We start from the raw sequence: 60,948 nt of genomic DNA, 5'->3' as shown, positions 1-60,948 counted from the left end.
TGGCCCACTTCCAAAATCTGCCGAGATAAAAGGCTCCATGAAATGTCAATCAGGCGAATGACTGTTTTCTCTGGGCCGAAGGCAGCTGTGATGGAAGTCCTGAGATGGAGCAGTGAGAGCTATGGGGGTTCCTTCTGCAGGCAGGGCGTCTTGATTTGACACAAGTTTTAGTATCAGTACCAAAAAAAAAAAAATCACAAACAGGCTGTTATAAGAAATGGTTTTCCTTTACTCTCAAAAGACAAGCGCTGTTTTAAAGAAAGAAATTAAAAGAAAAATCAACAAGCATACAGTACATCTATTATCTCCCAAGCTAAGTGCTATAGGAACACAATGAACAATAAAGCAGCTCCTGCTCCTCAGAGCTCTATAAACTGTTATTGTTGTTTGGGGACCATTTCTGAAAGGTTTGAAACAGAATTTTCTCTTCTGAGGATCTCAACCGTCGTAGGTTACAATTACCGATTTACAACTCTATGCTGGTTGGCCTCGGACCCCACTCCCCACAAGCGAGTGTAGACAATCAATTCATCTCAATGTGAGATCTACTCACCCCGTTTGTTGAACCTGGATTACTATTAATCGGTGCCTAAAACCAAATAGTGGAGGGGTTACAGTTCATGGGGTCGCAAAAGAGTCGGACACGACTTATTGACTAAACAATGACAACAAAAACCAAATAGAAGCCATATTCTAGAAAGAATGAACTGGTCACTTTGATTTCAGTTTAAGGAAAGAAGACAAAGAGTCAAATATTAGGTTGCTCAAAATATTTATTTGAGTTTTTCCATAACATCTTAAGGAAAAACCCAAACAAACATTTGGCCAACCAAGCAACTTGAAAATCATCTATTAAGGAGGCAATATGACACTTTTATACTGGTTTGTGTAATAATTTTACTGCATAAGAAATTACACGGATTGCATAAATCATTAGGTCAACAGCAAATACAGAAGAATAAAACAAAATGAATATGATTATTCTGACCCGATAAAACATGATAAATTAACCAATTCTTAAAAATAGCACAAACTCCTCAAATGTGGTTCCTTTTGAGAGGAAGTTTACCTCTTGCATTTTTTGGATATGACTGTGGTTCTATGAAGCTAAATGGAAAACGGCTTTCCAGCTAAACATATAAAAACACAACTTACGTAGATGTGTAGCCCTCTTAATACTGGATATAACAAAAATAAAGACATTAGGCTGTTTTTATCTAAAGCATAGCTTGAATTTTCTATTAAGAGTGACAGTTTTTGTAGAATACTACACAATTTTGCATGCTACAAATAGCACAAGTTGAAGAATCCAAAAAATATTGGAGGAGTGAATTTCTTCCTATGGAAAAAGTGTAAATATACTTGATGTTAAAATTTCCACTCTTCATTCAATTATTTGCCCTGGTCAAAACATAAAAATACAAATAAATATTTCCTTACAAATGAAGTACATAGCATATTGTTTGGAAAAAAAATTAAAAAAAAAATCTTAATTTACTCGTCATTAAATAAAAATTCTAATATACAGACACATTAGGTATTTATATAAATGTAGGAGTCCGTTTGTCATTTTCTGTTCACAGTCAATGTTTAATAGTATGAGTCTCTATACAACACGACTCGTTCCAAATGCAGGTTTAATTCTGCTGTAAGTCGCTCAAGATAATTTTTTTCCTCTTTTTCTTTTTAATTAAAAAAGACTTTATTCTTGGCTTTTCAGAAGTTATGTTTGAATTGTCTGAAAAAATACAATTTCAATGCAAAAACCACATCAAGCATTCAGGAGTAAATTGCTGGTGCTATAATCTTTTTGCAGGTCTTTGTTTTCACAGGAAGAAAAACAATGAAGTAAACAACACGTGGGACTTTACATGGTTAAACGCAAGCACGAGATGGACAATCTGCCTCATGCACACACACACACACAAACTCAAAAAATGAAGGAAAAGGGATCAGACGTTTTTCTTTTGCATTTGTTCCAGCTTTCTTCTTAGAAGACCGTAATTTTCCTTAGTTCCCGACGCTGTCGGGTCAAGCCGCAGAGAGATCTCGTAGTGTTTTTTGGCCAAGTCTAGATGGCCCCAACGATGATAGAGCACAGCTGAAATAGCAAGAGATCAATTTCATTGGAAAGGCTTCTGAATAACTTGTGGCATTCCCAACCACTTGCACAAAGAAATATAACAGAACCTCTGCAAGCAGTTTTCCAAAACCATTGTTTAAAACAATACTGTTTGTACTGCCAACTTTATTTATTGTAATCGTGCCCCTTGGTGATCATCCGTTTAACCATTCCCAGTTACTCCCGGGGTTCTGAACCATCTCCCAACAGAAACAGTGTTACATAAAGAAGTAAAAGAAAAGTTCCTTAAGTTTGGTGATGCTGTCCTGAAATTTCCTGGAAGCCGGGCTGGATAGGGCTGGGCTGCCACACCACTTAGCACAAAGCCACCATGTAGAAGACCAGCTGTTCTTTTTTTTTTTTTTTTAAATAATTTTTATTTATTTATTTTTGGCTGTGCTGCGTCCTAGAGGCTTCAAGGGTTTTCCTCTAGTTACAGTAAGCGGGGGCTACTCCTTGGGCTTCCCTGATGGCTCAGAGGTTAAAGCATCTGCCTCTAATGCGGGAGACCCGGCTTCAATCCCTGGGTCGGGAAGATCCCCTGGAGAAGGAAATGGCACCCCACTCCAGTATTCTTGCCTGGAGAATCCCATGGACGGAGAAGCCTGGTGGGCTACTGTCCACGGGGTCGCAGAGTCGGACACGACTGAGCGGCTTCACTCACTCACCCCTCGATGCATGCAGTGCATGGGCTTCCCATTGCCGTGGCTTCCGTTGCGGCAGAGCACGGGCTCCGGGCGCACGGGCTCGGTAGGCGCGGGCGCAAGGGCTTAGCTGCTCTGCAGCATGCGGGATCTTCTGGGACCAGGATCAAGCCCCTGTCTCCTGCACTGGCAGGTGGATTCTTTACCACTGAGCCACCAGGGACGCCCCAAGACCAGCTGTTTATTTAATAAAGATTCCCTTACACCTTTTGGCAACATCATAGCTTGCTTGTTGCCAGCTGGAATTCAGGGCTCTCACATCGAGATCTGACCATAGAGTAACAGTAAAATAAATCTACTTATTAGAATAGTAAGCCTCTGGTGATTATAATGATTTTCTAAGTAAAATGAACTTTCGATGTGAGCAGTACAGCAACCACTGATGCTTCATCACTTTTTTTTTTTTTTGCAAGGAGAAGCTACAGAATCTATAGGGAAGAGATTTGGTAGGAAAAACATTCACATGACTGAGCCTTCCAAATATCAACAAGCCTTGTTCTAAAAATCTGAATTACTGGGACTTCCCTGGTGGCCCAGTGGTTAAGATCTGCCTTGCAGCGCAGCCACACGCCCCAGGGCAACCAAGCCTGCATGCTACCTCTAGAGAGAAGCAACTAAGACTCAGTGCAGCCAAATAGCTATTTTTTAAAAATCTGAATTACTGGGATATAAAAATAGAAGAAAGGAATTCTAGGGAATAGATCACTGTAAATGCATTCTTAGTCAAGATAGAGAACATACGATTGCAAGGAAGACCAGGTTAGAAGGAAGGTCCACTACAGAAAAGGCAAGCATACACAGGTCAGACTGCAAACTTCCAAAGCAATTCTCAGTTCACCAAGGCCAACACAGGCTAGATTTGAAAAACAACTCTCCCAAGTGATTTTACAAAAATGTACCAATTTCACGAAGTGAAAGTGGCTCAGTCGTGTCCAGCTCTTTTCAACCCCATGGACTCTACAGTCCATGGAATTCTCCAGGCCAGAATACTGGAGTAGGTAGCCTTTCCCTTCTCCAGGGGATCTTCCCAACCCAGGGATGGAACCCAGGTCTCCCGCATCACAGGTGGATTCTTTATCAGCTGAGCCACCAGGGAAGCCCAATTTCACTAAGATTATATAGAATTCCTGTATGATTCAAGTTGAAAATTTTCCTTACCCAAATTGCCATGGTAACTTGCTGTATTTGGATGAGCTTTAATTGCTTTGAGGAACAAAGCTTCGGATTCCTAGAAGATGAAACACATACAAGATAAGGTACGGCACGCAATGCAAAGGTTTCATGCACAGTTTCATCACCTGCGGTTTTCAAACATTGAACATGCTCTTTCTGTTCCACCAGATTCTCCTCCCAACACTGAGGAGGCCCAGCAGGGCCACACTGTGTTGAGAAGAGGCTGGGAACAGTGACCCACCACAGGGTGTGACGGAGCAAAGGTGACAGCGGAGTCAGGACAGTGGCCGAAAAGAGGATGAATACGCTAAGGACTCTGCCACCTGCCTCCCGGAAGTGGCGGGAATCCTGCCACATCAAGCAAGCAGCTAGTTCAGGGTGCAGGGAAGGATGAACAAAGGTCAAAGCAGGAAAGCGCTGGGCTCTGAGAACACCTGTGGAAGGGTCACATCCGGTCACCATCGGTGAACTCATCTCCGGGATTCTCCAGGGTAGGAGGTGGGGTCTGGGTAACCTCCCCAAAGAGCCCACAACCCCCTGGGGAACCCAGAAGCAGCCCAGTCAGTTGGAGAAAATGAGCAGAGAACTGGGGAGAAACAGCTACAACTGGGTCCCCTCTGCACAGGCAGACTTGCAAAAAATAAACACGATACCCCTTAAAAGGTTATCAGTCAGCAAAATCTAGAATTCAAAAGTGTGTACTGAAGCCATGAAACTCCCTGAGTATTCAACTTGAAAAGGAGAGAAATGCATGAAATATCTTAACTGCGTGTTGTTTCAGAAAATTATATTGACCATGCTATCTCTGAGGTTGTTGGGGTCTCAAAGAGTCGGACATGACTGAGCGACTGAACTGAACTGAACTGAATGCTATCTCATGAGCTGAAGAGAAGTAAATAACATGGGACAAACGGGAATTAATCAGTACTTCTAGGCCTAGAGCGATCAAAATCACGTACGGTCCTTGATTAGGGAAGGAAGTGCTTCTCTCATGAAAGGACTAAGACGCTGCTTCTAAAAGTGTGTTTTCTGTAACATCTGTGTTAGGAGGCCAGGATGCTGGTTAAAAATGCCTATTTGCTGACCTTACCCAACTGAGTCATGGGGAAGAATAAGTATTTGTAATCTCACAGGCTCCCTCGGTGGTTCTGACACACAGAATTAAAGTCTGAGATCAGTGCCATTGGGAACGGAGTCCCCTTCAGTACACAGGGAGTGATGTGCCCTGTGACTCACAGTCTACTGGCCTCTCCTGGGAATCAGCTGAATCAGTTTTCATTGGTCAGAAATTTCTAGGGCTTTGCAGGTGATCTGTAACTTCCTGCAGGTGAGGAGAAACCTGGAAGCAGGAAGAACCAATCCTATCTCGCCTTGGACCAGTATTCTTTCTGTGCAAAGACCACCAGCCCCACTGCCAGGACAGCGTCACAGCTCTGTGCTGGGGAGGGGGCTGGGGAGTCCGCCAGGACTCGTGGGCCTCTCCTCCCTCCCACGTCTGAGGGCCAGAAAGCATGTGGAGTTGGGGCCACAGAGGCACCTCTTGGGCAGCTTCTCCAGGATGCAGACGGACTAAGCCACGCTGGTATGCGGCTAGCACGGCTCAGGCCGCGTTCTCAACTTAACTGGGCAGAAGTTACGTTTATGGTTCCTGTCAGCTGCTGGCATTCAGTGCAAGAAATCATGGCCTGGGGTCCACACACCTTGTATTTCTGGGACTTCCCCAGCACGTTTGCCAAGGAGAACATCAGAGAGTGATCATTAGGTATTAATTCCAGTGCCTCTCTGCCAACAGCTTCAGCTTGGGCTAAATTACCTATGAGTGAAAAATGGAAAACTTAAAAAATACGTTTGCACTGTAGTAGTGTTTTAGTCTAATTAACAAGGCTTTTGTGCATAATGTGCATAATTATGAGTAAACTTTGTAATAAAATAAATGTGGAACATGTAACACAACACACACACACAACACACACACAACACACACACAACACACACACACACAACACACACACACACAACACACACACACACGACCTACCAGCTGCAAAGCCATGGCAGTCCAGCACAGTTTTGATATAATATACTAACAGTTTTGGATTAAATTCTGTCACAGCATGTAAAATCTAATTTTAATTTCCCCCCAGATACCAGGTCTACCCAAATAGGAGCAAACAAGCCTGCAGAATAAGAATATCCCAGCAACCCTTTAATAACTGAATATTTATAGTACTGAAGCTCACATTCTACACTTCCTTTAGAAACAAGTGCATTTCTCTCTCCACACTGTACAGATGGCTGACTAGCTTTAAATTCTGCCAAATGAAAACTATCATTTCTTATGGGATGGTTAGATTTTTTAAACTGGGGAACAGAGAAACTTCTAACTGATCCAGTCTTCCACATGCTAAGAAAACCAGATCATCAAGTTTATTATTATCATTGTATCAAAAATAAGGATCTCTGAGGGTAGGTTTGAGGGCATCTCCTTTGGGTACCATCCATGAACTTTAGAGCATGGACTCAGCACCGTCCATTTCATAAGCCTGGAAGGCATCCTTACTCGTTTCTGGGAACCTCTAGCATCCTGGATGAGGCCCGTTGTCACATGACAGGCTTAAGATGAAATGAGATGTTAGCGCACACCGGCCCCATTACTCTACACCACCTCTAAGCAAAGGGTCACTTTCCCAAACATTCATATTCCAGTATGTCAAAGGAAACTCCATATTCTAGATTTTATATTTGCCATGCAAAATACTGAACCCTAGTTTCATGTTAAAAAAAAAAGAACTCTAACATACTATTAAAAAAAAACCATCTTTATTCCTTAATTATCCAATGGTGCAGTACTGGGGACTGACTGAATCACTACTCCGCACCTGTGTTATCGAGGAGTATGATCATGTTGTTCCAGGCCAGGCTGTGCTCTGGCTTTAGCACGGTAGCGTTCCTCCACGCGTTCAGGGCATCCACGTGACGATTCAGATCTGCGTACTGAAAAGAAAGCATGGACTCCTGGCAATCCATCAATACTCCAATTCTCTTTTGCTTTCTCTTTCCAAGATCTAACCAACCCAGACCAAACCAAACTTGCATGTAACGAGCTTCCAAATTTTCACATTAACTCATTTAATTTTCCAAAAAATCTCACGGATGAAGAGAACTATTCCCATTTCACAGATGAAGTAAACTGAGGCACACAAAGAGGAAGTAACTTGCCCAAAGTTCCACATCTAGGAATGGGAGAGCAGGGAATGGGACCAGGTGGTTTAGCTCCTCAGCCTACAACCTTTTAACTACAACCCATAACTTAGTGATTCTAGGTGTCAAGTTATGTTGCATACTACTGAGGAGAGGTTAAGGAAAAAAACGAAATCATTAGTATTTTTCTAGAAAGACTTCATATAGTCCAGGTATTATTTAAGGTATTATTTTAAATGGCAAACAAAACGTTTAATGTGATTAAGCTCCATGTGTCAAGCTCACCTTGTGAAAAATGGTCTTCCTGCCTCTACCTAAGCTTCCTATGAAACTATGAGTATACCAGACATACTTTATGAATCGCTGGAAAAGTCTTAAGCAAGGACGTAAACCCCTTTGTCAATCTGGAGCCTGTTTGCCTCCCTCAGGAAGGAGAGAATGATACACTGCTGCCTTTTGAGAGAGAATGCTAACACTGACAACAGAATATAAAATGGCTAGTTCTCAATTTACATTGTTAATAAAAGCACACGGAGGGAGAAAGTGATGGGCGTTTTTAGCAGGTGACCCTCTGGCCCTCTCTGAAAGTGAAAGTCGCTCAGTCATGTCCCACTCTTTGCGACCCCATGGACTATACAGTCCGTGGAAGTCTCCAGGCCAGAATTCTGGAGTGGGTAGCCGTTGCCATCTCCAGGGCATCTTCCCAACCCAGGGTTCTAACCCAGGTCTCCCACATTGCAGGTGGATTCTTTACCTGGCCCTCTCTAATTCAGTTCAAATGCACATCTCAACGGAATGAACATGGTTCCTTTAACTGCAAACAAAGTGCACGTGATGACAATTTATCAGAATTTAAGGCTCTTTCCTTATTTACCATCAAGTCTGTCTTTTCCTTAGACAACAGAAACACTGTGACTTGCCCTGTGACCCACACGGCAAACAGGTGACATCTTATGCCAGAAAAAGAAATGTTGAATGAATTACGGAAACATCTGTCAATATCCATTTGCTAAAGATGTTGTTGAAATCTCCCATGAGACTCAGAACTCTGGTTAAAGTAGTTTAGCCCTTAAATGAGGAAATATGTAAAGTTAAAAAACTTCAAATAATTTAGGTTGCCTAATTATATCACATTTAATTTCCTCTTTATATTTGATATTTCATTGATTTCTCAGTCAATTCTCTCCAGCAACTAACACGCATTTGAGTCACACGGATATGACTCATAGGGATTTTCCAGGCAAGAGTACTGGAGTGGGTTGCCATTTGCTTCTCCAGGGGATCCTTGCGACCCAGGGATGGAACCCAGGTCTCCCGCATTGTAGGCAGATGCTTTACCATCTGAGCCACCAGGGAAGTCAATTATATCAACAGTTAATTTCCTCTTTATATTTGATATTCCATTGATTTCTCAGCCAATTCTCTCCAGCAAGTAACATGCATTTGAGTCACATGGACAAGACTCATAGTGACATTCTTTCTAAAGCACTCAGGAAAACTAGCATAACTTCGTTACATGAACATTCTTTATGTATTTTATTATTTATTACTATTTATTAAAGAGTAACACCTGACTGAACCAGATTAACATTTACTCTTATTTTGCCTTGAATTGGTTCAGACAGTAGAAAATCTGCCTGTAATGCAGGAGACCCAGCTTTGATCCCTGGGTTGGGAGGATCCCCTGGGGAAGGGAATGGCAACCCACTCCAGTATTCTTGCATGGAAAATCCCATGGACAGAGGAGCCTGGTGGGCTATATAGTCCATGGGGTCACAAAGAGTGGACACGGCTGAGCAACTAACACTTACTTTTACACACTTGCCTTTATAGCATCTATACAAAGTGAACAAGCACTTTAAGTGAAACAGATAAAAATGGTGATTTAATAAGAACCACTCATCCAGAAAGTAAACAAGTAAATAAGCACATTATTTTCCTAATACTCATGCTGAGCTTTCTATGCTCTGCAAACTACATTTCCCAGGGTGCTTTGCTATTTGGCTCCTCCCAGTTAAGTCTTTGCCAATAGGAGTCACAAGTGATGATCAGATGGTTGGACAAGGAGTAGCCCTGTCCCTCATTCTCACTCTCTCCTTCCTTATTATCATTGGCAGCATCTCTACAGTGGTCATGTGCCCTCCTCCACAGTCTCAGGGCTGGACTGTGGTTGTTCTATCACCATCTCAGTCTTCAGTTCAGTTCAGTTGCTCAGTCGTGTCCAACTTTTTGCAACCCCATGGACTGCAGCACACCAGGCCTCCCTGTCCATCACCAACTCCCAGAGTTGACTCAACCTCATGTTCACTGAATCAGTGAAGTCATCCAACCATCTCATCCTCTGTCGTCCCCTTCTCCTTCTGCCTTCAATCTTTCCTAGCATCAGGGTCTTTTCCAAAGCGTCAGCTCTTCACATCAGGTGGCCAAAGTATTGGAGTTTCAGCTTCAACATCAGTCCTTCCAATGAACACCCAGGGCTGATCTCCTTTAGGATGGACTGGTTGGATCTCCTTGCAGTCCAAGGACTCTCAAGAGTCTTCTCCAACACCACAGTTCAAAAGCATCAATTCTTTAGCACTCAGCTTTCTTTATAGTCCAGCTCTCATGTCTCACATCTCAATTTTCGGGTGATGATAATTCCTGAGATGTGCTGCCTTCCATGAACTCTTAAATTCTGGGGGCACCACCTCATCCCGCTTGTCCCCCTAACCCCACGCAGTTTCCTTTTACTCCCCAAGTTAATATCATTTTTCCACAAGTGTTTTTCCAACAGCTGTATAACCCGTTCCTTGTACTGAATCTTCTCTAACATACGTAGCATGGTTTTGGTTTTCCTGAATGGCTCCTGACTGATACAGTCAGTCCTTGCACAGTGAACTGTGTCCCATCACCATTACCATAGTTCTCTAATATCAGTGATGTGTCCCAAGTAAGGGCTTCCCTGGTGACTCACACTGTGAAGAATCTGCCTGCAATGCAGGAGACCAGGGTCCCAAATAATCCAGCTCCTTCCCACTTCCTATGTCACATGAAAACTGCATTATATTCCCTTCTTATCTGGTTCCAGACATCAAAACACATTTCTGTCTCCCACTACTAAAGAGTGACTAAGGAGGATTTTTTTTCCAAACAGAAACTCTTACGGTAAGTCCCTATTATTTGCTGATATATAAATATACTGGTTGAGCTTTTAAAAATTAAGCTCTTAATGCTTTTAAGCTGTCAAGCAGGCAAAAGCTAGATAATTAAACCACAATAGAGGACAAAATCTTTAAATAAGCAAGAACAGCTGGCAGGAGAGAATGCAGGAAGATTACTTCATCCAGCATAATTGGTAAACAATACACAGAGAGTGGCAGAAGGTCTCCATACAGTGAAGACTAGGATGATCTGCGTGAGAGAGGGGATGAGTTCCAGGGCCTGGAGCACAGTGCTAGAATCCTCTAGTTTATATTCCATCTTCCTTTCTTTGAACGTTAACTTGGCTCATTTACCATAAATTCTCAATTTCGCAAACCCCAAGGAACTGCAGCGACCAGTAGCTATTGCAGGAAGGAAGAAGACTGCTAAGTATTAGAGCTTTAAAGTATTAACCCAGGACTCCAGGCAGATACACGCACTTCACAAACAATAATGAGAAACAAAAGAGCTGCCTCCAAAAAGGAGGAACAAAAAAGAATCAAAGAATTCAGTGGGGGCTGGGGGAGTGACGGATTGGGAGTTTGGAACTAGCATATACAAACTATTATACAGACAGTGGATAAACAACAAGGTCCTATTGTACTGCGCAGGGAACCATATTCAATATTCTGTAATGAACCATAGTCGGGGAAAAAACAAAGAAGAATTCATGTGGATCTCAAGAATACTATGTCAATGCAAGTCCTGGTGTAGACACAGTAAACAGTAATCTCTGCCATAACCACCAAGGCAGGTATTTGGATAATAGCCAACCTGTTTCCAGACCTCTTCTCATTTCACGAACTTTGTAAGAATCTAACCTGCGTTATATGTGATTGGATTTTCTGATCTCTACTGATATCATTACAGAGAAGTTGTACTGTCTCTCTTCTCTCCAAGAAAACGATACAGAGGACCAGATTATTTGTGTGTGAGTGTGTGTGTGTGTGTGTGTGTGAGTTTGTCTGTGAGTGTGTATGAGTGTATGAGTGTGTGAGTGTGTATGTGTTGGCCGTTCAGTTGTGTCTGACTCTTTGCAACCCAAGTACTGTAGCCTCCCAGGGTTCTCTGTCCATGGAATTTTTCAGGCAAGAATACTGGAGTGGGTTAGTAACCAAAATTTCCATTAAATAATCTCAAAGCCCTTTTGTGGGCTCCTGAGCTTTCTTTTATAGGGGTGAGGGGTGGTTCCCTGTAAAAACCCAGGGAACCGTCCCTTGAGACAGGAGAAAAGGAAAGCTCAGAAATCACATTATGGGTTTGTTTTTTTAAATTTCAGTTTTTATCCGTGTTTTAAAAAACAGAGAAGCCAATGTTTATCAGGAAGTAACCCCTTGGAACACCATTTTACAGGGCACAAAGGGACTTTAAAAATTGTAATTTACTCCTTAGTTTAACCTGTTGCCTTTATGATCTCTTAAACTTGGCTAATTCGAGTTGGCTTGCTCTCTAATTAGAGCTTTAAAAAAAAAAACCCCACATATTAGGAAATCAAATAGCTGCCTTCAACTGAGATAAACGTCCGTGAAAGGACTTCATAAGATGTAGAGGGCAAGAATGGGTGTTGCTATTCTCACTTTTTTCTTTAAGTGTCTTTTAAAGAAATTATGTATTTATTTTTGGGTGTGCTGGGTCTTCATGGCAGTTAAGGCTTTCCTCTAGCTGCGGTGAGTGGGGGCATCTCTCTAGTTCTGGGGCGTGGGCTTCTCACTGCCATAGTTTCTCCTGTTGCCCAGCACAGGCTCCAGGGTGAGTGAGCTTTAGCAGCTGCGGTTCCCCGGCTCTAGAGCTCAAGGCTCAGCAGTTGTGGCAACTAAGCCAGTTGCCCTGAGGCATGTCAGATCTTCCCTGATCAGGGGATCAAACCCGTGTCCCCTGCATTGCCAGGTGGATTCCTATTTTTTCCACTTGAATGAGTTTCATCAGTTTTGCCTGTAAAATCCCATCTGAAGTAATACAATATTTCAAATGACCTAATCACTTTCTTCTGCCTGGTGACAGTCAATCCTATGAGGCTGGACTAGGTTCTTCCTGATCAATCTCTGTCTTCCCCCAAAGTACGGAGGATATAGTGCTAGGACAAGAATCCGCCTGCAATGCGGGAGACCTGGGTTCGATCCCTGGGTTGGGAAGATCCCCTGGAGAGAGAAACAAGCTACCCACTCCAGTATCCTGGCCTGAAGAATCCCATGGATGGGGTCGCAAAGAGTCGGACACGACTGAGCGACTTTCACTTCACTAAGAGGGCAAGTACCAAACAGACGTTACAATGATAACTGTGTAAAGAGGGAAACAAAATCATGCTTTTCCTCCGCAGCCGCAGAGTACCGCAAGCTCACCAAACGCCCCAGGTTGTAGTAACAATCCGGGTATTTCCTCCGGTGCTTGATCGCCGTCCGGTAACTTTGTTCCGCGGCTTGGAACCGCTTCAGGCTGTTTTGTACGATGCCTAAATTCATCCACGCGGCAGCGAAGTCTGGCCTGCAACGTGAACGAGGCAAAAAGAAAGCGTCAGCCCCCAGGAGGCGGGAGCGCCCGTCCTCGCCGTGAACCCAATTGTAAGAGGACGCTTACTGTATCTGCACAGCCAACGACAGCAGCTCCTCCGCTTCCTGAAGCTCGTTCCTCTCTTTCAGGATGTTTCCCAGATTATTCATGGCATGGACATACTTGGGATTTAATCTGGAAGTGGAAAGAGAAACCAAGCCCGCAGTCTTCACCCAGCTCTCAGGCACTGGCAAACCTAAAGTCAGGGTCCTCGCGGGGGCAGGTTTTTAGCGCTAGCAAGTTACAATAAGACACAGATACTGTAAAAACGGCATGTCTTCTGCGAGATAAGCCGCTCGCAGTACCTCACCGCTTCCCGGTAATATCTGATGGCCGCCGTCTGATTGCCTTTATCAGCCAAGTTTTTGCCAACGTTGTAGTGAACCTGCAAAGAGAGGAAAAACTTGGCTGTCAGCTGCCAGGCTTCTTTGTTTGGACCTGGGAGGCCCATCATACCTTCTAACTGAAAGCAAAGGATTGTTGTTGTTGTTTAGTCGCTCAGTCGTGTCCAACATTTTTGGCGACTCCATGGTCGCTCATCCCCCTGTAGCCCACCAGGCTCCTCTGTCCATGGGATTTCCCAGGCAAGAATACTGGAGTGGGTTACCATTTCCTTTCCCGGGGGGATCTTCCTGACCCAGGAATTGAACCCATGTCTCCTGCATCTCCTTTCTGCATTGGCAGGAGGATTCTTTACCACTGAGCCATCAGGGAAATGGGTCAAAAGTATTTCTCCATCATCAAACGTTCTGTTTGGAGGTGTACAATGTAAAAGGTCAACAGGAGTCTCAGAGAAGATGATGCTACAGAAATACACGCTGCATGCTGATAGCGACAGTACCACAGGTGACTTGCAGGTGCTGACGCGCTGCTTCGCTGTCACTAAACGTCTTACCCAAGGTTGTGGTGCTGGATTTGAACCCAGGCTCCAAAGCCTGTGTCTCTTCCCCCTGCATCACACCCACGTCTGAGGGGGCCAGGCGAAGACGGGCCAGCTGCGCAAGGCATCTTCTAGACCCACTCACTCCGCTATTTCTCTTCAGGTAAAATAACGCTTCTTAGGGGTGTTACGGGCTGCACGGTGACTGCAAAGTTCATGCTGAAGTCCTAGCCCCTCGTACCCCAGAATGTGACTGAATTGAAAGATAGGGTCTTTAAAGAGGTCCTTAAGTTGAAACGAGGTTCTTCGGGCCCTAATCCAATCTGAATGGTGTCCTTATAAGAGGAGGAAATGGCGACACACAGTGAAACACCAGGGATGCCCGCACACAGAGGAAAGACACAGGAAGACCACGTGAGGTTTTAGCAAGAAGTCTGCCAGCCAAGGACAAAGGCCTCAGGAGAAGCCAGCCCTCTGATGCCTTGGTCTTGGACTTCGGGCCTCCAGAGCTGTAAGAAAATAAGCTTCTACTGTTTAAGCCACGCAGTCCATGGTGTCTTGTTATGGTAGCCCTAGTGGACCAATACAAGGGCTTCCCAGGTGGCTCAGTTGTAAAGCATCCACTTGTCAATGCAAGAGACACAGGTTCGATCCCTGAGGCAGGAAGGTCCCCCGGAGGAAGAAATTCCAATCCACTCCAGTATTCCTGCCAGGAGAATCTCATGGTGAGGATCCTAGTGGGCCCCAGTTCACAGGGTGGCAAAGGGATTGGTCGCAAAGAGTTGGGGATGAGGGAAGCAGAGGAAAGCAGAGGGTGAGATGGTTAGATAGCATCACTGATTCAACGGACGTGAATTTGAGCAAACTCTGGGAGACAGTGGAGGACAGAGGAATCTGGTGTGCTACAGTCCATGGGGTCACGGAGCTTTGGACATGACTTAGCAATTGAACAACAACAGTGGACTGATATGTAGTGAATTACAATAACGGTTTGAGTACAGTCAAGTAGCATTATATCTGAGCATTCAAAAGCCCTTCTAAAAGTCTAACCACATCCTGCCTTATCAATCGTCTTCAAAAAATACTAGTATTTCTAGAAGGGTATAGAACGGTGCGATATTCTTTAAGCACGTATGTAGCAGAGATTTGTTTTTTAACTCCCAATTTTAAAGTCTATATTTCTATTTTTATCTCCTTGCGCACAAGGAATCAGAAAACAAGAAAATCATGGGTGACAGAAATGTGTAATATTGTGCAGCACGCTATATAATTTAAACTTCCCGAACCAAATTACTGTCTATCCATAGGTATTACCATCTTCAAGTTATAGGTTGGAGGAGGCTATGGCTGGATCCTGGGTTTGGAAAAGTGTGCTCTAAATGGTTTGATCTGGGGCTTGTCCCAGTCCCAGTCCCAGCCCCAGGCTGGAAGTGTTAACTTCACTCCTGTCCTGCACACAAAGGGAGGCTCCAACCTGCGAATGTGGACGTGCCTATGGTCCCCAGAATACAAAGACAGCTCCTACACAGACTTCAACTCAGCGAGCTCCTGCCACTTCCTGGGAAATTCTGTTTTCTCAATCAAATGCTCAGACAAAGAGCTGAACTGCCCTCTGCAGTAGAGCCGCTGTTCTGTTAGACCCGGAAATCAGTGGAGGGAGGAGGGTGCCTCTGCAGAATCAGACTGCAGGGAAGTCAGTGGAACCAGTTAAAGATCAGAGAGCCGCCTAGAAGGCAAGCTGCCCATAATTACGACTGCAGAACAGGCTTACCCAGAGGCCAGCCTTATCCTATGGGTTATATGCAGGGACATATTTGAACAGAAAACCCACTTGAAAAACCAAAGCAAAACGCTCAGGAACAGTTTACTTAAAACAGAGTTTAAAGAATGATTTTTGTTTCCATGGAATGTAAAGGATTGAAAAAGCCTGCTGATCCTTGAACCTTCCCTCCAGCCTTTGATTCATACGCCAAGGCAACGAACCAGCACAGAAGCCACAGATAAGACCCCTGATCAAGGATATGTAAACACAAACGAAGTGAAAGCATCCGTAAGGGAAGAAGGCACATTCAACACAGCGGTTTCAAATTTCCTGTTAACACTTGACGTTAAAATGTTTTAACCACATAAAAGTCCTATAACCCACCCTGCCTCATCCTTAAGGAAATATCTCATTGTAGTAAATGATCCCTTTCATAGCTAAACAAACTTAGCATTGTATCCCAGGATTGATATAAAATGCCTCATACTTTCAAGCCTCGAAAACGAAGAATGGCTGCAAGTATAATCAGATACTTGGTATCTCATCTGTAGTAGGAATTTAATTTCTATTTGGCTCAGTTCAGTCACTAATATCACGAGTTCCTACCAGATGCAAGGCACTGTGGGTAATTCCAATGCCTGACCAGGCTCAGCACCGAGTCGCATTTGTAAATCTGGGCCTGGTCTACAGCATAGTGCCAAGTTAACAGTCAATGGATGGAAAGTGGAACGAGTGCAGAAAATGCATCTCCTGCAACAGAGTCAAATGAAATCATCCTAAAGGAGATCTCTTCCCTGAAATCAACCTATCTTTTTTCCAAAAAAAAAAAAAAAAAAAAAAAGAAGTTTAGAGAATTTTAATACACTTCAGTTTATCGTGCCAAGTAAAACAACAACAAAAAACACAAAACAAACAAACACAAAACCAACTCTATCTTGCTCATAAATACTAAATGTGCTTAGTTGCTCAGTTGTGTCCGACTCTTTGTGACTCCATGGACTGCAGCCCGCCAGGCTCCTCTGTCCATGGGGATTCTCCAGGCAAGAATACTGGAGGAGGTTGCCATGCCCTCCTCCAGGGGATCTTCCCAAACTAGGGGCTGAACCCAGGTCTCCCGCATTGCAGGCAGATTCTTTACTGTCTGAGCCACCAGGGAAGCCCCATACTGAATGGCATCACTAAAAAATGTTCCTGGAGAGGCCTGTCACTCTTGGGTGCACTTTGAAGATGAGATCTTATGTGCATGTCTTAAATTCAAAGGCGAGAACTGCACACACAGGAACACGATTGTGTGCGTGTCCGTCTGCACAGCCCCTGAGTTTTCTAGCCTGTGATATATGAAGTCACTCACTGGGGCAGCCGTGTGGGCTCAGACATCACACGGTCCCATCCCTGCTTGTTCCCCAGGGTAAGCTGGGTGCAGGACTATACCCGGTCTCTACCTACCACCTGAGTCACTAACCCAGATACCATCAGCTCCGTCCTTCTATGCTTCAGTCTCTCACATTTGGAAAATTAAGGAACATAATAACCTTTCTCTAAAAGCCTTCGAGGGAGGATAATGGAAATTAATGACAGAACCTCTACAAAGAAATGTGAGTTCCTTCTGGGGAAGAAGGAAATAGAAGGGGTAATCACTGCTATTCAAACAGAAAAGTAAAAACAAAGCAAATCTATTAACATTTATGAAATTAAATCACAGGCTGATTTATTTTCAGTAGCATAACATAAATGGTTAGGTCAGCAAATCAAATAGACAATAAAAGACTGAAGTAATTCACTCTTTTATCTAAGCCTCTTAACTATAAAACACGAACAAGTTTTTTTAAACCAAGGGAAAGACAAACAAAGAGTCAACACGTTTTATATAATACTATCCTTCACTCCAGGGTCACAGTAAGACATCAGCTATTCATTAGATTTCTTCATATAGTTTCACCTGAAATCACTGCTTTCTCTTAAGCATAGAATGTGGAAATGATATAGAACTTCATGGTGCTTTTATTGACCCTGCTCCAAAGAGGATTGCTTTTAAGCATCTGAGGAAGTTCCAATCCTGATGACACCGAAAGACACCATTATTAATCACATAATGATCTATGCATGCTAAGACGCTTCAGTTGCGTCCAACTCTTTGTGACCCTATGGACTGCAGCCCACCAGGCTCCTCTGTCCATGGGATTCTCCAGGCAAGAATACTGGAGTGGGTTGCCATGGCCTCCTCCAGGGGATCTTCCTAACTCAGGGATTGAACCCCCGAGTTTCTTATGTCTCCTGGGTTGGCAGGAGGGCTCTTCACCATTAGCGCCTAATAGAAAATATTCTCACCTGACTCCTTGGCCTCCCATTTTGAGCAAGTATCATTCCCTTCTTTTCATGTAATGGGACAGCCGATACTAAAAAGGAACCTATGAAAACAAACATTTCTTGAGCACTTACCATGTTCTAAGTACCATGTCAGGACATTTCAGAGACCACATTCATGAAGGCCTCACGACAAGCCCAGGGGACAGCCATGATCCCCCTCCTTGTTACAGATAAGGGTGTTCAATGCTCAAAACCATTTTGCCCAAAGATGCACAGCTGGGTAAGTGAAGAGATGGAGTTCATCAAGGATACAAGTGAAACAAATTCCTACCAGACTGTGTCAACAAGAACACTGCCAATTTTAGAGTCTATGCATTTTATTTTTACCTAATCTGGCAAAAACAACTCCAGGCAAAGAAGCCACAGGTGATAGAAACGTGCGTACTGCACCCCACAGAGCATCCTTAAATTCCTAAACCAAACTGCTGTCCGCTGGTAGGTATTATCATCTTCCAGTTATAGAATGGAGGAGGCTGGAGTGCATGTTTCAAAAAGTGTGCTCTAAGAGGTCTGACTGTGGGTCTCCCCAGACCTGAGCCTGAATGCATGGAGTTGCCCACCCTGCCACCACCTCGATCCATGGTTGGACCAACTGGAAGATGAATAGAAACGTATTTAAGAAATATGCTGTTTCCCTGGCATTGTCTGGTTTTAATGATTCCTTTTTAATTATTTTGCCTAAAGTGTAATTGTAGTAAACTTTGTCAAGATCATGTAAGGGAAAAAAAAAAGAATGAAAAAGAAAACCTCCAAGTCTATGACCAAGGTCATATTCCAGATTTTCCTCACTCCGCTGTCGAACTTAAAAACGTGACAGCCAACATACCTTGGCATTGAGAGGACACACAGACAGGGCGCTTCGGAAAAGCTGGTCTTCACTCCGCCACTCGCCACTGCGAACCACACATCTCAGCGTGTTTAGGAATAAAATTCCCAGGATGAGAGCAGCAATCAATTTCTTAAGAAGAGAGGGACACGGGAAATGTCATTAGTAAAACCTACCCATCGTCTTGGTCAGGAACGGCACCCACCTCACCGGGCCAATACCTTTTTCTTCGTGTGTTTACTGAGCGCTGCAAATCCAAACGTCAGCAGCATGCAGTAGCCGGCGCTGGGGAGGTACAAGACCCTCTCGGCCACCACAAAGCCCACTCGGAAGAACAGGTTACTTGCGGGAAGGAATGGGATAATGAGGAGTCCCAGGCCCAGCGTGAGGATCCTGGAAGACGAGAAGTAGTTAGAATGGCTACTTTTAGAATTTTCAAGAAAAGTATTCTACTCTACATGAAATCCATGATAAAGACGCCCCTTCCCTTTTTTCTCTTTTTTTTTCATGCCAGCAATTAAGAAGAGGCATCAGTAGAGAGGGTCTAACCGAGGACCATTAAGATAAGACAGAAAAATCTTAGCATTAAGCATAAGAATAAATCTTAGAAGTCCTCACATTCACATGAATAAAGTTAGAATGATTACTTAGCGAGGTCTTATGAAGTTGCCTACTTCTAACTATATCTCAAACCATGTCGGTGTCAAATAGCTGAACACCTACAATATCCCAATTGGGCTAATTGGGATATTGGTCCCAGTTAGTCCAATTTAGTCTCCTGACCTTTAACAGGATGTAATGTCACTTAACTGGTTTAAACTTTACAAGATCTGAAATAAACTCGCATCATTTGGGGATGCTCCAGCATAAATTTCAGTTGAGCAAAAAGAAAGCTGAGAGCGGCGGGACACTTGTGGAAGCAGGTAAGCATTCCCAGGGTCCCAGGTGATGTTAAGAGGATGAATCAGAGGCTGGGTCAAACAACAAGGTCCTTCTGCACAGCACACGGAACTATCTTCAAAATCCAGCGATAAATGGTAATGGAGAAGACTATGAAAAGCAACACACAGATGTATAAAGAAACTAAACACAGCGTTGCAGCTCAACTACACGTCAACAAAATTAAAAACCAAACAAAAGAAGGCCGGTCAAATCTGATAGCTCCTTCCCACAAATCTGTGCTTGCAGTGTTAGAAAAATCCCACTGGCACACGCACAGCGAATTGGGACAGAGGTGTGTCACCCTTTAGAATTACGAACCGATTTAAGGCACAGGGTAAACTCAGAACAGAATTTACTTTGAGAAATTACTCATCTCATTCCAGAAACACTTATGCCTAAAGGAAATCATCTTAAATAGTTTTCTTTTCCACAGAACAGGTTTTTCCTCCCAATTATTTTCTCAATACCCTTCCCTCCCCCCACCTCCTGCTTTTTTTTTTTTTTGGTGAGAAATAAGAGTCTCTTTGGGGTGGCAGCTTATTTTGTACAAATAACAAGAGAAGGAATCGCTGTCGCATCCACTAGGGCTTTCTGAAGGGGAATTGTGAAATGATGGGCACAACACACATCAATTACACTCTCCGTTCAGACCATAAATTACTCTTTACCACCTATGGCGAGAAGGATCTCAAAATGCAACATCACGGTTGGGGGGGCGGGTGGGGAGATGAAACAGTCATCGGGCGCCCCCTCCAGTCCACTCCCCTTGAGTTGAAGCCAGCCATGGATTCCGAGTGGACAGAGCTCATCCTGCCCAGACGTGAGCATCTCTACTGAAACACCCGTCCTTGCACAAAATCATTATGATAATCCGCGGTGCTGGATTTAGCAACATGCTCAGACTCCACCTGGTGTGGAAGTTAAAATTCAGCTCGGCCTCTTACCTTCTCTTGTGGCTGTCTTCAGAGCACAGGACTTGGCGTATCAGGCCAATTAGGCAGAACCAGAGCGCTGCCAGAGCAATCACCCTCCAGTCCCCGACGGACTTAATGAGGGGGATGCAACCCATCGACCAATCAAAACACAGCCACCAAGGGCACAGCAGCAGCCAGGCATTCAATGAATAGTAGTAATTATAGTTTATGGCCTGCCAGTCAAAAGAAAAACAAACATTTGATACTGAACTTGGAAAAAAAATACATTTATACATATATGTATCTCCTAGCTTCCCTTTGGAGGCCTTCATATGTTTCTGCTCAAGGAGCCCAGTTGTATAAAATAAAATGTTGCCACTTTCTGCCCTGGGCACCAGGCTGAAGTGTGCAGTTGACTAAATACACTGAGATTTTTTTGTTTTTAAATAGATTTAAAAAGTACAGTAAAGCCACCAGACTCTGCTTTACATTTGTTGTATTTCTGGGAATGCTATGTCCCAATTATTCACTGATGCCCCCAGTCTGTGACCCAGGAAACCTGCTGTCCAGGGGTCTCTCACGTGTCTGACAATACAAGCGGAGGGTTTTATGGTGTTAGATTTCTGTCTGTATGAAACGCACAGCTAAGACACCCTTGCCTTCAGAAAAAGCAAACCTTGACAAGAAAGTCTGGACAGCGTTAAGACTTTTAAAGACACCACCAGTAGGGACTTCCCTGGTGGTACAGTAGGTAAGAATCCGCCTGCCAATGCAGGGGACACGGGTTCGATCCCTTGTCCAGGAAGATCCTGCGTGCCTCGGAGCAATGAAGCCCGCGTGCCGCAGATGCCGAAGCCTGGGCGCCTATCGCTGGTGCTCTGTTAGGAGCGAAGCCACCAAAATGAGCAGCCCGCGCACCATAGCTAGAGAGCAGCCCCGGCTCGCTGCAGCTAGAGAAAGCCCGCACAAAGCAACACACTCAGTGCAGCCAAAGATAAATAAGTGACTTTTTAAAAAGATACCATCAATGCTGCTATATTTTATCTTAACCTCAACACGTCCATTTCCATTATACCAAAAGTAGGTTAGGGGACGATGTAAGGAGTCTGGCAAGAAACCTGACATTTTCTAAACCACTCCTCTTGATTTCGTTTAGAGTGAAAGTGAAAACAGTGGTTGCTCAGTCCGTGTCCGGCTCTTTGTGATCCCATGGACTGCAGCCCACTGGGCCCCTTGGTTCATGGAATTCTCCAGGCAAGGATACTGGAGTGGGTAGCCATTTCCTTCTCCAGGGGATCTTCCTGACCCGGGGATCAAACCCAGGTCTCCTGCATCGCAGGCAGATTCTTTACCATCTGAGCCACAAGGAAATACAAAGACTTTACACCCTTTCAAAGCCCTGATAAAACCCTGGTTTCACCCCAGAACTTCGTTGATGAACGGAAACACGTGTGGAGGTGTTCTGATTAAGGGAGGGTTTTGTGGGTATGTTGGGGAGGGAGGTGAGGAGGAAGAGGGAGGGAAGACCTGGGGATCTGGTGGGCAAAGATGACCCAGCAGAGGATGGACCCGGGACTCACCCTGACCAGCACGCTGTCGGCGAAGGAGGCGGGGTTGTCCACCTCGGTGAAGGCGGGTGGGCCGGTGCCCATGATCTTCCAGCGTACATACAGTACCCCGGCTCCCCCCAAAGCCAGGAGGGTCATTCTGAAGAGGAGGCCCCCTGTCCGGAGCATGCCAGGGCTCTGAAAGGACAGCGCAAGGCCCACAATGTTGAGGATTTTTCAAATAAAAGTGTGGCCAAGCCAGGTATAAATGTGCAGCAATTCTGGCTGAACCTCGCTGACACTGGGCTTTAAACGGCTGCCTGTTTTAGAATTCAAAGTTGCAAGAAGTACTTTGAAAATGGTGTTTTAAGCCAGCAGGTACGTGACATTTTCCACATCTCGGCTGGAGACAAAAGCAGATACTCACCTCTAACGATCTGTCCTTACGGAGGACCTTCCGGACAATTTCCAGGACATTTAATTTGCCTATCACCAAGATGTCGAAGATGGCATTCAGACCCTAAGAAAGCAAAGCAAGGAATCAGCCATGGGACAGCCTAACTGATCAGGTAGCCAGGATACGCCACAATTCTACTGCATAATCTAGACGAGAAATATCCTGGATTAGATCACCGTAGATAATCTCTTCAGCTCTCAAAACAAAACAAATCCTACGGTTCCTGTGAAATTAGCTCATGATATTCACATCAAATTTACTTGTTTATTTATTTAATTCTTGGTTACACTGGGTCTTTGATGCTGTGCACAGACTTCCTCTAGCTGCGGTGAGCAGGGGCTCCTCATTGCGCTGGCTTCTCTCGTTGCAGAGCACAGGCTCAGTAGTTGTGATGCACAGGCTTAGTTGCCCTGTAGCATGTGGAATCTTCCCGGACCAGGGATCGAACCCATGTCCCTTGCATTGGCAGGGCGATTCTTTACCAGTGGACCACCAAGAAAGTCCCATCAGATTTGTCGTCTAGTAAATCCCGTTAGTCACAGTTTCATAGCCTGCGTGCAAGAGTATGATAAGAGGCAGGAGAGCTAGAGCTTTGGGGTTCCCAGGAGAAGTTCTGCAGAGGCCCCCCCTTCCATTTTTTTCCCCTAAAACTGTCCCAGAGTTGCAGCAGAGCCAATACCTGTGCAGTGGCTATGCCTAAGCCAATAATGCAGCCAGCAACCTTGAAAACCCAGCCATGTACATAATTACACTTCAGGAACCTGGGGTGCTGCCTGATGAGGGCATACGCCCTGGAAGAGAGGGAACAGAACATACAGACCCTGGTGGGGCTGCAGAGACATCCCAGGCTCAAACTCCTCATCATCCGCCAGCTGTCCCTTCCTGCCTGGCACACAGCCAGCCCCGGAGGGGAGTATGGTCATGTGACTGAGTTCTAGCCAATGGGATGTGGGCAGAAGTGATCACGCACCTCTTGGAGGTTTGGTCATGGACCAGAGCACGCCCCACCCTTGGTTTCCCGTCCAGTTGGCTGTGGAGGAGATGACGGAGGTGTTTGGAGTGGCACTGGAAACCATACTCTGAGGATGGCAGAGCCCCACTGTGTGGAGGATGGCCACTTCTGCCCATGACTTTTAGGGGGAAGATCAATAACTCCAATCATGACCACCTCTGCCCATGACCTTCAGGGAGAAGATCAATAACTCCAAGTATGCAAAACCCCCGGCTCTAGGAAGTGTGATACTGCAGCCGCACTGATGCTAACAGCTTCCAGCAGCAGCACCATCGTTCCTTTCTAGTAGGTATGGCTGCTCTTAAAGCTCTGACACCTGTGGTCACAAGCTGAGGGCTCATCTGGCCTTGGGCTCTACCCTTTACCCTGCAGTGGACTTTCCATAAACGTGGCTGCTGTTGACAACGCCATGCAGCTGAACTCCCTGCTGGAACTAGGCAGAGTGGTCAGAATATACACTGTGCGGATGATTCAACCTGCCCTTCGATGACGTGGGGCCTCCAAACACAGAGCTTCGTGGCAAAGAGGATCAATCCTAAGTCGTCAGAAGCCAGTGGTAATTTGTGGTTTTTAGCGCAAGGGTGACATCTCTCCTCAGCCCCCTCCCACACATGCTCGGAGCTATTAATTATCCAGCACACGGGCCAGCGCTGGGTTAATCACTTCACAGAATCCTCATTTTACTCACCCGTGTGATGCACGGTTTTCCTGGGTCACAGAGGACCACTTCTGCCCGGGTGTGAACCATTTTCTAGAAGGCAGGAAGCTCCCTGTTGAGCTGTGCTGTCTTCTTATGCCATGCGTTTTTCTGCCTGGGAGCTACAGGACAGTCACCCAGTGCTGATGCGGTCAGGCTTTCATGAGGACTGAGCCCAACATGAGTCTGGCTCTCTCTCTCCTTTCCCATTTAAACATGTCATCAAAATGGCCATATTCTAGTCAGATTTTTGGAAACCTGCTCAACATCACCCTATCTTTATTCATGAAAAGTCAACCTAATTTTTTAGTGCTTTTCTTAAAGGAGGTGGGAGTCACCTGGGGGCCTTGTGAAATGGAGGTGCTGATTCAGCAGGCCTGTGGCGGTGGGAGGTCTGAGATCCTAAATCTCTAATAAGCTCCCAGATGGTGTCAACGCCACTGGGCTTCAAGCCACACTTTGAGACAAGCAAGATTTCAGGACGGCCGTTCTCACAGAATGATTTTCACTCCCTACCAGGGGGGTGTGCTTAGCAATGTCTGGAGACATTTGAGGTTGTCACAACTGAGGGAGGAGGTGTCCTTCTGGCATCTAGTGGGTAGAGACCACGGATGTTGCTAAATATCCTATGATGCACAGGACACACCCCAAAGAAAGAATGACTCAGCCTCAAATGCCAATAATGCCAAGGTTCAGAAACACTGGTCTAGAGCAAACTTTTAAAAAAGTAACTCATGAAGTTCTAGTATCTTTGCACAGCAATTCTTTCTATACTATTTCCTAGCTAGCTGACCTTAATCGTACAGATTGAATCCAATAAAACCATTTATCTTTGCCTCAGCTGGTGTCCAGCCCCAAAGAGCTTGGACCTGGGAAAGGAAGATCCTTTCCCACGGCTTCCTATATGGGCACACCCCACATTGCTATTTTCCATTTGCCTACATCTCTTCACATCCCTAATGTCTCAGTTTCCCTCTGATAATGTAAGGCAGAAAATTAGCTAGAACAGAGAAAAAGAGTGCATTTCCACGCCTCTCCCTTCCAGGGGCTTTTACTCAGATCAGACGTAGGGGGTGCACACCTGGACCCTTCAGAGCCCTCTCCTGTCCTCCCTGACATTTCCGGACAAAGGCAAATATAACATAACACACATCAATGCTTGCTAATCAGGACCAGAAACAGCAGTAGGGTCACAACATGGCTGTACTTAGGACTGCTGAAACATGAGAGCACCCCAGAAAGGCCACAGCACTCTTTCTTTCCTCCAGGACCTCTCCACAGGGCCTAGTCACCTGCTCTTCAGAGCTGTCCCCTCTCTGTGCCCATCAGCTCTAATGAATCAACCGAGACAGTCAATTCCCACCTGAACCACCGGGAGCATGGTGGCACCTGTAATCAGTCCAGAGAGGGCTAGGGTGAAGACCGGCAATAGGGGTGCAGTTGAGGGGTCCCACAGGCCGGGCAGTGCAAAGTGTCTTCACGGGAGGGAAAGGGGCGTAGGGAGCATGGGTACCCCCGTGAGGGCGCCTGGGGTCTTACCAGCACGGTGATCCCTTGCTCTTTGCACAGCATGGCCACTGCTCCCAGGAGGATGCTCAGCAACACCCAGAACGTGGAGTGGGTCCCCTCCTTGTTAGCTGCCAACCAGGAGAAATGACAAACATAGAGTCACATGACTCAGCTCAGTCTTGGGAGCTCCTGGAACTCAAATTCTCAGTGTGCACCTTCGACAGTCACCATTTAAAAACACAGTTTGGTCTTCAGACGGCATTTCTCTGTGGGCCAGGGTGTTAGACCCACATTTCTGGTTAGATGGTGGTAGCTCAGCTGGTAAAGATTCTGCCTGCAATGCAGGAGACCCGGGTTTGATCCCTGGGTTGGGACGATCCCCTGGAGGAGGGCATGGCAACACTTCAGTACTCTAGCCTAGAGAATTCCATGGACAGAGGAGCCTGGCAGGCTATGGGGTTGGAAAGAGCTGGACAGTTTGGACTTTTTTTGTAACTCAGATACGACCGAGTGACTAATACCTTCACTTTCTTCGTGGCATACACATCTCCTTCTCAAGGGTCCCCCAGCAGGAGCCCAGAGCCTTCAGGAGGCATTGCAATGCAGCCCTGCTACAAAGACATCTCAAGGCAGAGTTCTCAGGGGCGAGGCCCTTCTTCCCAGCCCACCAGTCACCTAACAGGCTGTCCTGACAGCCTGTGCCGAGGACTCCCACTGGTGGTGGAGGTGCTGCATCTGGCTACCCACCTCTGCTCTGAGAATCTCTACAACTCCCGGGGTCGGGGTCCAGCACTGCTCTGAGAGCGTCTACCACTTCCAGGTGGAGTCTGGGCTCTTTCAACCCCAGATGCCTTAAGAACACCTGCTCTGCTACCAGCGTGGACTAGTTCTGAAGGATGCTGGACTGTTGAGCTCACCTACACGGACACTCAAGCATCAACAGGAAACTGAAACCTCGGCAGAAATGTGACCGCGGCAGTAAGCCGCTTGGTTTGGGTGTGGCTGGGCTCCAGTAATAACCGATGGTCCCTGAACACCTTTTGATGATGGACAGGGAAACACGGCATGCTGCGATTCATGGGGTCGCAAAGAGTCGGACACGACTGAGCGACTGAAATGAACTGAACTGAACTGAACACCTTTTGAGGAAGGAGTGTCTGCTCTCTACCAGCAGGGGGTGTGGAGGATGCAATTCGGAGACCAGAGCTGACCTGCTCTGGGCAGGAGTGGAGAGGGCTCGTGTGATACTCCTCTCTGTCCTTTGTGAGGCCCTCAGCTCCTCACCGAGGTCAATGGTGAACAAACATTTTATAAAGACCTAAGTGTGAGGTGGGGCAAAGTGAACCTGCTTGGAGGAGGTGCCCCTGGGTCTTGGGTTAGCTCTGCCTAAAACCAGAACTCCTGGCCTAAATTCCAGCACCGCCGTTCACCGTGTGACCTGGAGCAAGCTACTTTTGTAGCCTCAGGGTCCTCATCAATAAAATGGGTGCAACAAGAACTGTATCTTCCCTACTCGAGTGAGAAAAAAGGTATACAAGAAATACCTGCCCATTTGTGTTAAAAGTTACATAAAAAAGTTGCTTGTACATGCAAAACATATCTCTGGAGAACACATGGAAAACACAGTAGTTTCCAAACTGCTTTTTTTTCTGTACCATGCAGCTTAATCTTAGTTCCCTGACCAGGGATCAAACCCAGGCCCTCGCAGCCAAAGTGCCTGTGTCCTAACCACTGGCATGCCAGTGAATTCCCTCCAAACAACTTTAAGAAGAAAACCTTGGAAAGGAGAGGGAAGAAGTCTTACTTTTCACTGCAAAACCTTTCATACCATGTACATTTTAAAAAAACTATGTGCATGAATTAAAAGCCATACTAAAAACTAAACATCAAAAAACCAAACAAAAAACCTTGGTAGACTGCTGGGACCACAGAAAGCATTCACTGTTTGTTGCACATAAATCACAAAACCACCCCAGGTTCAAGGGAGAGGGTCTCCAATGGGGCTTTGATGCAAGGGGGTGACCGATCCGTCATGCTGTCACCAAAATGTGCCAAGCTCGCTATGCGGTGACAAGATATGCCGTGGTTCTCATTAAACTGCTTGAGCAGAAAACCAACAATTAAAGTACATATGTGAGAGAGACAGGGAGACAGAGAGAGGCAATCCTGAATGAAGTGGGTATCTGGGAGTCATCAGCAAAGCCCCAGACCAAAGTCCTGGGCTCCCTGTCCGGGATCAGCTGCGGGGTCTGGAGCCAGGGAGAGGGGATGCTGCTAACCGGGAACTTCCCACGTATGGCTGGAAACCCCTCTCAGGATGCTGAGGGGCTGCACCCAGCCAAGCCCCCTGGACTCTCAACAAACTGTGGGCAGGACTGACCCCTGTGCTGTCTGAGGGCCCAGTTGGCTGGCTGGGAAAACGTCCTCACACACATAGGCCTCAGGGGCTGGAGATTTGGAAGTCAAGCAAAAGGACACGCAGGCTGACACTGTCTGCTCTTTTCAGCTTTTCTTGGGAATCTCTGTTGGATTTCCGGGATTAATGTACAAATAGGCAGAACTGACGGAATACAAAAAAGTTTTCTTTGGCTGTACAGTCGAGGCACCCGGAGGCTTTTCACCAGCCCAACTGATCAATAAACAGTAAAGCCTCACTGATTCGGATTCCACTGTCCCGAATCAACCAGCACCCTTGTTTAAAGTCTTTCTGATCTGATTCTTCCTGCGGTCGACAGGATGAAGGGGTCCCAATGCTGAGAACGGCACTTAAGGCCTTCCTTATGGAGTGACACAGCCTCTCCAGGTTCCCTGGGTCTAAATTCCAAGCACACAGGCCAATCTACTCTCACTGGGCTTTGCATGTTCCCTTCTCTTAAGCTAGAACGCCCCAGAATCCTGTGGCCATCAAAGGTCACTCAGGCTGTGCAACCCATCCTCCTGGGCAGCCTCCCTTCTGATTCACTTGTTTTATTCACAGTTGCAACAATAGCAAATGGTCCCCTGTGTGCACACCTGACTGCCCAGTAGCAGGGTCTGTCCCATGCACTGCAGTGACCCTAACTGACCCCCTACATTAAGTCAGGCCCAGCGGTATCCCCCTAGACGGCCCTCAGCACAATCTGCCAGCGTGTTCTTTTCACACGTCACTACAAATGCTTGATTTTAAGCTCTCACCTTTGGCACTGCTGACATGTGGGTCAATTTTCAGCATTGTAGGATGCTCAGTGCCTCCCTTGTTTCTACCCCGCCCCGAGAAGCCAGCAGCCCTCCTAGCTCTCAGTTGTGATGACCCAAAACACCAGGCTTTGCCAGATGTCCTGGGTGGGAGGGGATCACACCCAGTGGAGACCATTAAACTAACCAGTGCCACTCACAGTGTGTGGTCCTGCCCTTGGATCTTCTAAGAAAGGCAGATGCTCAGGCCACCCCAGCTCAACCCAGGCCCTTGGACTCAGAGACTCAAGGGTGGAGCCACACCGGAAGCCTGTTAACCAGCCATCCAGGTGATGCGGATGCCACGGGTCGAGGAGCATCAACCTCGGTGGGAAGCTTGCTCACAGCTGCATCCCGGGTACCAGGTCTGGCTCACTGGAGCATCTTCTCCAAGCTCCAGAATCTGGGGTACCTGATTACCTATCAGGAGGGGCAAGGAACTGACAAATCATAGAGCCATAATGTAGGAACAGCTGCAGCGCTTTCAGGAGGTCGTGCCTGTGATCTTCCTGGCAGCGAGGGCAGAGCGGGAATCCCTCCCAAGACGCTGCAGGCAGGGGGCCAATGGCTGTGACTTCGAGAACGGATAGTCCATTTCAGTTTTAACTTCAAGTGAGCCCATGCCTGCCTTCTACATGCCTCCCACCATCCTGAGCAGCATCTCTCCAATATCCCAGGCGGCACAGTGCCTAGAAGCCAAGTTGTCTTTGTTGAAAACCACAGTATATCAGAGTATTTAGTTCTATCAAGCAAACTAAGGATAATTCCACTTGTAGAAATTAATTACATTATACACGTAACACCAAGAGATCACAATTATGAGCCCAAAGCCCTGTTACATTAGACATGATTTCATTGGGGTATTCATATATTTATTGGGATTTATTATTTTCTTGGGGTTTCCCTCAATAGCTCAGTTGGTAAAGAATCCGCCAGCAATGCAGGAGACCCCGGTTTGATTTCTGGGTTGGGAAGACCCCCTGGAGAAGGGACAGGCTACCCACTCCAGTATTCTGGCCTGGAGAATTCCATGGACTATGTATAGCCCATGGGGTTGCAAAGAGTTGGACATGACTGAGCGACTTTTACTTTGAGCATCTGCTAGCAATCAGCAGCAGACAAGTGTTTATAGACACCAAGGCATTGAGACCTTTAAAAAAAATACGGCCAAAGAAGAGGCAAAGCTAATGGATCACTTAATTCCTCTTAGGATATAATTTTGAGAAAAGTCCCACAAGTTTTAGCAGGTGAGCACAAGGGTCCAGGCCAAGCAGAGGGGTCATGCTCACTCCACACCATGCCAGAGCATGGAACCCCACACCTTCTGCCACACGACAGCGATGGGCGGAGGGTGACCCCACAGGGCTTGCCCTCTCCTCTCAGTGGAGGGTGTTCTCTCAGCCCTTCCTCCTGTAACACGTCGTGCTGAGTCTGCATCCAACCACTTTCGGGATTTGCTCATATCAGCAGCTTAGATGCAAATGTGTGTGTGCTCAGTTATGTCTGACTCTTTGCAACCCCATGGACTGTAGTCTACCAGGCTTCTCTGTCTATGAAATTTTCTAGGCAAGAATACTGGAGTGGGTTGTCATTTCTTCCTCTGGGGGATCGTCCCAACTCAAAGGCAGACAGATTCTCTACCACTGAGCCACCCAGGAATCCCTTATAAGCAAATAGATACCCTTTAATTATAAATGAACACATTGATTACCATGGAGTCTCCCACCCTGGCTCCTGCACCCTCGAAAACCCCCACCTCCGACCCAGCTGTTGTTTTCATATCCACTAGGCATTAGGTTCAATAGTTCTCTAGAAACCATAATGGAGGGACTTCCCTGGGGTCCAGTGATTAGGACTCCAGGTTTCCACTGCAGGGGGCATGGGTTCCATCCCTGGTCGGGGAACTAAGATCCAGTAAGCCACATGGAGCGGCCAAGAAAACCCTTCCAAAAACAAACAAACAAAAAACAAATGGACCGCCTCCCTCCTCACCCCTTTAGTGGAATTTGATTTTTTAAGCTTCTATTCCCACAATTTGTGTTCAGACGTCTTGAAACATACTATGATTTCCCAGTGTAATGTTCCCTGATCTTAACATTTTAGTCCCTTGATCATTTTACATTTCTTCCTAGAAAAACTGAATTAGCTTGTGTTTTACTTGACTGTAACATGGATTAATTCCACCCCATCCTCCACGGCTCAGTAGTTTTGGATAGGAAAAAAATTCCCAGTTCCTCCATTAAAACACCCAAAGGACTGCTCTTGAAAGCACTCTGTGAACACAAAGGTAAACTACCCCAAGACTCACACTCCACTTGCCTGGAATTTAAAGTGGATTTCTCCTTAGATGGCTCAATCTGAGATTTCACCAAAAGAAGAAGAAAAACACATTAAAAAACCACAACCTCCTGGTTCTTTGACAGCCTTCTCTCTAATCTCACCTCATAATTCCACCATACAGCTCGAACTCCAAGTTTCTTTAAGGGACTCAGGCTCCCTCCACCTCTCAAATCCTCAGCAAATTGTTCTGGGAGCATCCTACTCTTAACTTGCCTTATACTTCCGATTTGATTCCAGTATGGAAACTTGTGAAAGAGGATGACAATGATTCTGTGCTGAAGAAGTGTTTTCAGTTTCAGTGATTATTAAATATGAGTGTCACTTTCCCAGTGGCCCAGCAATAAAGAATCCGCCTGCAAGGCAGGAGATCCCGGTTCGATCCCTAGATCGGGAAGATCCCCTGGAGGAGAGCACGGCCATCCACTCCAGTATTCTTGCCTGGAGAATCCCATGGACAGAGGAGCCTGGTGGGCTACAGTTCATGGGGTCGTAAAGAGTCAGACACAACTGAAGCAACTTAGCAGGAAGGCAGGTCACTTCTCAACAATGGTAATTTCAGGGCTCAGTTATAAACCGAGCAATGGCTTTACATCCAGAAAACCAATTCTAGACCACCATGGTCCAAGAGGAGGCATGGTGGTTGGGGAGCACTTGAAATTTACCTGGTCCCTATTGAGACATGTTGGAAGGGTCAAACACACTACCTAATTTTGAAGACTCCATATGAAAGAATGTCAAACAGCTCATAATCTGTATACTGATTACATGTTGCAAATACTTTTGATATATTAGGCTAAGAAACTATCATTAAAATTCAGCTAATCTGTTTTTTCTTTTTTATAACATGGCTACTAGAAATTTTGCGATGACCTGAAGGGCTCATATCGTATTTCCTACACAGCACTGTCAACGACACATGCTCAGAGACCCAGCTCATCCATGAAATGGTCTACACGGCTGTTTCTAATCCAAGTCTGCCTTCAAAAACTCAGAAAATATGCAGTGACTTGCTTATTAAAATTCACTTCTTTCTTCTCCAACTCCTACCAGATTAGTCACTTGATTTGCTATCAGGAGTCATAAGACAGCATGCACACACACTTCAGTTGTTCCACAATTCAAACTGGAAAGCTGAGCTTAACAGTTGACTCTTAAACTGGAGAGTCAGGGCCCAACCCTTCCATATAACTTCACAGTCAGCCCCCACTGTGTTGCCTGGTATTTGCTGGTCTGTATCTGTGGATTCAACCAACTTTTGGTTCTGCAATACTGAAGTGCATATTGAAAAAAATTCGCCTACAAATGGACTTGTGCAGTTCAACCCACGCACTAACTGTACTTTTAAACTATCTCATATAAATCAAAGGGGTCCTCTTTACAAATGTGTGGAAGGGAGGTGCATGATAAACCAAGGCCAGCCTACAAAGTATTGATAAAGTATCTCTAGTACTGGGGACAATCAAGAAAGGCCTTATAAAAAAGTGGTCCTGGGAAAGTGGTCCTGAGTTTAGGGACAGCACAGCCCAGTAGACTTATGGTCATAAGACCTCCTCTAGCAGTTTTACCATTTAGTTTGTCAAATTATTATTTTCTTTGAGTATTAATTTGTCAAGGTGACTAATGTGAACAGCTGCAAATATATACAGCATAATCTAGATAAATCTGGACTTGTGTTTTTATATGTTTTTACTTAGTAACTAATGTAAGCTATTTTTTTTTAATTCCCAACTTTGAGCATTTTATTTATTTAAAAAAATTTTTCTTGTTTTGGTCATGCCTCCGAGGCATGTGGGATCTTAGTTCCCCGACCAGGGATGGAACCTGCACCCCCTGCGTTGGAAGCGCAGAATCTTAACCACTGAACACCAGGGAAGTTGCCTGATCATTTCAATAAGACAGTTGAAACTGAAAACAGTAGGCCACCTTGCATATAGCTGGCACTCAATAAATATTGGATGAGTCAACAGTTTTATTTCGATGTCTGTTAGAAGCTTTACTATATTACTATATTTCAAAGGCAATTATGAGATGTAATTAACACTGAAAAGTCAGTAATTTGTTAATGTGAATAAATACAGCCAGAAGTCCTCCTCTCATTTTTAGTCTTTGAAACTCCTCACAATGGAATAATCTGTCATGTAAGAGATCTTTTTTAAAAAATTGTTTTTTAAAAATTACATAATATTAAAAAGACTTAGGAAAAATGGATCATTTTCATTTTAGAATTAACAGCTAAAAACAGTAAAAATAAATCCTGAGAGGTGGGTATCACTTCCAGTACAACTGCATTTATGAGTACTTTTATTCAAAAAGTCTCCCCCAAATAGGGAGTTCTAACTGATGCATCGTTTGCTGCTTACTCGCTCAGTTGTGTCCAGTTCTTTTGTAATCCCATAGACTATAGCCCAACAGGCCCCTCTGTCCATGGGATTTTTCCAGCAAGAATATTAGAGTGGGTTGCCATTTCCTTCCCCAGGGAACCTTCCCCACCCAGGGATCGAACCCGAGTCTCCTGCACTGCAGGCGGATTCTTCACCCCTGAGCCACTGCGGGAAGCGAAACTGTGTAAGTGTCTCAGGCTAAGAACTCTCCATCTCAAATCCGTCCAGTCTGCTAAGCTGTTAAGCAACAATGGTCCAGGAGAGAAAACGAAAAAAGCAAACACAAAAACACCCAAAAAACTATTCTTACAGCGTTGCAACATCTCTCACAACTTGCTCTAGGAGAACTGTACAGCGTTCGCAAACATGAACCTTTTATAATCCAGAATTTCAGAAAGACTGGCTTGGAAAATGCTTTCTTTGCTTCCGTGTCTGTCTCTTAGGTAAGGCGATCCCGTCAGTAAACCGAGGCAAAGCCTGAGGGGCAGCAGGGGCGGTGGCCAGGGGAAGGAGCACGGTGAGGGAAACAAAAACCCCACAAGCATTAACAGCAAGACCCTGGCCAGCGCCAACACCCTCAAGTGCCCAACAGACGCGGGCAATTCAGGGAAGCGCTGCGTGGCGGACTTGGCACGGCGCTCGATGGGGAAGCTGTCATTTCAGAAAAGAAAAAGCGTCGCATGCCAGGAGACACCGTCTTCCCCAGTCGACGCCTGCGTCTAGCCGCCCGGAAGCCGGCGTGCGTCGCGGTGCGTGGGCGGAAGTCACTGGACTCAGTCAGGCGGCCCCGGCTCCCTCGGTCGGAGCACAGAGCCGCACAACACGCATCGGATTCTCCTCCCAGGAGTGGGAGCCAAGCAAGCGGCGCTTCCACCTGCGGAATGAGGCAACTCGGAGGCCGCTCTCCTAACTAAAATAATGGGGGAAGGGGACATTTTGGGAGAATCGAGCCAGTGTAACAACCCCTGAGAAAGAGAACCCACGTGAATACCGCGGTCACAATTCAGATGGCAGCAACCCCAAATCTAAAAAAAAAAAAAAAAAAAAAAAAAGGCGTCCTAGACTATGTGAGTTACACAGTTGCCCTCGTTTAAGCTGTGTGACTTTGTGTAAGCCAAAGACAAACGTGTCTTGAATCAAGAGTGGAAAAGAGCAGGAAACGATATCCCAAGAGTCGACAGTTATCCTGTTTTAGCTGCCTGAACTATGGTGCGACTGTCTTGTCTTCAGTCGTGTGCGGCTCGTTGCGACCCCATGGACTGTATTCCCCCAGGCTCCTCTGTCCATGGGATTTTTTTCAGGCAAGGATACTGGAGTGGGTGGCCATTTCCTCCTCCAGAGGATCTTCCTGACCCAGGGGCCGAACCCACGTCTCCTGCATTGGCAGGCTGGTTCTTTCTTAAAGAGCCATCTGGGAAGCCCTGAACTATGGTAGGGAGAGTGACTAAAATAAATTTGAAGAACTTAAAACAACTGAGACTTGAGATCTTGTGTTTCATAATAGCTTAGGATTTAAAATGGTTATTCTAGAAATGTACCCATTTCCTTTCCTCTTGAAAAGGTTCTCTCCTCCCCACTATATAAATGAGACTAATGAAATTTCTCTTTGTCATTCCAATTCCCATGAAACAATATTCTAAGGTATTCATTTATAAAAAGAAATTGTTTTGGCTCTTCTATCAAGTTTATTGTGCAGAAGGATTATGTATGTGACCTCTGTGACCCCATGGACTGACACCTGCCAGGCTCCTCTGACCATGGGATTCTCCAGGCAAGGATACTGGAGTGGGTTGCCATTTCCTTCTCCAGGGGATCTTCCCGACCCAGGGATTGAGCCCACATCTGCATCTCCTGCACGCGCAGGCGGATTCCTTACCACTAGCGCCACCTGGGAAGCCCATGCAGACAGATTACCTTTTTCCAATCCAAAATATGTACTAGGCTTTAACAGAGAAGGATGTCTTATCATTAGAACAATACTTTTCATTTTGGGTGTTCAGAAATAATAACCAGCACATCATCGACTTAGTGTTTTTCTTTCTTTTTCCCTTTAAAATAATTATCCTTTTCTATAAGGCTATTTTCTTCTTAAAAAAAAAAAAAGATTCTATTCTAAAAGAGCCCACTTGGAGCTATTCTACATAACAACAACAAAAAACAACCAGAAATGTTACATGAGACTCTTTTTTCACTCTCAAAAAATGCCAGGATTCCAGAGGTTAGCACAGAATTGCTTGTTACAATAAACTCAGGCAGTTAAAAATTGTCCAGAGCTTTATAATACAGACAGTGCATCTATTAAAAAAAGCTAATGAGGTTATTAAAAAGGAATGTATTCTCCAAAAGATCTTTTTACCTAGTTAAATCGTTCACTTCAGAACACTCAATTTTTTGTTCCCTTATAAAAAATATTAAATTTGTTCCTCTGTAAAAAACCTCTCTTAAACTTCAAGTTTATGAGGAATGAATGCCTGACTGTTCTTTGAATTGATGTTCAGATCTGAAAGAACAAAGACCAGGTAACTTAAATCACAGGTTTAAACAACAAATATCATTTATTATTATTTGTATTCAATAAGTACCAGACTGAACTTCTTCCACAAAAGAGCTTTGATTCTTGGCTGCACACTTACGTGGGCAACGTGAGTAGCAGGGGGAGTTCTTAAATCATACTTTTGATGTTTCTACCACACTTAACATTTAAATAATTCATTAACAGAATTGAATGCACCTTCTCTTTATTTTTAATGGTTGTTTTGACAAGCTTGCCTCACTGGTCCCATGAGGACAGGGAAGCCGATGAAGACAATTTAGTTGGGGCTGGCTTTGAAGTGAGTTAGACACAGAGGGTGAACCCAGTTCAGCCATATATAGCCGTGTGATCCTGGTGAGTTACTTAAACTCTGTGTCTTACATGTGGACAGCAGGGAAAGTAACTCCACCTATCTCAAAGAGACACAGATGACACCACCCTTATGGCAGAGAGTGAAGAGGAACTAAAGAGCCTCCTGATGAAAGTGAAAGAGGAGAGTGAAAAAGCTGGCTTAAAGCTCAACATTCAGAAAACGAAGATCATGGCATCTGGTCCCATCACTTCATGGCAAATAGATGGGGAAACAGTGTCAGACTTTGTTTTTTTTGGGCTCCAAAATCACTGCAGATGGTGACTGCAGCCATGAGATTAAAAGACACTTGCTCCTTGGAAGAAAAGCTCTGACCAACCTAGACAGCATATTAAAAAGCAGAGACATTACTTTGCCAACAAAGGTCTGTCTAGTCAAAGCTATGGTTTTTCCAGTAGTCATGTATAGATGGATGTGAGAGTTGGACTATAAAGAAAGCTGAGGGCTGAAGAATTGATGCTTTTGAACTGTGGTGTTGGAGAAGACTCTTGAGAGTCCCCTGAACTACAAAGAGATCCAGCCAGTCCATCCTAAAGGAAATCAATCCTGAATATTCATTGGAAGGACTGATGCTGAAACTGAAACTCCAATACTTTGGCCACCTGATGGGAAGAACTGACTCACTGGAAAAGACTCTAATGCTGGGAAAGATAGAAGGCAGGAGGAGAAGGGGACAACAGAGGATGAGATGGTTGGAAGGCATCACCAACTTGATGGACATGAGTTTGAGCAAGCTCAGGGAGCTGGTGATGGACAGGGAAGCCTGGTGTGCTGCGGTCCATGGAGTCTCAAAGAATCAGATACAACTTAGCGACTGAACTGAAGACTGTAACATAATTGACAACCACACACACATATGTGTGACAGCAGACAGTCAAAAAATGGTAACTTATGTTACAGGAAACTCCTCTACCTTCATGAGTAAAGAAAAATTTCGTGCTGGAAACTCCCTATTAATCTTAGCTAAAAAAATCTTTTGGAACCACTAGCACGGTGACAGTTACGTGTCAGTCATCTGTCCCAGGGATTAGCAAACTTTGCAAAGGATAGGCCAGTAAGAATTTCAGGCTTCATAGGCCAGGCAGCCTCTATGGAAACTCCTAACTCTGCAAAAACCAGTCCTGAGTGACCGCACTTCAACCAGCCCCAGCAGAGACAAAATCCTGAATGAGTGGTCTGTCCTTGCTTATGAATAAGATATCAGCTTACAAGAGGAATCCAAGTATAAGCATTAGTACATGAAGAATAACATTAAGGCCCTGGCAGGGGACCACACCTAAGCTTTGAGAAGTGCTGTGGAAAAAACTCAAGGAAACCAATGTACTACTATATCAGCTTCCCTGGTGGCTCAGACAGTAAAGCATCTGCCTACAATGCAGAAGACCCAGGTTTGATCCTCGGGTCGGGAAGAGGCCCTGGGGAAGAAAATGGCAACCCACGCCAGTATTCTTGCCTGGGAAATCGCATGGACAGAGGAGCCTGGTGGCCTACAGTCTATGGGAGGGTCACAAACAGTGGGATACAACTTAGTGACTTTCACTCACTCTGCTGAAACAGCCCTGTCAAGCATCCCATAGAAATTGTTCCTCTCACTTTCCCTTTTCAATTGATTGTGTTATATAAGGAGAGAGTTCTACAGTCATGAACTGAATTTATAACAGAAGTTGAAATTATAACACTGTTGCCAGGGCCAACATGTATAAATGTATCATACCCAATTTCTACTGTAAGACAACTGGGAAGGGATGATGTCACTTGGAGTCGATCAGAATTCATATAATTAGTAGAGTTATACGGGGATTCTACTGAATCTCAATAAATGCACTGGTGCTAACAAACAGGCAGTTCAACCCCCGCCACTTGCATGCATGTATGCACACACACACACACACACACACACACACAACTGGTCATTTCAACTCCATTGGTTCCAGCAACAAAGACTTTCTAAGTATCATTAACATGACAATGAAAAAATAAGAACCTCATGCTCCAGGTGCATATTCATAGCTATACATTTTTATAATTTTCTATATTTTTCCTCCAACATGTTTTCATTAAAAATAAATAACAAAAAGCTTTTCCCCTCTTCAATTTTACTGGAAATAAAACAAATATCACAAAAATCAATCACAACTGCTTTAGCACTAAGAGCAGGAGCTCTTGGTTTCACTGCTCAGCAAGATGCTTCCTAAACGTTGTGAACGCTGAAGCACAACCTTTGTGTCGTGAAAAGAGCAACCTGACTAACAGACATCACTAAAAACAATTGATACCTTTGACCTACATTCCTCCAAAGTGATAAACTTATACGAGCGGACACCTTCCCATCTGTTAAAACACGCTCGACAGAACAGAAACACGAAGAAGATGCAAAATTAAGAGGGTAAAACATCATGCTTACTTTCTCTGAACGCTTTACAGTAGCCAAGGAAAGACAGCAGAAAAAAGAGCGCACCCAGGAGGTCTGCACGGCCGACGACACCAGCAACCTTCAAAGAAGATGGAGGAAAGAGATTTATGCTAAAAAAACATTTACATGAAACTTTGGAAACACAAAAACATCCTTAGAAACAGAAAACCTTATGAGACTCAGCCATCTGTTAAAATAAACTCTGTAACTGTGGTGTGATCTGACAACTGACTCTTCACTCTGGGTCTAGGATCTGGGCCAGCTGCTTCCATGGGAAGGCTGGGTTGACTCTGACCTACTGTGGCTCTTCTGTGGGTCGCACACAGGCAGCAATGCCCATGTGCAGGGAAAACCCTGTCATTTGGCACTCTGTGCCCACAGCCCTAGATACCTCTGCCCTGATCAGGTGCCCAGGGTGCATTTTTCAATTGGAAAATGTTATAAGCTCAAAAGGCATGATATTTAAGAAAGAAAATTTGACTGGAGACATGAAAGACAGGTGGGAAGTAAGCGCTACACGTCATCAAGCAGAGAGAATAGGACACAGGGGGTTCAAAGCCTCTGTCACTGTCTTTCCCTCCCTTTAGACCAAAACCAATTAAGCAGGTTAACCTGGAAAGTGGAAGGCTTCAAAAGAGGTTGACCAGTAAGATGAAAACAGAGTACGATTTCCATCATTTCTTCTCTGCCCCTCCCCATTTTCTGCATCTGATGATGGCCCTTTTCTCCACCTTAGTGTTAAAGAAGCAATACAGAATGGGTGCTTCCTTTCTTTCAAGCTGATTACTCCAACAATTGTTCTCCAAAAGTCTCAGGTCAACCAAAGACAGAGAATTGTGCTCCCGAGTACTGGTCTAGTCTATGTGGCATCCTTTACTAACTAGCACCCGGACAGGACATGTATCAGAGCTTGCACTGTGACTCTCAAGGTTTCATTTTAGTTCCTGGGAAGCTCATCTTAAAGTGAGAAGTGTGATGCTGGATCCAAAGTAAAGTCTAGCCTACAAACAGAGGTAAGAGAGTATATTTCACAATGAATGTGAAAATCACTATATTTATATTCTGTGCCCAGGGCATGTACAAGTCACAGCTAAAAGGAATGCCTTTTAGGAGCAGTTTCCATCCAACCAGTGTGGCTCCCGATGCTGGCGAGGCAAACACCCATCCGATGGCGAGCTCCTGACGCCGGGGGACGCGATCACTAAGAAGGCTGGCAGCTGAGTCCCACCTGTGACTGCCAGGCACGTGAAAAAACTTCCTCCCGGGAAGGAAGCTAAAGACAAATACAGGTTCAACAGATCTGGGCCAAGGAGGCCAGTGTGCTGGAGGGGTAAATGGAATGATTACTTCACGAAGGTAGCAAATACATCATGAGACTTCTGGAATCCTCTGGCCTGTAACCTGCTCAGAGATGCGGTGAAATCGAGGATGCAATGAGACCCCACAGACAGAGCCCGGCCCACAGTGGGTGCTGGTTCACTGTCAATCCAACAGGGACACATAGTTGGAGGGATTCGGGGGGAAAGAGCAGTGGACCAAGGACACAGCAGCTTAGGGAGAAGCAGGTGTGGGCTCTGCGGCTCCACGGCCAGCGATGGAGGAAGCAGATGGTGCCGTGGGCCTCCCATCAGGACCAGAGAGAAGTGTGAGCAGCATCTGCCAGCTGCGGCTCTTCACAGGGCCCGAGGATGGTTCCGCATCCCACAGCCTTTCAGAGGAGACAGTAAGAGAAGCCAACTCAGAGAAGGGCATCCAAGAAGGTCCTGAGAGCAAGAGCATCTGGGAAGCAGGGGCTGGGAACGTGGAGGGTCAGAGAACAAGGCTTCCTGAACTGAGTGAAGGGGAGGGAAGTGGCTTGGTTAAATACCAGGGGTAGAGGCAAAAAGGCCAGCCTAAACCACTCATTATCTGAGCAGCTGAGGTACATTTAAAGACTCTCCCTAACATATAATGTTGTAAATCATCCAAATCTGGAAGAAAAAAAAAGATTTCCACTAAAATGAACTTTAAATATCATAAACTCATTTTTAAAACAAACATTCTGCCTTTGGCTAAGTGAAGACACTCCCAGGTCTTAAGGAATGTACATTACATCATCTGACATGAAGAAAAACAGGTTTTAAAAAGCATGGCACTAATGAGAACCTACTGTATCGCACAGGGAACTCTCCTCAGTGTTCATTGGGGACCTAACTGGAAAGGAAATGCAAAAAAGAGGGGATATATGTGTAAGGATAACTGATTCACTTGCTATACCACAAGAAACCAACACAAAATTGTTAAGCAACTATACTCCAATAAAAAGTAATTTAAAAAAGAAAATAAGTCTCAAAAAAAAGTGTGACAAGTGTTTCAGTGTACAGAGTATTTAGTCCTTCAGTGAATTTTTGGCAGAAAGAGATTCTACAGGAAGAATATTTTAAAGGCTATTCCAAGAAGGTACTGAGTTGAACTGTTTGGCCAATGTGCATGGGTACAAAGAGATTTTTTTCTTTTCTGTTATTTGCATTAATATGTATTTTCAGGCAAAGCTATTTATAAAGACTTTTTTTTTTCTTACAAATAACCTGAGACACTCCCAACAGAGTTTTCTGGGGAAGTCACCGCCATTCCCTGAATCCGTAACAGACAAGGTGGTGGCGTTTCCCTACTGGGCACGATTTGTGCGGGAGCCATAGAAGGAATGAGGGAAGAGGGGGAGGTATTTCACCACCTGATTCCTTCAGCATAAACTCTGGCTTCACCGGATGAGCAGGAGTAGCAAGGACACCTGGCCGTCCCTCTTTGACACTCTGCAATCTGAACTCAAGCAATCTGAAATCCTCACCAATGCTTCCAGGAAAGAAAATCTTGCAGTGGCGCTAGTATCCTCAGGGAACACCCTGGGGCCGATGCCCTGGTCTCTAAAAAGACAAGAGGCAAGGAAACCCCCTCCATTAGCTCTCCTCCCTCCCCTGGGGACCCAGCCCAAAGCCCAGAGACTGTATTTTTGGGGCTCCAAAATAACTGCAGATGGTGATTGCAGCCATGAAATTAAAAGAAACTTACTCCTTGGAAGAAAAATTATGACCAACCTAGACAGCCTATCACAGCTCATCTCAAATGCTAGTAGAGTAATGCTCAAAATCCTCCAAGCCAGGCTTCAGCAATATGTGAACTGTGAACTCCCTGACATTCAAGCTGGTTTTCGAAAAGGCAGAGGAACCAGAGATCAAATTGCCAACATTCACTGGATCATGGAAAAAGCAAGAGAGTTCCAGGAAAACATCTATTTCTGCTTTATTGACTACGCCAAAGCCTTTGACTGTGTGGATCACAATAAACTGTGGAAAAATTCTGAAAAAGATGGGAATACCAGACCACCTAACCTGCCTCTTGAGAAATCTGTATGCAGGTCAGGAAGCAACAGTTAGAACTGGACATGGAACAACAGACTGGTTCCAAATTGGAAAAGGAGTACATCAAGGCTGTATATTGTCACCCAGCTTATTTAACTTATATGCAGAGTACATCATGAGAAACGCTGGACTGGAAGAAATAAGCTGGAATCAAGATTGCCAGGAGAAATAGCAATAACCTCAGATATGCAGATGACACCACCCTTATGGCAGAAAGTGAAGAGGAGCTAAAAAGCCTCTTGATGAAAGTGAAAGAGGAGAGCGAAAAAGTTGGCTTAAAGCTCAACATTCAGAAAACGAAGATCATTGCATCTGGTCCCATCACTTCATGGGAAATAGATGGGGAAACAGTAAAAACAGTGTCAGACTTTATTTTTTGGGGCTCCAAAATCACTGCAGATAGTGATTGCAGCCATGAAATTAAAAGACGCTTACTCCTTGGAAAAAAAGTTATGACCAACGTAGACAGTATATTCAAAAGCAGAGACATTACTTTGCCAACTAAGGTCCGTCTAGTCAAGGCCATGGTTTTTCCTGTGGTCATGTATGGATGTGAGAGTTGGACTGTGAAAAAGGCTGAGCGCCGAAGAATTGATGCGTTCGAACTGTAGTGTTGGAGAAGACTCTTGAGAGTCCCTTGGACTGCAAGGAGATCCAACCAGTTCATTCTGAAGGAGATCAACCCTGGGATTTCTTTGGAAGGAATGATGCTAAAGCTGAAGCTCCAGTACTTTGGCCACCTCATGTGAACAGTTGATTCATTGGAAAAGACTGACGCTGGGAGGGATTGGGGGCAGGAGGAGAAGGGGATGACCGAGGATGAGATGGCTAGATGACATCACGGGCTCGATGGGTGTGAGTCTGAGTGAACTCCGGGAGATGGTGATGGACAGGGAGGCCTGGCGTGCTGCGATTCATGGGGTCGCAAAGAGTCGGACACAACTGAGCAACTGAACTGAACTGAACTGAGACAGCATACTAAAAAGCAGAGACATTACTTTGCCAACAAAAGTCCGTCTAGTCAAGGCTATGGTTTTTCTAGTAGTCATGTATGGATGTGAGAGTTGGACTATAAAGAAAGCTGAGTGCTGAAGAATTGATGCTTTTGAACTGTGGTGTTGGAGAAGACTCTTGAGAGTCCCTTGGACTGCAAGGAGATCCAACCAGTCCATCCTAAAGGAGATCAGTCCTGGGTGTTCATTGGAGGGACTGATGTTAATGCTGAAACTCCAAGACTTTGGCCACCTGATGTGAAGAGCTGACTCATTTGAAAAGTCCCTGATGCTGGGAAAGATTGAGGGCAGGAGGAGAAGGGGATGACAGAGGATGAGATGGTTGGATGGCATCACTGACTCAATGGACATGAGTTTGAGTAAACTCCAGGAGTTGGTGATGGATAGGGGGGCCTGGCATGCAGTCCATGGGGTCATAAAGAGTTGGATACAACTGAACTAAACCGAACTGATAGGATGAAACTGAATATTGCCTATTTGCCAAGAAACAAGGAAAAGTAAACACACAGCTGATTTGTCTTAGGAATGCTAATTTTTAATGACCGATAGATTTTTCTCAAATATTTGAGTTTGAATGGCTGTCATGGAATGGTGGGATGGGAGATGAGAAGCAAGGTGGGGCGAATTCATGAGCAGGTCCTGGCAGGATGTGGGGACCCACTCACCAGCTCAGCTGGCAGCACACCGATCTCTCCTTGGGACGGGTTCAGATGACCAGATCTTAAATTCTGTTCCTACCCTCCTCGGCCTTGTGACCAACCTAGGTTAAGTTCCTAATTTGTCCTCCCTGGCTGCTTCCTCTTCTGTAAAGTGGAAATTGTTATGCTGCTCCAGCTGAACCTACAGTGTTTTGGTGACAGTCGTATGAAGTGTGAGGGAGTATTTTGGAAATCACAAAAGCTCTTGGCTAACAGAGGAAAGCTGCATCAGACCCCTTTTCAGGAAAAAAAGGCAATCTCAGCCTCTGGCTTTAGACCCAGAAGATGGGCAAGGTTCACCAGTCACACCTTCCCAGTGTGGTCTAATAAGGGACACAGAGAGTATCACCAGAGATCATGCCATATGGTCTTTATGAAGTCTTGGCCCATCATGGACCCTGCGTTTGTCCTAAGGGGGACCTGCTGTCCCCACAAATCACCGTTCTGGGTGTCTGAAAGCTGGCCTTCTACAGCCGTACAAGCAGCCAAGGGAAGCTTGTTTTAGGGAACAAACCAGTGCGTGGACCGCATCGATCTTACACAAGGGCAGAGATGGCTGGCAGACGGTACTTACACACTCAGTGTGCACCGGGTGCACGGCAAACAGCAGGGCGGCCAGCAGAGACGACCTGGGGGCCAGGTTCAGCCTCCTGCCCTTGCTCGTGTACTGCAGGCCCCCGAACAGCACGGAGAAGACATCCACCAGAAGCACGCAGATGCCGCCATGCAGGGCGATGTTGACAACGTGGAAGCTCATGGGGTGGAAGCCTCCCGACAAATAGTAGTTCATCCTGCAAGGAAGGAAGGTATTCACAACGGAGATGCAGAAGCTCGTGAAATAAAACACGAACCGGCTGGAGGGAAAGGCTGGTGTGTGAACATACTGAAGGAGGAGAGCGTGTGCACAGTTGATAAAAATAGCGTCAAGATAAATAATGCCTGTTAAGCCAAGAAGGGTGAAGAAGAGCTACGAACGTAACTAACTGCAGAGGGGAAAACGGGAGATAAGGACCTCTCAGAGGAGTGGGACAGAAAATACTTGGAGAGGAAATGCCAAAAAAAAAAAAAAAAAGACAATTATTCAGGTGAGATAAAGGCAAGGCTGTCCCTGTCAAGGATTCTTGTCTCTTTTTCAATCAAGAATGGTTCTGATTCATCATTTCTATACTTCTTTTTGTGGCTCAGCTGGTAAAGAATCCGCCTGTAATGTGGGAGACCTGGGTTCGATCCCTGGGTTGGGAAGACCCCCTGGAGAAAGGAAAGGCCACTCATCCAGTATCCTGGCCTGGAGAATTCCATGGACTGTATAGGCCATGGGGTCGCAAAGAGTCAGACACGACTGAGCGACTTTTACTTTCACTTTTGAGGGATCTACACATAGGTTATCCAATACACCTGAGAAACAGCTATGCATGGGAACTTCTGTGAGATCAATTAATCTATTTAATGCAAACATTCCCCGATTCATGGTGGGGTGGCGAGATTATCTTTAGTTTCATTTTGTTTTTGGATATTGATGTGGTTACAGAAGTGAAGTGTTAGATGTTCAGTCGTGTCCGGCATTTTGTGATCCCATGAACCTGCCAGGCTCCTCCATCCATGGAATTCTCCAGCCAAGAAAACTAGAGTGGGTAGCCATTGCCTTCTCCAGGGAATCTTCCTGACTGGTATCGAACCTGGGTCTCCTGCGTTGCAGGTGAATGCTTTACCTCTGAGTTACCAGGGAAGCCTGATGTGCTTCACAGGAGGAAGATTTATAACTTACTTTTTTTATATAGTGAAAGCAAACACAATTTAATTAGAGGCTACCTGTTGCCTTGAAATATTGTTTCCTCCAGCTTAAGTGGCAAAGGGTCCAACCTGAGAGAACTGTGCAAAGTAGGGAACGCTTTGTCAGAGCAGCCGTGCCAGGGGCTGGCAGGTCTCTTCTGTGCGGCTGCACAGGTCAGTGTCTGCACCGTGGCTTATACGTCCGTAGGAACCCCTAACCGGGGTCCCTGGTTACACCCCACCCAGTGCAACGTCAAGCACAAGCCTCAGGTTTCCCCTCCCCGACAGCAGTCCTGCGGCACCTCACCTGAAGGTCAGCACGGTCAGGGGGCGGTAGGACTTGTGGCTGGTGTTACTGCTCAGCCGGCTGCCCCAGAAGTCATGATGCCACAGGTCCCCCAGAGGTGTCTCTGCGCGGAGGTCCTGCGGGCAACACAGCAGACGGCGGGGTCAGGACTGTGCCCTCCCCCTGGGCGGAAGCCCTCTCTTCCCCATGTCTCCCGCCAGTCCTGGGTCTAGCCCCCGCCACCCTCACACCCAGCACCCGGCCGGGCCTCCTCAGGGCTCCACTGTGCCCCACTCTGCGCATTCTCCAAGGGATCTCTCCTACCCTCTACGAGAGCCCCACCCCTTCCAGGACCAAGCCGACATCTTACAGGGAAACCGCAGTTGGGGTGCTCTGGCCCCTCAGCTGCACGTGGCCAGCACATCTCCCAGACGCTGGCTCTGCTCCTGGTCTCTGGTCCCCAAATGGCCCCTGCTGCCACCCGCCCCAAGATGGGTCTGTGCCTGGATGGTCACCCCTCAGCTCCCCAGAGCTCAGCTCCTCCCGCTCATCATATTTCAGGCACTGGACTACGACGTTCCAGAGTTGATGCGGTTCTCTTCCTGGGGGGCCCAGAGCATCCTCTACCTGTCTTCACAGCGCCTGTTTCCCAGGAGGTTCACGTGACTGATATCTGCCCCACTGCGCTGGGGCTCCTCCAGGCCTGGGCCGCCCCGTGTTTGGGAGGAGTGCACAGAAAGCGCTTGATCCATGCAGAATGAACAAATGGACCAAGCAGCTAAGTGAGGTCACTATCACCCTCTCTCACAGCCAATATGTAAGGCTGCTGTTTAGCCACTAAGCCGTGTCCGAATCTCTGGTGACCTCATGGACTGTAGCCCGCCAGGCTCCTCTGTCCTGGGATTCTCCAGGCAAGAATACTGGAGTGGGTTGCCATTTCCTCCTCCAGGGGATCTTCCCGACCCAGGGATCGAACCCATGTCTCCTGTGTCTCCTGCATTGGCAGGTGGGTTCTTTACCACTAGTGCCACCTGGGAAGCCTTAGGTGCTTAATGATGCAAAGGGAAAAGCTTGACCATGTGGGACAGAGGCAAGCTGGTGACCTGATACCCACTTTGTGGGTGAATTTCACTTCGGTGGGTATCAGCTTCAGGGGCCTTGAGTGCACACACCCTTCTCTAAGAGTCAAGTTGCTATTTCATGAGGGTCGTGCAATCCACCTACTAACTCCGTTTACTCCATTACCCCACTGGAAGTCATATACTTTTGCGTTGTCCCAGAACTACCGGCTCAGCTGTGGAGGGAGGAGCAAAGGATCTTTCCCTCCGTTTGAGCAGCAAACGAACACCAACAAAGCTCTAAATATTTGATTGGGTGTAGCCCTCACAGCAAGGTGCACCACGGGAAGAAAGGTCAATTTTTCCTCCTAATGACTTCTAGGAAAGATGTGCTGTGTCTCAAATGCTTGCTGATTCCACTGACTCAAAGAAAATCATCATCTCCGTGAACAACTCAACACTACAGGCAACTCAACACTACAAGGAAGCATCTGGAAAACAGCCTTTAACACCAAGAAACTCCAGTCACAGCCTGTTTCACATTACTGCAGGCACGGTGCCAATGCACAGAGGAGGGCCTGTCAGTAGACAGGGAAGGGGAGAAAAGCAGGCTCGCAAGTGAACAAAGGGGCACAGTGTGATGCTCCAGAAAACGCTGCCAAGACAACGCACGGGGTCACAGAGCGCCTTCCTCTGCCCTCGCTCCCAGAAGGAAAGAGAAGCACAACCTCATCCCGGGCATCTCACGCAGGACATGGTTCATGTCTCCCCACCTTGCTCACCAGAGCTCTTCAACGAGGGTCCAGAATCGACACTTCATACATCCTCCAGGAGTGGCAGAGCCAAGAAACTCTCAGCAAATGGAATTAAAAAATAATAATGATAAAGGCAGACTTGTCTGGTGGTCCAGTGGTTAAGAATCTGCCTGCCAATGAAGGAGACACAGGTTCGATCCCTGGTCCAGGAAGATCCCACATGCTGCGAGGCAACTAAGCCCGCACACCACAACTCCTGAGCCCACGTGCAGCAACGGCTGGGTCCACGTGCCCTGGAGCCCGTGTTTCCCAACAGGAAAAGCCACGGCAGCAAGAAGCCTGAGCACCGCAAATACAGAGTAGCCACTGCTCCCCACAACCACAGAAAAGCCTGCACAGCAAGGAAGGCCCAGCTCAGCCAAGAAAACAAAGGCTCAGTCATGTGTCCTCCCTGGAAAGCAGCTATTAAGCCACGTATCCCGCTGGAAAATAGCTATGGAGCCACCCCTGTGACACAGTTGCTCAGAGCTAACACACTTCTTTTGCTCCTAAGCGTTGTTGCAAAAAGGACTGAAACAGAAACATCGGCAGTTGGATGTTTCAAACCGATGGATGAACTTGAGGGAAATTACAAGTGAAGAACCTGGATTCAAAACAAACACCACGACTGAAGTCTGTGCCATGGAAATGAAGCAAATCATTCACAGGGTGTTACAAATGAAATATCTGCTGAACAGTCACCCCCTTTCCCCTCGCCCCCTCTCCCCTTCACCCCACCTAATACACGTTCCTTGCACAGAGAATTTTCCTCAACACTTTTAATAGGAAAATGGCTCTCTCCACATTCGGGAAAATCTATGACTTCAAAATTTGCAGAACATTAAAGAAAAGTTCTACAAAGAGATGCTACGATTGTATCTACTAGAGAGAGAGAGAGGAGCGAATTCCTTCAGGTTCTCTTGGCCCCTTGAGGCAGACACAGAACATCGGCTGAGTAGGGGTTGGTTTGATTTAGTCACTAAGTTGTGCCCGACTCTTGTGACCCCATGGACTGTAGCCTGCCAGGCTCCTCTGTCCATAGGATTTTCCAGGCAAGAATACTGGAAAGGGTAGCCATTTCCCATCACAAAGGCTCTAACTACGCTCTTTCCATGTTCTTTCTCCTCTGGGCTCTCTCTGCCTCCAGGTTTCTTGTTCGGATTTTCTTTTAGCTCAATGAAACCCTTTTCTTCCCTTCCCACAAACCGATTTCTTCTTCCCTATCTCTATAGTCAGCGACTGAAAAGGAATATCATTTCCCCTGCACCCACTGGTGAGCAGAACTGGCTGGGGTTTTGCAAATTCAGCAAATCTGAGTCTCCACACAGGAAACGAGCAGGGACTGCAGTCTCCTCGGGCAGCAAATTCCGGGTCATCCGCAACTGTCAGCAAGATGTCCTGATGCTCCCAGCGAAGGACACAGAAGGGGCCGGCTCACTGCCTACAGCCAAGGACACACCTTCCAGTGGGGGATCAGACTTGCCCATCACTGCAGCAGATGTGTGTGTGTGTGTGTGTGTGCGTGTGTGTGTGTGTCTGATGGGGGCATCCTTCTGGCCTAGAGCTCTGTAAAATTTTCTCACAAAACCTGAAATAGCCTGCAAGGCTCTGCAATACTGTGGCCTTGTCATGTTAGAAGAACAGTCTCTCTGATATGTGCATGGGCTGGGACCTCACGCAGGGCACCCAGCCAGGGTAAAGCCTGAGGTTAGGCAAGGCTGGGAGACCCTGCTGCCAGCAATAAAAGTGGCCCTAAATCAAGGAGATGCTCTCTAAAAAAAGATGGAAAATCTGGAACACGATGAGGGCTCAGATAAAGGCTCAGCCAAAGTTCAGTGGAGCAGGGGTCCCCAACCTCTGGGATCTAATGCCTGGTGAGCTGAGGTGGGGCTGATGTACTAATCATAGAAATAAAATGCACAGTAAATATAATGCGCTTGAATCATCCTGAAACCATTCCCCCGCTGCCCCAGTCCGAGTAAAAAACTGTCTTCCAGGAAGCTGGTCCCTGGTGTCAGAGAAGTTGAGGACCACGGCCACAGAAAATAACTGATGCAGATCATTACTGAGATGCAGGCAAGTCAGTTTACCAGACAGACATCAAGATACGGACCTTATTGTTAACAATGGCTTCAGAGTCATCAAAGACAAAGTCTCCATCGTAGCTCCGGGCAAAACACACGAGGGAAGCAAAACCCACGAGGAACTTCGCCCAGAAGGGAGGAAGAACAGAGGATGGGATGATGTGGTCCAGACTGGCGTCCCACTCGGCCATCCTGACAGCTGCGCCCTGCTGGCCTCTGGGTCCAGCATTCTGCTGGCTAGAAACCTGCAAGATAAGTAACACGACATCAATACTCATCAATGCCTTGGCAGGTTTATACATACAGTAGGCGGGCTTCCCAGGTGGGGCTCATGGTAAAGAAACCGCCTGCCAATACAGGAGAAGTAAGAGACACAGCTTCGATCTCTGGGTCAGGAAGACCCCTTGAAGGAAGGCATGGTAACCCACTCCAGTATTCTTGCCTGGAGAATCCCATGGACAGAGGAGCCTGGTGGGCTGCAGTCCATTGGGTTGCCAAGAGTTGGATGCAACCGAAGCAGCTTAGCACACACGCACACATACAGTAGGCATGTTTGCCCCAAGTGAAAAACAGCTAGACGGTCAATTATTTATTCATGCTGTGAGTTTATAGGATGTGATCCTAAACACCTTTAAGGTGTACTTTGAAAACTCAAGTGGGCAGAACCATCACCTTGGGCACAGGGAGCTTCTCCTGGGCCCAGATGCAACCGACTACGTCAGGAGTCCTTGGGTTTCTGATGCTGGATTATCCCTGAGAAACACTGACTTAAGGGAATCCTATGTTTCTCAGCCCCATAAGGCAGATCATTTTTATAGTCCTTGAACCAGTTTACAAAGTTAAAAAAAAAGATACCATCTTGCTTCATGCAATCAAGAAAACTCAATACATATTCATTGTTGAGTCTTAGCACAAAAATTGTGTGTGTTTGTGTGTGCATGTGAAGCCTGGTCCTGATTGTGAAAGAGCTTATGGCCTCTGCAGAACACAGACACTCCCCCCCATTCAATGAAAATCTGGGACAAAGAAGAGTTTAACAGAGGTGAGGTGGCAGGTACACGGCCGTGGTTCTCACCCAGGGGACAGACAGAGCAAGGCGGGCCCACTGCAGACTGATGCTGGGGACAGCATTGTTAGGCTGTGTCCTAAAGAAGAGTGTGGGGTCCTCTTCTAGGTGAGGACATGACCTCCAATGTTGGTGAGGGAGTCAAGTTATAAAGACACTTATTTTAGCTTTTCTTTCAAATAGGAAAAACATTAAAATGAAATGCTGTCTCCCAGCCTTGCCATTTCTGACTTCGGTGGCCTTGTGTGTGCTGCCTATCTTTGAGTTCACGTCCTGTGCACTCGGCAAAGCAAAAGAACTTCCCAGCAGTTGCCTAAGGACTTCCTAACCTGGAATTCACCAATTATGAAACCACCTCCCCTCCCCATCACATTGTATGTCCGTCCCCATGCCCACCACACCTTCAATAGGCACCCTCCTTGGTTTTACAAGGATCTTGTCTAGGTCTATCCCACCTGACTTTGGCCAAGTTACTTCACCTCTCTGGGCCTCAGTCTCCTCACCTCTAAAATGGGGATGATAACCAGGCCCACCTAACCTGGTTGTCATGAAGGTTAAGCAGGATACCCACTGAAAGTGCTTAGAAGCACTGGGTTTAACGGATGCCAAAGGAAGGTTAACTGTTATTACAAGCACTTTCTTCAAGGAAGAAGGAAGCACATTCATTTGAGAATAATTTGAGAATCCCCTGGTAATAAGCAAGACTCTCGTCTTCCCTACTAAGGGAGCAGCCCCACTCCTTCACACTGAGATGGACGAATATTTCAGGCCCTTTGGGAGTCACTTTAGATGTACAGATGACCCCTGAACAACTCAGTGGTTAGGAGCACTGACCCTCCTTGCTGTTGAAAATCTATGTAGAGCTTATTGTAAGTTTGTATCTGCAGTTCCTTGTCATCCAGGGACTCAACTAACCACACACCACGTAGTGTTTTTTTTTGGCTCCACGTGTGGCATATGGGATCTTAAGTTTTCTGACCAGGGATCAAACTCGTGCCCCCTACAATTTTGTTTTTTCAATTTTTTTTTTTTTAGTACTGAGGTCTTTACTACAGAAAATAATCTGCATATAAGTGTACCCGCACAGTTCAAAGGTCAACATGAGTTTGAACCTGTATTTGTTTCCAGGTCTTCCAGGGAATGCCCCAGATGATGGAATCAATAAGAAGTCAGTCCACCGGGTCCCTGGACGTCTCGGGCCTCTTTTCCGCAGCCCTCTGTCTGAGTGAACGTGCCGAGGATCCAACAACAGTCAACGGGACCCTCTCTTCTATGGCAGCACTGTTCCTGTCCAGGCCTGGGGAAGAGGCCAGGTTTACCCCCCAGAGAGGAAGGGCTTTGCAGCTCTCGCAGTGCTGCGCCCTCCAGCTTCTCCACCTGAGGTAACTCATTTGTAACTCATGCTTTCAGCAAGTACAGGGGGAATATTCCAGCCTCTATGTGTCACCCCACCCCCCGCCCCCCCTACTTTGTCACTGAAAGGATAAACTGCTGGTCAAATCCAAATTACAGTTGCAAACACAGTAGAGGTCACCACGCAGGCCCCAACCACTGTGTCTGTATTTGAGCTCCAGAAACTACTCCTGCTACAAGAAGTGAAAAAAGATTGGACAGTTAGGAAGCTATCCTGACGTAATACGGAGGGAATATGAGTTCTTTGGTTCAGAAAGTGAATATGAAGGAAAGCAAATGGTTTATATTAGTTTCATATCAATTTTAAATGTGAAATGGAGCTGTGAGCTGACAGATGGTCCATCAACTGGTCTTCATGTTGTCTGCTTCAGGCCCAGATATTTGAGTTTGTTGTTCAGTCGCTCAGATGTGTCTGACTCTTTGCGACCCCATGGACTGCTGCACGCCAGGCTTCCCTGTCCTTCACCATCTCCTGAAGTTTGTGCAAACTCATATCCATTGAGTTGATGATGCCAGTATTTTACAAGTGGATCTCTGAGGTTCAAATGGCCCTCTAGGAAGAGTACTGCGTCACGAACTCATTTGTGCTCCTGAATTAGTTGCTGCGGCCGAGGATGAGATGGTTGGATGGCATCATCAACTCAAAGGACATGAATTTGAGCAAACTCCGGGAGACGGTAAAGGACAGAGGAGCCCGGCGTGCTGCAGTCCATGGGGTTGCAGAGTCAGACACAGCTTAGCGACTGAACAACATTAGTTGCTGTGCCTCCCTTTTCATATCAGATTATAGACGGAAGGCAGACTACAGACCCAAACATGGGGACCAGGCCTGGACTCTTGGGGGGTCAACAGGATGGATGAGCCCATCTCAGAAGGGCTCCCCTTCTTCTCTGGCAGGGACATCAGGGAGCCTAGACTCTGCCCTGCTCCCCATCTTGGCTGACTCTTCCCTCTTCATTGCTGCTTCCCTTCCCTGATCCAAGATCCCCACTTCTCTGCTGCCCCCAAGGACACTCACAAATGCCCTTTCCATTTAAGGCCTGATTGCTAATGGGCAGAGTAGGGTAGCTCAGAGAATACTGTGGATCAGCAAATGCAATTCTGCTACAGTGCATCAGGAACCTTAGTCTAGCCCAGTGGTTAACAGCACAGGCCCTGCGGGCAGACAGACTTGAACTTGCTACCTATATGACCTTGAGTTGCCTGGTCTTTCCAAGGATCCATTCCTCATCAGCACCATAGGGTACCAGGAGGTTGTGCTAAGAACTAAATGAGAGCATATATGGAAACAATTGGTTCCCACTACTGTTATTATTGGGCTTTCCTTGTGGCTCAGCTGGTAAAGAATCAGCCTACAATGCAGGAAAGCTCGGTTTGATCCCTGGGTTGGGAAGATCCCCTGGAGAAGGGAAAGGCTATCCACTCCAGTATTCTGGCCTGGAGAATTCCATGGACTGTATAGTCCACAGGGTCCCAAAGAGTCAGATACGACTGAGTGACTTTCACTTCACTTCATTATTCTGCAGAGATTAGTTCCCAGTGCCCAGTCCCTGACGTCCTGTCTTGGGATCACCCATATTGCCATCATGTTGCTGAAGCTCCAGTATTTTGGTCACCTGATGCAAACATCTGACCCACTGGAAAAGACCCTGATGCTGGGAAAGATCGAGGACAAGAGGAGAAGCAGGTGGCAGAGGATGAGATGGTCAGATAGCATCACTGACTGAATGGACATGAGTTTGAGCAAACTCCAGGAGATAGTGAAGGACAGGGAAGGCTGGCGGGCTGCAGTCCATGGGGTCGCAAAGAGTTGGAGACGACTGAGTGACTGAACAACACGTTGCTGTCAACTTTTATTCTTGAGGATAGGCTAGCCAACCAAGGCCAGCAGTAGCCCATCAGGTAACCTGATGCAATTGAGAGAAGGGCTCCCTTCTTTTGGGCAGACCCAGGGCACTGGAGAAGGCAATGGCACCCCACTCCAGTATTCTTGCCTGGAAAATCCCATGAACGGAGGATCTTGGTAGGCTGCAGTCCATGGGGTCGCTGAGAGTCAGACACGACTGAGCCACTTCACTTTCACACACTGGAGAAGGAAATGGCAACCCACTCCAGTATTCTTGCCTGGAGAATTCCAGGGACGGGGGAGCCTGGTGGGCTGCCATCTCTGGGGTAGCACAGAGTCAGACACGACTGAAGCGACTTAGAAGCAGCAGCAGCAGGGCACTGGCTCCGTGACCAGGCATCTTTATGTCCTGCATAAACCCCATGGCTGAACACATTAATCCTCCTCCTCCAACAGTAGATGGATTTTTTTTCTTCAAGGATCGCAGGCAGGCTGGAAGCTCAGGTACAAGAAGCCCTGCCAGCATAAAGTGGCACCTGGAGGGAGACGGGGCCCTTCCACCTTTTTGTACCAAGAGAAGGAAAATGGCAATCCAGTATTCTTGCCTGGGAAATCCCATGGACCAGAGGAGCCTGTTTCTCACTCTGGATGGGGCCTGGGCGACATCACCCCATTCGTCTTCCCCAGGGGATGTCCTGCCTGCGAGCCCTGGCTCCTGAGCCCTGGAAGTTTGCCTCATGGACAGAGAAGGAACAACATCATGGTCTCAGGTTCAGCCCATGCAGGGCTCCAGTTAGCTCTACCAGTGACCACACTGTTGATGGGATTCCTGTCCCATTCCTGTGCTTATCCTCACTGTGTTGAGAATTCACTGGCGTGTGAATGTAGTTAAGATTGGGAACTGAAGCACAAGCCTCTTTATTTTCAGTATCTTAAACTCCTTATACCAAGCTTCTATTTTCAGGGGGTTAAAACCCATCAATCAATCGTCAATGAAAAGGTCAAAGAGACCTTAGAGAGGGCACACCATCCCTCAAAAGCAAACACACAGCAGTCACTGAGCTCTGAACCCTGGGGACTCGGTGCCGCCTGACACAGCAGCCTGGACTGCAGTAAGGGGCTGACAGATACAGATCAAACCTACACGATCCCTGGAAAAATTAACAGTGAACACCTACTCAAAAATATTCTTCCAGCTGCACTGAAGGGCCTTCTGGCCTCAGACTGGCCTTTCCAGCTCATCAGTATTGATCCATCCACACACCGGTTGCCCTCTGCCAGCCCGAAAAGAGAGTGCGTTTGGAAACCAGAATAAAGAACACAACCGTTCCTGGAGACCTGAGCTGGCTGCTCCTCTCTCGGGGCCCTCAAGGCACTGGAGACTCATCTCTCCCGCCCTCCCCCCCACGCAGCGCTGAACACAATGCTACTCCAAGTAGCTTCCTCTTCGGATCGCCTTCTCTGTTTCTCAATTCAGAAACGCGCGAGAGCCATGCCTGCCGACAGCAAGAATGACTGCGGGAGGTTCGACATTCCCAGTTCCACTGTCCCAGAAAGTTTACAGCTTGCTAGCTTGTAGCCATTTTCCCATCGAAGTCAACGAGTGATACTTCACCCCACCTCCCTCTGGGGCGCCCCAGGCGCGGTCGGGGCTGCGGGGAGACGGGACAGGGAGGGGGACCCCGTGAGTCCTCACTGTTAACTGTTTCTCAAGAAACACTCCCCATCCATCTGCGCTCCAAGAGAAAAGAGCAGCGTGGGATGACTCACGAGGCTCTGGCTAGCTCGTTCCTCTAACTCCTTTCTTTTGTGTGCGGTTAAAAAAAGAAGGAAGAAAATACGCACAGCCTACAGACACAACATCAACAAGACAAGAAGCCCCGCGGAGTTCGCAGGAGGTGAGGCGGCGGCTGCGCCACCCGCTCGGCTTCCCCAAACTCCAAGCCCGGCGCAGGGAAGCGGCAGCTCGGTAGTGGCCCCGGGCGCCCCGGCCCAGGGCACGCCGCTCGGCCGGGCAGCCAGCGCGGGGAGGCTGGCACTGGCGGCGCGGCCAGGGCGCCGCCTTTACCCCTGGGCGGGCGGCCAGGCGGCCCGGCTGCGCCCAGCCATCGCTTGCGCGGCGGCCAGCTGGCGGGTGGAGCGGGGGCCCGCGGCCAGGTGTCCGCTCCGGGGGACGCGCCAGAGGCGCCCGTGCGCCCGGGGTCGACGGGGAGCCCGCATTGCTGGGGCGGCGGTGAGCGCGCCCCCTCCACGCCGCGCCCTTTGTCCCGCGTGCCGCTGACACCCGGGCGCACGGCTCCAGGGCCCGCATCCGCCGTGACCCCGGCCCCGGCCGCAGCCCAGGTCCCGGAGCCAACTCCTTCAGCGGCGCCGCCGCCGGGCCCGGCTCGGACTGCAGGGGCTCGGAGCGCGGCGGGCAGTGGGGACCGCGCGCGTCCGCTCGGCGCCCAACTCCGCTTGCCCAGCCGCGGCGCCCTCGGCCCTGCAGGGGCCGCCCCGCGTGTTACCTGCAAGGAGCCCGAGCGGCGGCCGCATCTCCCCGGCGGACGCGGGAAGTCCAGCGGCTACGGGCGCCTGCCCCGAGCTGGGCAGGGGGAGGGGCCGCGCGCGCCGCGCCCCCGCCCCCCGCCGCGTTCCCCGCCCCGCGGCGCCCGCGCCGCACGCTCGCCCGCACGGCCCGCAGCTCCCCACGCGCGCGGGCGCCCCCCTCACATCCCCCGCCGCCTCGGCCCGCCCCCTCCTCGCGGCCATTGGCTGCACCTGCCGTCACTTTCGCGGGCGCCGCCGGTCCCTCTCGAGCTCATTGGCGGGCGCGCCGGTGACGTCAGGCCAGAGGGCGCGAGTCGCGGCGCAGGGACTGAGAGGCGGACTCGGCGCGAGAGGAGGAAGCGGAGTCCTGGGCGCGGATCCCGGGGCAGGGCACGGGCGGCGGGACGGGGGCTGGAGGGGGCGGCCCCGGGCGGCAGGCTGCGGGGGCCGCTGTGGGCTTATAGGCGCTTCCTCCCTGTCCCTCGCGGCGCTGGAGCCCGTTCCCGGCTTGTCCGGCGCTCCTTGCGCTGCCGGTGGCGCTCGGCGGAGGGGTGCTGCCGCGTCCCTTCAGGAAAGGGAGCTGGATCGCAGCGATCCGGACGCTAGACTTCCTCCTGCCTCGGAGGAGCTGTTTCGAGTGTGTGTCTCAACTTTCTGCATCTCGGGAAAGACTCGATGAGACTGCGTTCTTCCGTCCAAGGCCCTGCTGGTACCCGGCCTTTGTTTTTAGCAGACCCTGTTCCACGGCTCTAGTCTCTCATCTCCCGCTGACCCACGAACCCTTTCCGGCTCCTGTATCCAAGTCATTTTTGTCCTGAACTTCCGCTCCCAACCGCATTGCCACTCCGCGCGTTTCATAACCCCCATTCTTACTAGATTTTTCTGCCTCCCGTGTCAAGAAAAAAGAGAAACTTTCTACACTTCCACTGCCAAGCCTACAAAGTGTTAGTCATTCAGTCGTGTCCAACTCTTTGAGGCACTATGGACTGTAGCCTCTGTCCATGGGATTCTGCAGGCCAGAAGACTGGAGTGGGTAACCATTCCCTCCAGGGGAATCTCCTGGACCCAAGAATGGAAAGTGGAAGTCGCTTAGTCGTGTCCAGCTCTTTGCGATCCCATGGTCTGTAGCCCACCAGGCTCCTCTGTCCCTGGGATTCTCCAGGCCAGAATACTGGAGTGGGTGGCCCATTCCCTTCTCCAGAGGATCTTCCCAACCGAGGGATTGAACCCAGGTCTCCCATGCTGCAGGCGGATGGTTTACTGTCTGAGCCACCAGGGAAATCTCAAACCTACAAAGCTACTCCTGTTACTAAAAACACTGATTCTGAACCCTTCCTCCATCCTGCTTTTCCCCCAGTATCAGAGTCCTATCTTAGCTCAGTATCTCCCTCTTCACTGGACCCGAGACGTAGGCATTTCATGAACCCCAAACCTTCTTCCCCTCCAGGTGCCCTTCCCAGCTGCCCCTCTGCCTTGCTGCTGCGCTCTGTGGCTGAACTCCTTGAAAGGCTGTCGGCCCACGCTTCTCTAGTCTCCCAAATCGCACTCAGTTCTTGGTTTCTGCATTCCACTGAAACTGTCTTGGCTACCTGCAGTCAGTAATACAAAGAACACTGTCCTATGTCGTTATACCTAATCGCTTAGCAAAGTTCATTCTTCCTCCTTAGAACACTCTGGTAAGAGCGATAATCCGCCCGTTCCCCACCCCCAGTCTCCTTGGCTTGCTCTGGGTCTACAAGTGATGTATTTTAAAGGTGTCAGCCCTTTGCTTTGAAGCCACAGTTTTTCCCTGCATGATTTAACACACTGCCAACATTTCAGTGAATATCTTCCAAATTTACAGTTCGGATCCTTCCTTCTCTGAGGTCCAAACCCGTGTATCTAGCTTCCTATTCAGCTTCTCCACTTGGTTGTCACCAGGACCTCAAATGGAACTCATGCAAAGTGAGAGGCGTGCTCTCGTTGCTTGCTCCTCTTCAGGTCTCCCTGTCACGGTGATGCTTCCAGTACTTCCCCAATCTGCCATCACCCTTGGTATATTAACAAGTCACCAAGACTCTCCTTGTGACATGTGGATCAAATCTGATCAATTCTCTCCATTTCACCGCTGCGTTTAGTGCTGTGCTACTGTGTGTGTCTTCCTAACCCACAGTCAGTGATGTCGCACTGGGAGATTGCGGTCAGCCACTGTGGGAGTATTTCAGTTCAGTTCAGTCACTCAGTTGTGTCCAACTCTTTGCATCCCCGTGGACTGCAGCATGCCAGGCTTCCCTGTTCATCACCATCTCCCAGAGCTTACTCAGACTCATGTCCTTTGAGTCGTGATGCCATCCGACCATCTCATCCTCTGTTGTTTACACCATTGGCAAACACAAATTAGGGTTCGATTTGATGTTTTGTCCACTGTCTTCTTTGCTAGATTTAAGAAAGTGACGGAGGAAATAATAATGCAGATGAAACTTAAAAATGTGTTGCGTTTAGTGATGACATGAAAAGATCTTAATTTAGTGGGTTTAATTCGTGCAAAGGTGAGACATAGTTGAACAGATGACATATCAGATTTAATGACAGTGAATGTATTGGGAAAAGAGCAGATTGAGATGCAATTCCATTTGTGAAACCATGGCTGAATTACAAGCATTGGTTGGATATAGACACAACAAAAACATTCCATGAGATTCCATCAACTACCAGCACAGCTGGTGAAGAATCCACCTGCAATGCAGGAAACCCTGGTTCAATTCCTAGGTTGGGAAGTTCCCCTGGAGAAGGGATGGTCTACCCACTCCAGTATTCTTGGACTTCCCTGGTGGCTCAGACAGTAAAGAATCCACCTGCAATGCGAGAGAACTGGGTTCAATCCCTGGGTTGGGAAGATCCCCTGGAGGAGGGCATGGCCCCCCACTACAGTATTTTTGCCTGGAGAATCCCTACAGACAGAGAAGCTTGGCGGGCTGCAGTCCATGGGGTTGCAAAGAGTACAATCTTTGGTTGGATATACACACAGTTCAGTTCAGTTCAGTTCAGTTGCTCAGTAGTGTCTGACTCTTTGCGACCCCATGAATTGCAGCACGCCAGGCCTCCCTGTCCATCACCAATTCCCTGAGTTCACCCAAACCCATGTCCATCGAGTCAGTGATGCCATCCAGCCATCTCATCCTCGGTTGTCCCCTTCTCCTCCTGCCCCCAATCCCTCCCAGCATCAGAGTCTTTTCCAATGAGTCAGCTCTTCACATGAGGTGGCCAAAATATTGGAGTTTCAGCTTTAGCATCAGTCCTTCCAGTGAAACCTAGGACTGATCTCCTTTAGAATGGACTGGTTGCATCTCCTTGCAGTCCAAGGGACTCTCAAGAGTCTTCTCCAACACCACAGTTCAAAAGCATCAGTTCTTCAGTGCTCAGCTTTCTTCATAGTTCAACTCTCACATCCATATATGACCACAGGAGAAACCATAGCCTTGACTAGATGGACCTGTGTTGGCAAAGTAACGTCTCTGCTTTTGAATATGCTATCTAAGTTGGTCATAACTTTCCTTGACAGAATGTGGTCCACTGGAGAAGGGAAAGGCAAACTACTTCAGTATTCTTGCCTTGAGAACCCCATGAACAGTATGAAAAGGCAAAATGATAGGATAATGAAAGAGGAGCTCCCCAGGTCGGTAGGTGCCCAATATGCTACAGGAGATCAGTGGAGAAATAACTCCAGAAAGAATGAAGGGATGGAGCCAAAGCAAAAAACAATACCCATTTGTGTATATGACTGGTGATAGAAGCAAGATCTGATGCTGTAAAGAGCAATATTGCATAGGAACCTGGAATGTTAGGTCCATGAATCAAGGCAATTTGGAAGTGGTCGAACAGGAGATGGCAAGATTGAACGTTGACATTCCAGAAATCAGCAAA

General features: G+C 47.1%; 1 protein-coding gene across 1 annotated transcript; it reads right to left on the bottom strand.

The window, feature by feature from the left end:
• TMTC4 (transmembrane and tetratricopeptide repeat containing 4) lies at positions 209-57,125 on the bottom strand. Its single transcript, XM_018056386.1, has 18 exons — positions 57,024-57,125; positions 50,221-50,436; positions 46,277-46,392; positions 44,774-44,990; positions 39,082-39,169; positions 25,871-25,968; positions 22,593-22,685; positions 22,199-22,363; positions 20,649-20,851; positions 18,984-19,155; positions 18,763-18,894; positions 13,233-13,312; positions 12,955-13,062; positions 12,720-12,861; positions 6,879-6,993; positions 5,700-5,812; positions 3,985-4,054; positions 209-2,101 (listed from the first exon to the last, which is right to left on the bottom strand). The coding sequence occupies exons 2-18, from the start codon at positions 50,380-50,382 to the stop codon at positions 1,953-1,955; spliced, it is 2,223 nt and encodes a 740-aa protein (XP_017911875.1). The 5' UTR covers positions 50,383-50,436; positions 57,024-57,125; the 3' UTR covers positions 209-1,952.

This window comes from Capra hircus, chromosome 12 (assembly GCF_001704415.2).
Source record: "Capra hircus breed San Clemente chromosome 12, ASM170441v1, whole genome shotgun sequence".
Lineage (NCBI taxonomy): Eukaryota > Metazoa > Chordata > Mammalia > Artiodactyla > Bovidae > Capra > Capra hircus.
This window is presented reverse-complemented; position numbering and strand designations above follow the sequence as displayed.

What these genes read in the sequence shown, in the direction of transcription:
- TMTC4 (XM_018056386.1), bottom strand. Translation starts at nt 50,382, where the DNA reads ATGGCCGAGTGGGACGCCAGTCTGGACCACATCATCCCATCCTCTGTT. An exon ending in CTGACCGTGCTGACCTTCAG is followed by an intron (nt 44,991 to 46,276) that starts GTGAGGTGCCGC and finishes CCTTCCTTGCAG; the next exon opens with GATGAACTACTATTTGTCGG. An exon ending in GAAGACAGCCACAAGAGAAG is followed by an intron (nt 19,156 to 20,648) that starts GTAAGAGGCCGA and finishes CTCGTCTTCCAG; the next exon opens with GATCCTCACGCTGGGCCTGG.